This window comes from Strongylocentrotus purpuratus, unplaced genomic scaffold, assembly GCF_000002235.5.
Source record: "Strongylocentrotus purpuratus isolate Spur 01 unplaced genomic scaffold, Spur_5.0 spur5_contig_846, whole genome shotgun sequence".
Taxonomy (NCBI): domain Eukaryota; kingdom Metazoa; phylum Echinodermata; class Echinoidea; order Camarodonta; family Strongylocentrotidae; genus Strongylocentrotus; species Strongylocentrotus purpuratus.
The window spans coordinates 202798-274886 of NW_022145553.1; the positions used below are offsets into that span (position 1 = coordinate 202798).

At 37.8% G+C, this 72089-nt stretch overlaps 3 protein-coding genes across 4 annotated transcripts; 2 read left to right on the forward strand and 1 right to left on the reverse strand.

The window, feature by feature from the left end:
• The first annotated feature begins 3625 nt into the window (after positions 1-3625).
• Positions 3626-31297, forward strand: LOC100891162 (transient receptor potential-gamma protein). Its single transcript, XM_003726687.3, has 14 exons — positions 3626-4801; positions 19158-19291; positions 20366-20479; positions 21420-21839; positions 22402-22607; positions 23454-23662; positions 24181-24317; positions 25064-25089; positions 26656-26795; positions 27431-27677; positions 28114-28309; positions 28695-28877; positions 29296-29379; positions 30308-31297. Exons 1-14 carry the CDS (start codon positions 4597-4599, stop codon positions 30392-30394), a joined length of 2388 nt encoding a protein of 795 aa, XP_003726735.2. The 5' UTR covers positions 3626-4596; the 3' UTR covers positions 30395-31297.
• On the forward strand, positions 10726-15369 carry LOC115926786. Its single transcript, XM_030992130.1, has 6 exons — positions 10726-11645; positions 11856-11987; positions 13027-13314; positions 14006-14104; positions 14839-14958; positions 15253-15369. Exons 1-6 carry the CDS (start codon positions 11552-11554, stop codon positions 15291-15293), a joined length of 774 nt encoding a protein of 257 aa, XP_030847990.1. The 5' UTR covers positions 10726-11551; the 3' UTR covers positions 15294-15369.
• A 998-nt stretch (positions 31298-32295) lies between the features above and the next one.
• On the reverse strand, positions 32296-57333 carry LOC115926788 (polypeptide N-acetylgalactosaminyltransferase 13-like). Of its 2 annotated transcripts, none has more exons than XM_030992151.1 (10): positions 55896-57333; positions 47999-48329; positions 47020-47192; positions 45580-45793; positions 44716-44889; positions 37843-37960; positions 35240-35560; positions 34559-34669; positions 33905-34054; positions 32296-33273 (listed from the first exon to the last, which is right to left on the reverse strand). In XM_030992151.1, exons 1-10 carry the CDS (start codon positions 56425-56427, stop codon positions 33112-33114), a joined length of 2286 nt encoding a protein of 761 aa, XP_030848011.1. In that variant the 5' UTR covers positions 56428-57333; the 3' UTR covers positions 32296-33111. The 2 variants fall into 2 exon arrangements, with proteins under 2 accessions (XP_030848011.1, XP_030848003.1); XM_030992143.1 differs by having other exon boundaries at positions 45580-45796.
• Positions 57334-72089: the final 14756 nt, after the last annotated feature.

Sequence of the window (72089 nt, forward strand, 5' to 3'; positions counted from 1 at the left end):
GTTATAAATTATGTTTTTTTTCTTTGCTTTTCTGTGGTTTTGTAATTTGTAATTGATTCTCATACCAGTACTCTCTGTGTGTTGTACTATTTACTCGAAACGAAATGAGATATTTAATGATCGAAAAAAGGTAAATGGTAAAGGAAATATATATTCTATTGACCTTATATGTACATGTATGTGTAAAAGATTTGACATCATATATTGCTAGTTATTTTTTAGGTAGTGTATTCTTTTGTTTTGTTTTATAAAGGGCACAATATTAGAGGGAACAATATTGAACCATGACCTTATTGTAGGCTTGCATGGTGTTATATTCCCTTTACATTTAGGTTTACTTTAAAAAATATTATATGCCTAAAAAAACTTTCTACTTGAGTACCTGTGTAAGCAATCTGTATTAATGAAATCAATATTGGGCTCTTGATGGCGCCCTTCTAGTTAGCTCTTGTAGTATCCCCATTGAGATACAGTATGGCCATTAACAACAAAATATTTTCAAAATCTTTAATGCCACTTTGACAAGAATATCTATGAAACCATTTTTTTTCCTTTGTAATTCAAAATTGGATTAAAGAAGTATATCCAACTTTTAAAAAAAAAAGACTTTTGATTAATTTGTCCCTATTTTCACGAAGTGACTGTAGTGAATGAAAATAGCATACAATTTGCATGCGGATTTCGTTCAAACAGGAACGAATTATTACACGCAAGGATTTGGGGAAGCAAGCACCTAATGTATTGATGATACAATCAGAAAGACTTTCAAGAAATAAATAATGAGCAAGATTAATTATCTTTTGTATTGCCTGAAGAAATCATGTTCAGATTATTATAATAATTTTTGCCATTTTCATCTACACACATTTCAATAGGTGATAGATTTCTTGAAAGATTTTTGTGATCTTTTGAGAAACCTGAATAGTCCTACGCCATTTCTTGTTTTAAAAGATAGAATTTGTTGTCCTTTTGCAGCTCACTGCATCAAAAGTGAATGAGTGCTCTGCATGATCGCTAAGACTTTCTAGAAATCAGTTCATAGGAAATTTTCGGCACCCCTCTGTATATCCCATAGAAATCGTGTTCATATTGCAAAAGTCATCAGTGTAATGTTCATATACATTTCAATATTATGATGGATAAGGTCATTGAAGTTACCTTTGGCTGATTTTATGAATGAAAGTCTGTATAATTGTGTTATATTGAATGATTGCAATTTTTATAATGTACTGTAAAATGTTATTTACTTTTTGAGAAATTTCTTTATTTCATTCTGTAATTAGTTGCCAATGTTTGTGTTATTTGATCATTTTCATTTTGTTGCTTTGTATACATTTCTTTAACTTTACATTATATAGAGTACTATTGGATATTATAGTGGGCCCTTTAAATTTCCTATTTAGATATCGTGTAATATTGAAATTATGGATTTTCATTGCGTTTTTCGTTTTATATCTTAGTTTGACCGCATTTATAACACTTGTTTTCCTGCAAGTTCAGGTTTAAGAAAATGCAAGGAGAAATACTTTGACTTTGTAAAGATTGAGATTCATCTAATGAGAATAAAGACACTGTTGTGCAGATAAAATTTACAACAAAAAAAGAAAAGAGTTTCTATGATCATTTCTAAGTTTGATTTGGCTTGTTGTTTTGTTTTACCTGAATGAATGTTAAGAAAGGATGTACAGTCAAACCTGTTTATAGCGGATGCCCAAGGGAAACACAAAAGGTTAGTCTTTGTAGACAGGTTCCTTTAGTACATGTTTCAATTAGAAACCATTTTCAAGGGAAACAAAAATTGTGGTCTTTCTAGACAGGTGGTCACTATATAAATCAGGTTTGACTGTATAATGCTTGTAGATATTAGCAAACAGGGGACCGACGGTTTTAAGTCCTCTGCGAGGGGACTGAGTAATGAGGAGCAATACTTTACCAAAGGGCATTAGCGCATCAAATTGGTGGCAAACCCCGAGACCAGGGACCCGTTTCACAAAGCCTTTTTTCAATGAAAAATGACAAAAATCAGTGACAAATCTGATTGTAACCAATCAGATGCAAGGATTTCAGTAGCTTATAACAAAAAACTGTCATTTGTCACTGATGACAAGTTTTGTGAAATGCCCCCCCAGGGCCCCGTTGCACAAATCTTACCACTGATGGTAACTTTGCCATTAATGGTAACCACCATGGAAACCTTGATTTTGATTGGCTGTTGAGCCCTGTTATCATGGTACTGGCCATTGATGGCAAAATTACCATCGATGGGAAGTTGTGTGCAAAGGGACCCAATTGAGTCAAATCCTAACACTATAGACAAAGATGAAGACTGACTAATAGTAGGGACTTTTAGATTTACACAACGACAACGTGGATTGCTACGATCGACGTCCTTTCAATGTACTGCCTTGAATGGACGTCACACGTATCAGTCCACGCAAATCTAAAAGTCCCTGCTACTTCGCTGCTTAATACTAGATCACACATTGATAAAATAGGATGAGGCTTTGAGTTGGGGTAAGGGTCAGTTTTGGAAGAGGCTTACTTGTGTGGTGGGGTATTCTGCAGTTGATCACAAAGTAAAATAGTAATGAGAAGTGAAGGAGACAGGGAGAGAGAAACAGACAGACAGAGACAGACGGAGACAAAGAAAATATAAGAGAGAGAGAGAGAGGTGGGAAAGAAATTTAAGAGACAAAAAACAGACAACATAAAATGAATAATTATCAGGGGATGAAGGGAAGATACTATGCCTACACAGCAACAACAAGAAGAGAGTGTGAAAGTGGGAAACAGAAAACTGAAATGGAGAAATGTGAATTCAGAGAAGAATATTGTAAGAGAGACGATGATGACACTAATCGATCATACTCGTGCACGTGTAATATTGCAGGTACATGTTTACGTCAACATATAAAGAGAACACGATAGCATGAAAAAGCGTTGTTGAGTTACAGTGTGGATATGGTACTAAGGAAATACGATGTATTATGAACAGCATTGTTCATCAAGTAGTTTACAGTAACTGCTCCAAATCCAAATTATCAAGATGAGATGTACATGAACTAAAATGAAACCATGCAGAAGGGAGTTACGTCCCCGAATCTAATATAGTACCAGGCGACACGTCTGTCTTTTTCTCTTTGATTGCTTAATAATACCTTCCCCACACCTTTTTCACAGAGCACATTTCCTTCCAAACCTCCAACTCCTGTTTAGAAATATCCTAGCGTCCACTCTCAATTTGTTCAATATCTTTGGCAAAAATACTATATCTTCTCACACGTTCCAGGGACGGATTCAGCAGTTATTATTATAATTATTATTATCTTGGTGTCTAAATAATCATGACAATTTATCATTAAAACACAAAATATTAATTGTTTGATTAACATAAACAATTTCATGATAATCGTAAAGTATTATTGATGTTATGCAATACGCAGTGAAAATGAATAGACAATGCCATCTGTATCCCCACCTTCATATTTTCAGGCAGATTTCATTGTCCATTAATGTACCAGTACATACCCGCCTTTTTAGACATAACAATACGGCCTCGCGGAATGCAGTAAAATAGTCCACCGACCGTTCTTTGTCAAGGTTCCTCCCACGTTGCGTAAAATGTACTAGAAGTATATTATGTTGACCATTGCAAAGCAGTGTATTCGTGCAAGTAAGAGCGACAATATTGTTTATAAACAGGATTTTTGTTTATATATGACGTTATTTGTGTTACATCATGCACGTTTTCGCTCTAAGATGCTGATTATCTGATGTTATCCACGTCTTTCACCAACCACTGCCGTAATATACATTTACGGATTTTAATGATGGATATATAGTAACTACTGAGAATAATCTTGGAGACAACTTGGTCTGCTGTTTTACCCATCCAGGAATTTGTTTTGCAGAGGATGGAAACATGGAACAAATGTTTTCTTGAACATGACTAATTCATTAAAATTGGAAGACTTACGGCTCTACATCCTATCCGCAGCTTAATGTTCTTTTCGTCGATGTTAATTCTGTCTTCAATACGACGCACTTATTGTTCCGCCATTTTACTGTATTGCCGAAGTTGCCACTAGTTCCAGCAACTAAGAAGATTTGAGTTCTGCAGTTTCGATTGAAGATTGGTACAGTTTTCTGTTTTACAAATTAATCTGTCTAGCCTGTCTGACGGATGTAAATATAGCCACCGTTTTAATTGGATGTATTTATTTATCAGATATGTATAAGAACGTCTGCAAAAATGACTGACCGCAACGGAAGCACACTCAGCAATAAATCAACGACATTCAAAATATCCTTGTGCATGAAATGGTAAAATATATACAGTGATTATTGTATACCACTCGTATATCGTCTGCAAAAAATATCATTTACGGCAAAAAAACAGCAGCTCCAACGGAATAACGACAGTCAATTCATGTTTGTCTCCAGCATGACTTTTTGCCAAGTTTAACACCTCATTCGTCTGGTAAAATGTCATAGCTAACGGCAACAAAACCAAGAACGTAATAAAAACGGAGTATTTCTGGAGCGAAAATTTTGAATTTTTAGAGATAATTGTACACCGATCATCGCTTCTCTAAAATGGATGTAGAGATAAAACCCAGTGAAGAGAGGGTTACAGATGAACCAAGCGAGATGGAGAGACTGAAGAAGAAGTTTCTGAGATTGGTTCGTGCCGGGAATGTGGAAGGTGTGGAGACCATGGTTCGAGACCCCTTAAACGCCAAGATTTCCAAAGCATTGTGGAGTTTCGGTATGGAGGAGGCCGTCCATCATGAACACATAGGTACGTGATGCGGAAATACAATATATTTGTTTACGATTGGATTATGTTCTGGTATTCTTGTAATCTATTCTCATTTTTGCTTGGTTTGGTTTGGTTTGTTTTGTTTCGTTGTTGTTATCTTCCCTGCCTAAAAAAGAAAGAAAAGAAGACTCACAGGTTCGTAAATGTGTAGTTTATCCTCGGCTACAGGTGTGTATGCTTGATAAGAGAGAGAAAAGAGTGTGTGTGAGAGAGAGAGAGAGAGAGAGAGAGAGAGAGAGAGAGATTTGGTTATTAATAAATGGTCTTCATTTCGCACATAATATAAGCCCCCAAGGCATACCGTTTTAGTTTTGAATTCTTTCTTATTCAGAGTAGATTAATAGTAATTTTTGTTGGTGTTTTTATCAGTTGTTAATTTGTTAAGCATAATGTATTGTTATTGTCGTCACATGTATTGGTTTCAGTTGAAGAATAGGAGGATACGTCAAGTAACTTTAAAAACAAATATAAATCAAATGAGAGATGGGGTGATGATACAGATCACCGGGCCAAGATCTAAATTAAATTATTCTTTGTTTTCCCCTGCTTATTAAGTTTACCATGTTCGTTCCTGAGGTGTGGTCAAATGGCTGGTATTCTGGGACTTGTCTATAATCGTAGATATACAACGTCTACCGTGTTCCGTGTCTGACACCATTTCCCCCTCTATTCTATGAACTCTCATGATCTATAATCAACGAAGAGGCTTTATAATGTTCTCATATATACATGTATATAAATCTGAAATCACGAAGACTCTTCTCGTTTCTGCATATGTTGATACGGATACTGAGCTATCAAATCGTCGCTATTTTCACGAAGTGACGGTAGTGAAAAAAATTGCATTCACTTTGCGTTACGATTTTCCTTACTACCGTCACTTCGTGTTAATGCTTTTATTTTCTTGGAATTAAACAATGGTCCATATCATTTGTGTTAAAATACCAGCATGTCTTTACTCTGCAGAGAGAAAGGAGTAGCCCTATCCGTATTAACATACAAAGTGCGTGACAACATGACAAGTGGACATCTTGATTGATTGATTGATTGATTGATTACATTTTGTTCGCCAAGCCGTTAAAGATAATACAAAGTTTTGGGAAATTTGGAAAATTTGTTGGATAGTGATTCTTTACAATTTTGATATTTTTGGATGCCCCTGTGGATGTATTTTAAGCACTAAAAATTTAGCCCCTAAAACACTTCTGCTTTCGAGAACAATTGAATATAACAATTTACCGGTGCTCCCGGTAAATTTTGGTAAGTTTCAAATAGCGCCTACGGCTGTACAATGGTAGCTGCGACCATGAAAATCTCAGCATAATAGCTAATCGGTTGATTTTAGTCAAGAAACATTGTTTTATAGCATAATTTTATATTCACCCTGAGAGAGAGCTATACAACGTAAAGAGATTATTAACAATTTCATTACTTTAGACTCAATTTCAACCGCGACAACGATCACTGAACATTGTAGGATCGCATATGCTTCCAATATGTTAATTTCCACCAAATTCATGACCCAATACCAAAACTTTGTATTACCTTTAACATATACAACAATTTAAACGAATAACAGATCAACATTAAGTCAGCTTGAAAAGGATAAACTAAGAAAGCTCGAGAGCTTATTTCCAGTGGGGTCCCCGACATAACCATGTACACAAAATCTTATTATTTACAAACAGATAAGAAAACAATTATTAATGATAATAAAGATGATAATAATAATAACAACATTAAAATAATAATGGTAGAAATGATAATAAGTACAAGAAGATAAAGAAAAAGAAGAAGAAGAAGAAGAAGAAGAAGAAGAAGAAGAAGAAGAAGAAGAAGAAGAAAAGGAAGGAAGAAAAAGAAAAAGAAGAATGAGAAGAATAAAAAGAGGATGAGGAGGAGGAGGAAGAAAAGGAAAATAATGATGAATATGTTGAATTTCTAAAACGTACAAAAACACAAGTATATACAAAATTACAAAGTATGAACCTCGCAGAGAAAATACAGTGTTCTGTATTCAGGCAATCATATATTTGTAATTCACATCTCTCCTCTGACTCTCAGGCCATAGGTATATTCTTTTAACTTCCTCTAAAATGAGTGTTAGCATCATATTCAAACGTGCCTCTTTCCCATAGCAGTATAACAAAAAGTAAAATTGATTTATGATAAATGGTAAACATGCCGAATAACCCGTTTCATTCATACAGTGGCAATTATATAACATCTCTGTTCTTCCATGGGTCATATTGATAAAGAAATAACAAATGAATAAGTAAAAGAATTAATAATTTAATTATTTTATGTAATGAATTAATTATGGCATGAGAAAGAAGACATTGTTCGATACATTCTTTAAAATGTAAAATGCAGCCCTTGGGCTGTTTGACTACAACTACAAATACAACGTGTAAGAATTTGGATAAATAATTTGAATTAATTCCAATATAATTTTATCAAATTTGATAAATAAAAAGATAAGTTAAATGAATGAATTAATGGATAAATGGATAAATGATCGAATGAACAAATTAATAAAATTAATAAGTGAAATAAATGAAATTAATCTAAAAGACGTTATGCAAATTTTGATTTAAATATTGAATGTTTAAATTTTTATACGAATATGATACCAGTGAATACCAATAGGTCGCTACAAAGAGGATGTGACGCCCTTGGCTTATATTTATAAATAGTAAGAAATTAAAAATAAACAAAACGAACAACATCAACAACAAGAGCGACAACGTAAAACAATTCAAACAGCATACCCAACCCAAATACCTCGTTAATGGAAGTTTTGCAAACGCGCTGGGTAAACATATTATCTAAAGGCCCGGTCTCACCGCCAGAACTTTGCTGGAGCGTTCCTTGAACGGTATGGAGAGGGGGCCGAATTTCGACAACGCTCGTCACCGCGCACAAAATGGGAAACAAAAACACGGTGCACCGCTGAAGCCGGCGTTGCTTTAGCGTGGGTTTAACGGTAGTGAGCGGTAGCGAGCGTTGGTCCCGCTCCGACACCTCCATACCAACGCCAAACCAAAGTTCTGGCGGTGAGACCGGGCCTTAAGTTCACCACCGCTCCAACAACGCCCAGTCAAAGTTTGGCACCGCTAGACGCAAGTTCGTGGACGCTTTGGTCCGCTAGGCCAACGCAGAAATCTTGAACGCTGGACCACCGCTGCTTCGCCAGCTTTGCCCGGGCGGTGATTAAACGTAGCACAAACTTTGGTGGAGCGGTTGTAAGCGTTTTACGAGCGGACACGGGATTGCTGGAACGGTGTCGGGCGTTGAAGCAGCGATCCATTGCGGTGATGAACTTTGGTTTGGCGTTGGTATGGAGGTGTCGGAGCGGGACCAACGCTAAAGCAACGCCGGCTTCAGCGGTGCACCGCTAAGGCAACGCCCGTGTTTTCGATTTGTTTCCCATTTTGTGCGTGGTGACGAGCGTTGTCGAAATTCGGCCCCCTCTCCCTACCGTTCAAGGAATGCTCCAGCAAAGTTCTGGCGGTAAGACCGGGCCTTAACAAAAGCGATTTCACGAATATTGAGTTTTGCACCTGGTTCTGCAAGTATTTAGATTTATTTTTCTTGGTCGTATACATGAATAAATACAAGGTTTAGATTATTATATTAACTATTGTAGATAATGTTCAATAACTTTCATGTGTATTTAAAACACTGTAAAATTAATCTTGCAGCAATGCCGTTTGCTATAATGCAACCAATCTCTATACTAGTAGAGAATGCGTTGGACCTGCCGAAGTTTCCATACAGGAAAAGTTTGCAAACTTTTGTATGCGCGCATCTGTGCCATTGTTGACGTAAGAGGCATGCACGCGTTATAGCATGATATGCGCATGCGCACTTCTCTGGTAACTACCAACGTATTATTAATTGCGTTATACTTCACTTTCTAGTTATCTCTTTTGTGCTAACTAGCTATTTGCTTTTGTCTAGCAATTATCGGAAATTTCTTCAGAATTGTTTCGGATCGCTTTCAATTATGGGTTCGTCGAAATCCAAAGTTGTGCCTGTGCTATCCGAGGATGAAATCGAAGAGAAAAGCAGCTGTTCTACTGAAGCCAGTGGGACAAGCTGCTGGGCGGGAATCAAGAACCTCTTCTCGAGGAACACAAAGGTAAAGACAAATGTTTAAGAATCACTCACCTCCCCTCTGTTTAGATCAACTTGTCAGTGTTTTTTAATTGTGTCATACTTTATATATAACGCCCTAGCTCTAATTTTTGCTTTTTCTTCATTACATTTCTGTATTTATTCTCCTTCAAATACTTCAGAGTACTTTAATGGTTTGATAAATTTGCATATGATAATTAATATTGAACACTTAAAAAAAAAATAGCCAGTTCGGTTATCAACAAATATTTTGTTGGCAGGTGGTCACACCAGCACTCCCTGTAATAAGAGTGCTTAATAGACCAATCAAACTGGTTCGCTGCTGCTCATGTGATGTTTAGTATCACTTATCTATTATTTTTTAAAGTAAAGAAACAGTTCTCACACATTTACATAAGAAATATGTTGGGTTGTTTACACAGATTTCTTGAATGAAAATGATTATCAAATAGATTATAGTGTTTTGTCTGAGCAAGGAGGTGTATTTTTTTTTAATTACTGAGTCTTTAAACCCAGACGTTGTGTGTCCGGACAGTTTGTGTATCCGAACAATAATTGTTGATTCAAAACGGCAACTTAAAGAAGTTTACAAGCAATATACAGTATCCTACATTTTCTAAGACTTACTTTGGACGATATTAAAAAGGAAAAATATTCATGATGGTTAGAGCTAGTGGTATATGATTATTTTTCGTTAAAACGGAAGGCAAATGTGAAAGCTTTATGTTTGTTAATGTTCGGACACCCCCCCCCCCCCCCCAATCATACGACATCAATGATGTGCTTGCATCTGTCACAATTATGTCATTATATTGTGCAACGATGTTTGAGGAGAGTGGAAGAGAGATTAGAAATAGGGGCAGGGAGTGAGAGAGAGTGAGAAAGAGAGAGAGAGAGAGAGAGCGTGCGAGAGCCTTTATCGGGACGGAGAAGGGAAGAGAGAAGGTCGATATTGACAGTGGCGGATTGAGGTAGGAAGGATGGGGGCTTCACAAAAAATCATTCGTAAACGCATTTTCTAAACATAGCAACTGACATAACATTTGCACATCTTGTTTTAAATAAAATAGGGTTAGCGTTACGTTGGTGGCTATTTTTTTGGAGAAACATGCCTATACGAGTGATTGTATAATGCAATGTGCTTTGTCCGGGTTGGGGATATTATAAGCTTTGTCCCCCCCCCCCACCCCCTCCCCCTTTTCCATTATCACGATTATTCAAACAAGATACACATAAAACAATGATCCTGTCTAGATAATGTGCGGAGATTTGTGCTACTTGTTATCTTAGTCTCTAATAAGAATAAGACCTATAGTACACGTACCTACATGTACATCGCGGGCGGATCCAGGATTTTGCTAAAGAGGGGGCATAATATTCGTTTTATTTACTGTTGCATCACCTAATAATGTATATAATTATGTAACATTGACAATTGTGCGCCGCGTCTACAAGAGGCATTTCTAGGGGATTTTTATTTTCTGGGGCGGGGGGGGGGGGGGGGGGGCTTAGGGGTAGTTATATTCATTTTCTATACGTTAACTCAACAGCTGTTCATTTTAGGAATGCTGTCAGTTAAACGGTATCGGACCTGCATGCCATGCTTTATTGTACTATTATATCTAAGATGTACTATTGGGCAGCCTGGGTTTTGCGCCCCCCCCCCCCTTGATAAAAAAAAAATCATGAGCCGCATCCAACATCCGGATGCAGAACACATCCCCACTATCATTATAACTGAGACAAATTGCATTTCAGGTGGTTCCTTCGGGACCGGAGAATGAAGCCGGAGACCATGACGACAAGAAACACGACGATGACGATCTTGTGCAGAATTCCAAGACTGCTCAAGTCTCTCCAACAACAGCCATCGTCGCCATCGAGCCTAAAGTCCTTCGTCGTCACGTCCTACAGGCTATTCTCAGCGAGCTGATTTGTCAGAATATTGAGCCAATCAACTGCCAGGGAGTAAAATCAAGCCCTTTGATTGGCCAGAAGGGCAAGCGGTCAGTAAAGAGGGTCCGTCCATCAACCTCTTACCCAGCTGACCGTAGGGTATCTACATGGGACTTCCTTTACTACCGTAAGTTGGATTTTCGTCTTACTTTTCATGAGAAAAAAAAGTATACCGGAATGATCTAATTTTATTTGGTTGTAAAAAGTAATTAGAACCTTAACTGAATCAAGGCCGTTAGAGTATTGCGGGTTTTATTTGTATTTGATGGGTACTTTATCTTTCATTACATTAAAAAAATAAAAATAAAAATTTAGCATTGTTGTTTAAACAAACATTTCTTATGTCCAAGATGGAGAGGAAGCGAAAGTGAAAATAATCATGAAAAGAGCGTCAGGATGACATAATTATGATAGTGAAAGCCAAGATTGAGAAATTAGACACAGCGATGATTTCGAACAGTAGGATTTTCACATATTTCAGAATACATTATAATATTATTTTATACATATTCAGTAAATAATTTGTTTCATTTGATAACATGTTATACTGCTTGACTCGTGACAGATCGATTCGTCAACGATGACAGCGATAAAGAGTCATGTGACGACGAATCATCGGATGACGATGAGTACATGGGTGATGCTGACATCGAATCTGATGACGACGAGATCGATGACAGGATCAGAGTCCACAGATTCACTCACAGAGCCTCTTGCAAGGCTAAGGGTATGCCGTTCTAGAAGAACAAATTGTACCATTGATTATGTTTTTTTTTAAAATCTATTCATTCATTTATTGATTTACATGTAATAATTTATTTACTTATTTACTATTTATTAATTTATGCAATTACATATTTTTTTATTTATTTATTCATTCATTCATTCATCCAAAGATCATGCAGTCATTTATCTTTATTTACCATCCCAAATAAAGTCAACCGTGGCAAGGGCGGTAAGACAAAGAAGGCCAAAGGTCCTGCTGATGTGTGCAATGAGACACGCTCTGTGATTGGTCAGAAGATGGACACGATGGTCGAGATGAACGATGACGTCATCAAGCAGACAGGTCAGCTACATGTATACAAAACAAAATCTTTAAATTTGTTTCAAGATAATTGTACAAACTGCAAAAAGAAGGAATCAATAAATTGATTCTCTAGGATCGGGAAATATGGCAAACACATATGTTAGAAGTATTATTTTGTGTAGTTTATGTCCTTGACTTCTCTCCCTTTTCAGGTTCCCCTCTCAGTTCGATACCCCTGCTTAGTCAACCTGGACATAACTTTTTGCCTTTTCAGTAACGCCCAGTTCAAATGTTTAACTATGTGTCATAATATCAAGTCAGTTCCTATCTTGGGAAGCATTGTACCCGTAATAATACTACTGTGAGCACTTTGGTCAGTATATGTTCATCAAGCGTGTTCTAAGAAACGGGTATTATAATTACCGGCATTTTACATTTCATTCCTATTATGCAATTCTTGAGCCACAAAAGTTTATGGTTTATTGACTGTCATTAAAATCCATCATTATTATTTGCGAACTTTAATGAATTCTGTGAGTGCCTTGAGAACACGAAACGAAGCTAATAGTGATGAATATACAAGGGATCTTATTTCATCTGTTACGTAATAATATAGCACGCACGGAGACGTGTTTTTAACATGTCAAATCTATGATTATGGCTCTAAGATATTGTGTATGCTAAATTGATACTACATGGTTATAATTTTGCTTGTTAAATGTCTCAAATTTTCCAAATTACATTATGATTTGGCTTTAAAATGTGAAGTTTGGCAATAAGATTTTGGCTTTGAAATGTTGAGTCCCCAATGTGATTATGTGATCCCCAAATTAATTATAAAAGGTTATAACTTTATTTATTAAAAAAAATCCGAACCATTTCTATATCATAATAGCTTGAAATGTTAGCTTTGTCAAATTGATACTATTTATTATACCTATATTAATCTATTATGGCTTAATTTTTTGTTTAAGTTTGCCACAATTAATGCTTTTCGATCATGTCTTTTTTTTATGTTAAGTTCACAAAATACGATTATGGCTTTCAAACTTTTCATTCAATAACATTTTCTATACAGATGAGGATAGCAGCGTCTATCTCTCCAGCGGCTCTCTAGCTAGTGACGTCACCAGTGACGACGGAGCATCATCAGAGATCGACGATGTTTTCGTCGAAGAGAATGACTTCCTGTTCATTGTATCCCTGTCCTGGATCACCCACGTCAACATCAGCGTCGCCTTCGCTCTCCTCTGGGCCTTCGTCGACATCGACAGGAAGATGGAAAATGTGATGGACGTCTTTGGCCACGATGATGACGGGAAGGCCGTCGTCGACCGTAAGGAGACTGTAGATCATACTCCCTCAGGTTGGTTTGAAATCACGAAGTATTATATAGTCAATATGTAACAGGTACTAACAGCATAAATGTACATTATGTGGGAGGGGAAAAAACTTATACCGGACTGATCTATTTGTATTTGTTTGTAAATGTTTAAAGTCATAAATAATTGGGAAATATAATGAAAGAATATAGAGGAATGGATATAATTTTACCGACTAAATAGATATATGAATTGGTTACTAACGATATCAATTAGAATAAAAAGCAATCTTAAGTTTTGATAGGTAGGTCCAATGAAATAACAAAATTGGTTCACTTAATATGTTGTAAAAAGTAGATGAAAAGATCAACATTATTTGTTATTTTTTCCAAGTATATTTAATATTATAGAATCAATATGTGACAGCGTATGTAAAAAAAAAAAGTATACCGGAATGAACTAATGTTATCTGGTAGTAAAAAGTATATACTAGCGATGATTTATTTTCATATTTTTCTAGTGTTACACAATAATGGATATATGTACATTTATAACAAAGGGTGCGTGAATCGACTTGTCAATCATTGGATCACTTAGAGTTTTTGAAGTTTCGAATGAATAATAACGATGCGTTGCATTACAGTTAATGAAGAGATAATTAAACCTCTCATATCCCGACAATCACTGTGCTATTAAGAATTCCTCTTTGAACCTTTATTATGCTACCGTAATCAGGCCACCAAGAGGATGGAGATGTGATGGACACCTTTGGCCACGATGATGACGGGAAGGCCGTCATCGACCGTAAGGAGACTGGAGATCATACTCCCTCAGGTTGGTTTGAAATCACGTAGTATTATATAATCAATATGTAACAGGTACTAACAGCATACATGAAGTATTATAAAATCAATATGTAACAACATAATTTATGTGGAAGAAAAAAAAAAAAACCGGAGTGATCTAATTGTATTTGTTCGTAAATGTTAGAAATCATAAATCGGGAAATATAATGAAAGGATAGAGGAAGGAATACAATTGATATACCGACAAAATGGATATATGAATTGGTTACTAATGATATCAATTAGAATAAAAAGCAATTTCAAGTTTTCTAAGTTATGATAGGTAGGTCCAATGAAATAACAAAACATGGTTCACTAAATTAGATGAAGAGATCCCAATTATGTGTTGTTGTTTTTTTCCACGTACATTTAGTATCATTGAATCACTATGTTACAGTGTATGTAAAAAAAGTATACCGGAATGATCAAATTTTATTTGGTTGTAAAAAGTAATTAGTATCTTAGGTGTTATGTACTAGTGATTATTCATTTTCATATTTTTTTAGTGTTACACAATAATGGATAGATGTAATTCTATAACAAAGGGTGCATGAATCAACTTGTTTATCATTGGATCACCTAGAGTTTTTTTTTAAGTTTCGAATGAATAATAACAATTCGTTGAATGTCAGTTGATGAAAAGATAATTAAACCTCTCATCTTTTTTTAATCACTGTGCTATTAAAATCCCACTTTGAATCTTTATTGTATTACCATATTCAGGCCACCCAACGGATGACGAATACCCGCCTGACTTCGAGACGGACTCCGAGACTGACATCGACCAGCCCTCGACCTCATACAAGCGAGACAAGCACGCCACCTACGACTTCATTGTCAGGAGTGAGTTGATGAAATAATCAAGATTTATATTGAACTTGAATTTATTCTGCAAGTATTACAAAAGAGTAGCACAATTATCATCGATAAAATAATGAAAGGCTCAGTCACTGAACCATTAGTCCATCAACCAACTAAGCAACCAAGTAATCAACCAATTATTCCTTTGATCATACACTCTTAACTAATATGAGTAACCAACCAATCAAACAAAAGACACACACACTAAATTATGCTCAATTAGTCCATCAACCAATCAATCACCTTCTAATCTAACACTCTCATTTTTTTTTGCAGAGCGCTTCATGGATGTGTCTAGCGATGAGTACATCTGGTAGACACTGGGGCTAGGACTGGAGAACGTAGGGAGGAGTGAGGATGAGAGCTTATAAATAAAGATAATACAGCTCTTATCACGAAGTTGGAAGACGCTCTAATGACTGAGGAGACTTTAACTATGGTAAGTTTGTATTTTTTCCCTTCTTGTTTTTCTCTATCTCCAGTTACTTTAATATATAAGGTCATGTTATATTGTGCCTATGATTTAGAAAATAAATAATATAAAATGGCCGAAAAAAAATATGATACTTAAAAGTGCTATAGAGTTTTAAAGTCATAATTAGATCAATCTTTCGGTCAGTCAAGTCATAAGGTATTCCACCAATCAAACAATTCATCAACCATTCAGCCTGTCGTGCCGTCAATACACTAAATATACAAACGATCAGTCAATTAATAATTAACCAATCTATCATTCAATTGATCAGTCGATCAGTCAATCAATCAATCCATCAATATTGTGTTTCAATGAATTCATGTTCTGCTTTCTTTTCCTCCGGAGAGCATTGGTGTGCCTATATATCTGGTTAAGACTAGTAGACCCCAGGCATGCAGGGCCCGGGATAGGAAGGATGAAGATGAGAGCCGTGAAGATCATACAGCTCTCATCAAGGAGCTACTCTGTTGATAAGACACGAAGACCACTTATCATTCTGTGGTGAGCATTTTTAATTTTCCTCAAGCACTTTTGGTATATCGTGTGATGTTGTATAGTGAAGTGTAAGCGGGGGTATATAGTTAGAAAGAGTTAAGATAAAATTTTCTCATATTCGCACATTTTGTGTAAGAAAATCCTTTGATTTAGTGTTGTCCATAGACGAAAGCTAAGTACATAAAAGTAAACGTATATTATTATACAGTAGTATTTTAGTAACGAAAATGAAACGTGCATGCATTTTCAAACCATTTAAAAAGGCCTTTTCTTTTCTCTTTCTTTCTCCCTCATTTGCATGTAGCAGAATTGGAGAGCCTCAAAGCAGGATAAATGACCAAGTCATGATTATAACCTGCCTAAGCCCTGAAACCAGCTTCAGAAGACAGCATCAGGAGACAGAGAATGGAACGGCAGCAAGGCAGGAGAAATGACAAAGTCATGATCATAATCTGCCTAAGCCCTGAAACCAGCTTCAGAAGACAGCATCAGGAGACAGAGATTGGAAATGCAGCACGGGGAAAAATGACCAAGTCATGATTATAACCTGCCTAAGCCCTGAAACCAGCTTCAGAAGACATCATCAGGAGACAGAGATTGGATATGCAGCAAGGCAGGATAAATGACCAAGTCATGGTTATAACCTGCCTAAGCCCTGAAACCAGCTTCAGAAGACAGCATCAGGAGACAGAGATTGGAAATGCAGCATGGCAGGATAAATGACCAAGTCGTGATCATAATCGCCTAAGCCCTGAAACCAGCTTCAGAAGACAGAGATTGAAACTGCAGCAAGGCAGTATAAATGACCAAGTCATGGTTATAGCCTGCCTAAGCCCTGAAACCAGCTTCAGAAGACAGCATCAGGAGACAGAGATTAGAACTGCAGCAAAGCAGGATAAATGACCAAGTCATGATTATAACCTGCCTATGCCCTGAAACCAGCTTCAGAAGACAGCATCAGGAGACAGAGATTGGAACTGCAGCAAGGCAGTATAAATGACAAAGTCATAATTATAACCTGCCTTAGCCCTGCAATTAGCTTCAGAAGACAGAGATTGAAACTGCAGCAAGGCAGTATAAATGACAAAGTCATAATTATAACCTGCCTTAGCCCTGCAATTAGCTTCAGAAGACATCATCAGGAGACAGAGATTGGAACTGCAGCAAGGCAGGATGAATGACCAAGTCATGATTATAACCTGCCTAAGCCCTGAAACCAGCTTCAGAAGACAGCATCAGGAGACATAGATTGGAACTGCACCAAAGTAGGATTAATGACCAAGTCATGATTATAACCTGCCTAAGCCCTGAAACAAGCTTCAGAAGACAGCATCAGGAGACAGAGATTGGAACTGCACCAAAGTAGGATAAATGACCAAGTCATGATTATAACCTACCTAAGCCCTGAAACCAGCTTCAGAATATGAGCAGTGAAGATCATACAGATCTCATCAAGGGGATACTCTGTTGATATGAAACAAAGACCACTTATCATTCTGTGGTGAGCATTTTTAATTTTCCTCAAGCACGTTGGTATATCGTGTGATGTTGTATAGTGAAATGTAAGCGAGGGTTATATAATTAGAAAGAGTTAAGATAAAAGTTTCTCGTATTCGCAAATTTTGTAGAAGAAAATCCTTTGATTAAGTGTTATCCATATAGGAAAGCTGAATACATAAAAGTAAACGTATAGTATTAAACAGTAGGATTTTAGTAACGAAAATGAAACGTGCATGCATTTTCAAACCTTTAAAAAAGGCATTCTTTTCTCTTTCTTTCTCACTCAGATGCATGAAGCAGAATTAGAGAGCAACAATTCCTTGCACATCGCCAACTTTTGAATAGATAGAGATTTGTACTGTCTTCAACATTTCAAATTCTTCAGAGCAAATCGAACTCGAGCTCATGAAACGAATGAATCTCAAAAGAAAAGCAGAATCCGCCCAAACTTAATGCTGCAGAGAATTGTTTAGAATGACTACTACCAAACCAAACATTGCTGTTACAAGGAAAACAAGCAGATTTATGACTCAAAGTTCGATGAACTGCATTGGACTACAAATCAGCCCTTGAAATAAATGATGCAAATGGAAATAAATCAGAAATCAGTATCTTCTCTTTCTGTATAGCGTTGGTATTTTCTCAGAGAAAATGGGGAGAACGATAATAAAGTAGTATCACAAAGAAAGTTAGAGAGAAAGAGAGTGAGAGAGAGAGAGATGAAGAGGGTAAGATATATAAAGAGAAATGAGATTAAGTGAGAGAGAGGAATAAGTGGAGATATGTAGTGGGGAATTGGGGAAAAAGTAGGCTTGTCCTTATTTTACAAAAAGATAAGTAAGACTCAAATGAAATTCATACCAAAATGAAAGAAAATCGGCCTATGAGCTTTTTGTTTATCAAGGTATCTTCTTCCAGCTCAGAGGTTGTTGGCAATATTTTTCCACATATCTCTGTTATCTGCCATTTTGATACACTCTTGCAGTTTCATTCCTCTCCAGGTCTTTATGTTCTCTTTCGCGTTGGTCCTCGTCTTTTTTCCCTTCCAATAAATATTTCAAGAAATTCATGAGTTGTAAGGGATAAATAAAAAAAAAGTAAGTGAATGCGGATCGAATAGAATATTTGTAAAGCGCTTAAAGACATTTGTATTAAGCGCTATATAAAAATTAAATATTATTATTATTATTAATGCTATCCAAACAATTAAAAAGGCGAAGAACCACCGAATTGAATGATGACAAATTTTGAAATGGCATCAAATTAAAAATGCTGAGATTTTACTCAGATCCATTTATTCTCAAATACACGAATACAATGAATTAAAAGAAAATTTAGACTAGAGCCCCGTCTTGTATAGTTGTAATGTATTCCAAATCAATTGCAAACTTAAAACCACCTCACGGTGACTCCGTGCAAAGTGTCTCATACCACCGTCTTGAAATTCATCCAAAAATGTGAATCACTTAATATGATGATTGACTAATGGTTCATCCTGGTATCACTGACACTGAATGGTCATATTAAGATATTATTTCCTTTTTATGAAATGAAGAAAAAAGAAGACATGTCTTACGGGACAAATTGCACATAATCGTCACGATTACTTAATATGTATTGAATTTAGATATTCATAGTTTCATACAAATACATGTAGTTTATAAGTAAGCGCACAAAATAATATTTATTCATTGAACTTTACCCACGACAGATGTTTTGACAACCTTGGTTGCTTGCAAGGTGCCCATAGAGGACGCCCTACTCCACGCCATCGAATCACGCAATGTCGAGATCGTAATGGAGATCATCAACCTACCCGACGACGTGTCCATGCACAACTATATAGTAAGGCCGGTGGTGCGTCTAAATGGTTTGGGACTGGGCCAAAGACGGTATCCACATTTCTTTTAGATTATCTGCTAGCCTCGATCTAATGATACGTAATAGTGCCACTTATATTTTTACTTAAAAGTAGGTCGGATCAAATTTGATTACATAACTACATAATGTGGCCAGTAATGGGCTCTATATCGTTGACCAAATGCATTAACCCATGTTTTTGATTAGTTAGCCTATGTTCCTAGCCTCGATCATCTATATTGTGCAGTTTTAAGTTATACGTATTATCAAAATAAAAGTAATATCAGAGTTCAGATTCTTTAAACTGGGAAAGGTTTCGATACAAATACTATTTAGAGTAATTCGATAATAGAAATCATACCCAATTTCTTGGCAAAAAAAATAACCCGAACAGTTTATCTAATCAGAAATTCATCCCGTAGTCAACATGCAACATTGGACCAAAAGTGCCCGACTCGTGAGCCAAACCAAACCAATTAATATACAACTAAAAATTATATGTAAATTCAAATTACGTTTATATATCAATCAAAATATAATGCAAAGCTTCTAGGCTTTGTGTTACCGTACTATGTAATAATGATGATGATGTTTATCAAATAGTATTTCTACTACGTGGGACCCAATATACGTGTAGTTATTCCAAAAGTTTTTGTTTTGTTCACGGAAAATAATCAAATTATAAGCATCTCTATAGTTCATCATTTTACCAAACAACAATCCGATCTAATTAGAATAGCCATTTTATTTGAGTGTTTTGTATAATTATTTTCGAAATATGATAATGAAAAAGAAAGAGAAATTTGGTTTAAAATATATTGTATTTTGCCCAATAAAATTACCTTAATATAAACTAAAAAGATATTTCCAAGCTAATGGAAAATTATAAGGAATTTACATCTTTATCTGTTACAAGACCTAACAAGTAAATTATCGTTGTGTAAAATATATTATGTTTTTCTTTAATGTGTGTGTTTATTTTTTTAATCGGAATGGGACATACCCATGAACAACATCCCAAAACCATTCACTTTAGTGCTTCAATTAATTTTATTTCAGGCAGACAGCAAAGGAACCGACTTGAAAAACAGATTCGCCGTGACCAACAACTTTCCACCTAATACCACTCCTCTCCTGCTGGCTTCGAAATTGGATGACCTAATAATTGTTGAGGTAAGGCATTATAGAGAATCCTTTTAGTTCTATTTTCATAATCTGAAAATGAATACCTTAATATAAGACGATTGATCTATATACTCACTTATATACATGTACCTCAAGTTCAACGTTTATTTCAAGGTATAGAACTATATGTCATAAATTGAATGTTATACTACAGTTTAATCTGTATACCGTAGTTAAAGATAAACTTTAGTACTGGTTTTAAAAAAAGAAAGAAGATGAATTCTCACAGAACCAAACAAAACTTACACTGAATGTTCAAGATTACAAATGAATGTCATTTGCCAAACAATTTTGGTAGAAAATGTACACTGGTTGAGTAATCAGCATAGAAAGATAAGGAAATCAAGGTAAGTAGGCCCGACACCATTTGTGCAATCAATGACATATACATCTTTCTGTTGACAGTGCTTGCTACTTTACAAAGACTGGGGCAAATTTGTTATGATTTTGATGACTCCAGAACACTGCAGTACACACCAATACTTACATGCTACATGATCATCTTTTTCTGATCCATTCCATACCTTTTCTTTCACAATGCAATCGCATGAGCAGAACTTAACTTTATCTTTAAGGCTACACACCACAAATTAAACGAAAAATACTATGTCAGCATTTTTCTGATTTTTTTTTCTTCTGCTTGAAATGGTCTCGGATCTATCCGAGCTTAAAAAGGAAGCACACATGATTTTAAAAAGGCAGAGCCGAAGAAGAGGAAGATGAAAGAGAAGAGGAGGAGGAGAAAGAGGGGATGAAAGAAGCTTGGTTTTGAGAAAGAGAAGATGATGGGACATGGCTTCTCTAACAGTAAAAGGCACATTTTCGAGGCCAAGAAATGTTATTTTGATTGGATTCTTGTGGAACATTTCCATTAAAGAGCGAAAATAATATAACATTAAAATAAAAAGATTTGTTTCGAACTGTACAGTTACTCCTAGACAATGGGGCCACTATGCCGACTGAAGAGGAGACACTTGCGCGCGTCAATGACGACCCGCTGGAGCAAGCCCTCGCACGTCTGCAGTGGTTCCAATCAATGACCAGCGACGCGTACATCCTGTTGACTTCTGATGACCCCATCGAAACGGCGTTGCTGTGGGGCGAGCGACTCAAGGAACAGATGCGACACGAGAGGCCGGTGTTCACCTCGTGTTATGAGATCATACACAGCCGACTGGAATTCCTTCTTACGCGGCTTCTCGACTGCGCAACTCGAAAGGATGAAATATGGGAGGCCCTCAACGAGAGAGCGGCGTCAGACGGTACGCGAAGAAGCGTGTCGAAGAGAGGGGTACTCTCCGATCCCATGGGGCGCTTGAAGCGAGTAGTGCGATTGGAATACCAAATGGTAACTATTGTTAATAAAAGCTGGTCCCTTATAATTGTTTTGCATAGTAGAACAGGAATTTTTCACTGTACATTGTGTACTTTATGTAAACACTACATGTACATTAAATCCTTATGTAAGTGTACAGGTTATGCCATTGCTCCTCTATTGAATAACATTTTTATATTGTGAATGTTACATCAGAAGCGCAATTTGATTTATTTTACATTGTCAACAACTTAAATGGTAATCCCTATCGCACTTCAAAATGCTCAAGGGGTTACAACATTACAATGCTTGTTTAGGATTTTACTTTAATTTGTGAAATACCCGTGTAGGGTGTAAATTCGGGAGAAAAAAACAAGCGAAATCCTCATTTAGGGTATATTTTGGCTTCAGAAGAATCCTCGTTTAAGGGGTGTCTGGAAAACCTCTGGTCACGTATGCTCACAGTATTTCTACAGATTGACTGAGACCCCGTTACGCATAACGATGTCCGTTTATCTAGACATTATAAATATTTTTAAAAAACACAGGACATGGATACTAAAATTTACCCTTCTCTTCCACCTTTCCTATACAGTTTCTGTCTCATAGTTACTGTCAAGAATACATGCTGCAATGGTGGTACGCTGACGGCCCCATACCTTGGAGTTCGTGTAGTCAAATTGCCAGTATTTTCTTGGTGCTTCTTATTTCCATTTTATCGCCCATCATCTGTATTTTCGACATCGTTCTACCGGAGAATATACGCTGTGTCCGACGGTTCGACAAGCTAATGGCTACCCCGTGAGTAAAAAGAGAAATTCTTCTGTAGAATATCTTGCAAATTATTTATAAAAAACTGTTGCCACAAAAAGTTGGAATAACTTTGGTGTACCACTTTTGAAGAGGTAACTGTGAAAATATGATTTCCTATTGAAAGACAGAGTTTAAATCTTCTCAGAGCATTATTGAGTAATCTAAATGCTCATAGAGACTGATCAATAAAGCTCCAAGAAGATGGAAACTGTATTTATCAAGAATAAACCATATCGTCACAATCATTTCATGAAAAGAGGTAACAATGACATTCCAACTTATGGGCAAAAGTGTATATTCTACACCGCTATTCATTGAAATAGATTGAAATCGAGTATGAACATTCAAAAGACCTGTTTACTAATATCCTTCTTTTCAGATGGAGCTATTACTTAATAAATCTGTTTGTGCTTTCAGAGTGTATGTGTTGAATGATATACACTCTTGTCTTATGTAGATGTTAACATACCCCCATCTCTCCTATTTACACTTTTGTACAGAATATCCACAAATACGTATGAGAAGTATTCACATTTCTTATTTGTTATATAAGCCTACCAGTACAATTAGTAAGTATCCTTCTTTGTGCATGTGTTGCTAATATTGCTTCCAAACCGTTAACCCTCGGATCTGTTATCTTAAGAAGATGTAAACATATCCTATCTCTTCCACGTATTGGTTTGTACAGGGTACTCTCTAGATGTGTTCACATGTCCTCTGCATTCAGAAAGGCTTATCGCTAAAGATTAATTCGTTTACCGTCTAAACCTTGATACACACAAAGAATATTATCTTGTGTATTGTGTAAACACACCCCACCTCTTCCACATTCAGATTTGTACAGCACATCCTCCAGACGTGTTCACAAATCCTCTTTCTTCACGCACTACTCTACATGACTATGGGCATCTCCATTACGATAATGGAGTGTCCCGATTTCATCACTTTCCGGCACGACCCCAGAGGATTCAATTGCGTCCGTTACACTTACACAATTTTCCCGTTGGGGTCGCGCTTCATCGTGGTGTTTATATGGGTCATAGGTAAGTATTGCTATTGTTGGTGGTGGTGTTGTTTACTCGAGTACAACCCACGAGACCGAATTTTTAGAAAAATAACGAGACAGACGGTCCAAGACCTTCCGACAATCTTCCGACAACTTTCGCACTCATGAGCTGCCGATCATGTTCGGTTTGGTGTGCAGTTATTCTTGTCGGATCTCTGTCTAGTCATACTGGTGGGATGTCCCTGTTTACCCCTGTCTTCAAGCGAAACAATGTTTGAAATTAGCAAAAAGCCGTGGCTGGAAATTATCCAACCCTCCAGATGGTAATTATAATCCTGGCAACAACATTTTACAAATTTAGAATTATTTTTGTTTCTTAAATTTGCTGCTAAAAAAATGTTTCTTGTTCTGGAGATGGAGATGCCTTCTCTCTGTCTTTATCTATTCCTTTTCTCTCTCTCTCTCTCTATCTCTCTCAATATCTGAGTGCATCCTACTCCACCCCCTTTTTTCATTTCCCCCCTATCACTTTATATGCATGACTCTTTTTTACAGGAATGACTTTGCAACATGTGACGCTAGTCTACATCCAAGGCTTGAAAACATATCTCCGAGTGTACTGGCATATAGTTGATTTCGCATCAATAGCTCTTCACTGGTCATACATTGCCCTAAGCATCAGTATTACTGTGGTAAGATCATTGTCTTCTCAAAGAGAAGTTTGATTTTTGGTGAAGGTAATATTTTGTGGAGTTTCTTCATTCTTCTTAATAAGTTTTGAAGAATATTATATTAGCAATAACTGCTAAAAAAGGGTTGCTCCTCAAACATGTTATATACCTGAATTTTACCTTGACATTTTGTTGTACCTCTGCCAATTTAAGATGGGGTTGCATGACTGACGGTCAATAATATTCTTCGACTTTTTGGTCTTGCTCTTTGGTATTAACAGGAATTGATTAGTTGCTAGTTGCGGTCTTGATTTTAATTGATATGATTTTCTCATAATCTGTTTTGCATTTCAACGGATGATAATCCTATGATATCTGTTTGATTTAGTGACCAACTTTTACTCTATGTAATATGTGCTATCAATTATTGTTGTCAAGGGTAGTACGATCTTATGTACAGTATCATTTTTTAAACAATTGTGAAGTTTTTGTTTAAATTAAGGAAATCTCTGATTTCTTTCTTAGTTTAGTTACTTTATACTGATAAAATATCAGGATTTGATTTCAATGTAATTTTAGTTTGATTAAAAAAAAAACACCTGTATATAAGTCTCATGATTTGGAAAGCGCTATTGAATTATATTCGGGAATAAAGTTTTAGGACTGTTAATTGTAAAATTTCTTGTTTGATGGTTTGTTTATTTATTTGTTTGTTTCTGTTTCGTTTATTTGTTTCCTCTCTTCATAATTTCGCTGATGGATCGCAGACGGGAGATGCAGACATCTTGTACATGTAAGCTATGTTCTCTCGTAATTACGCTAGCATATTTGAAGATTAATAGATTTTCGATCAAGAAAAACATTAAAAAACCCACCATAGACACCTTTATATACTAGTGGTACACGAACGAAAGAACAGTATATATTTTGTTTTTCAAATTGCTTTTTCTTCACAAAATAATTCACTTTGGGCGGTAAAACCCCATCTAAGAAAACCAGGTTTTCAAATGAAGAAATGTTTTCCTTAATAAACTATATGAATTGTAATAGGCTGGGATGTTTTACCCCTCCTGGTCCGGCCTTTGTCTGTATACGCCACTATAATTCGGGTTGCGATATGCGATTGAACTTCGAAAGAAATAACAAATATTTATAGATTTTTTTTAACTTGCTGTATAAAGATGCCGCGTGATATTAAAAAATGGTTTAATGAATAATTTGTGAATCGTGCTCTTTTTTCATTCAATACTTAATGGATGAATATTTAACGGCCATTTATGTTTCTGATAGTATTCTTTTTAAACCATCCCTATCAAGTTCAATGTCCTATATGCGGTAATATCAAACTAAGAAGAAGGAGGAGGGGAGGGGAAGGAGGTGGTGGGAGAGGAGCAGAAGAAATCTAACGAAATTGGTTTTTACAAAATATTGAGATTTGTTTCCATATCAAGGTAATTATCCTTTTCATCTCGCACTATCTTATTCATTCTATTCCCTAACCGCCCCTTTCTCTCTCTATGTCTCTCTCTCTCTTTCTCTTCCCTCCCTACCTCTCCAACCCCCTCTCTTAATCTCTTTCTCTCTCTCTCTCTCTCTCTCTCTCTCTCTCTCTCTCTCTCTCTTTCTCTTCCCTCCCTACCCCTCCAACCCCCTCTCTTAATCTCTTTCTCTCTTTCTCTCTCTCTTTCTCTTCCCTCCCTACCCCTCCATCCCCCTCTCTTAATCTCTTTCTCTCTCTCTCTCTCTCTCTCTCTCTCTTTCTCTTCCCTCCCTACCCCTCCAACCCCCTCTCTTAATCTCTTTCTCTCTCTCTCTCTCTCTCTTTCTCTTCCCTCCCTACCCCTCCAACCCCCTCTCTTAATCTCTTTCTCTCTCTCTCTCTCTCTCTCTCTCTCTCTCTCTCTCCCTCCCTACCCCTCCAACCCCCTCTCTTAATCTCTTTCTCTCTCTCTCTCTCTCTCTCTCTCTCTCTCTCTCTTTCTCTTCCCTCCCTACCTCTCCAACCCCATCTCTTAATCTCTCTCTCTCTCTCTCTCTTTCTCTTCCCTCCCTACCCCTCCAACCCCTCTCTTAATCTCTTTCTCTCTCTCTCTCTCTCTCTCTTTCTCTTCCCTCCCTACCCCTCCAACCCCCTCTCTTAATCTCTTTCTCTCTCTCTCTCTCTCTCTCTCTCTTTCTCTTCCCTCCCTACCCCTCCAACCCCCTCTCTTAATCTCTTTCTCTCTCTCTCTCTCTCTCTCTCTCTCTCTCTCTCTCTCTCTCTCTTTCTCTTCCCTGCCTACCCCTCCAACCCCCTCTCTTAATCTCTTTCTCTCTCTCTCTCTCTCTCTCTCTCTCTCTCTTTCTCTTTACCTATCAGCAACAACACAGCCATTTCGTCATCGCATTCATTTTTCAACCTGAACAAGGTATTTCACTTCCATTTCGACAAGTATGAGGTGGAGAGACGGGCGTGGGACACGTTCGACCCACAACTCATCGCCGAAATCTGCTTTTCAGGTACGTGAAAGGGCGTACATATGGCTCTTTGAATGGGGGGGGGGGGGGGTTATGATACAAAAATCTCTGACAAGTAAGGAAGGGCATGTGCAACATTTATTCCAAACATCTGTAACAAGTAAGGTTTTAGAGGGGCACAAGAATACAAGAGGCCGGTCATCTATTTTTCTAATTGAGGTGTACCACAATGACTTTCAATAAGGGATGTGCGCCTTCTATATTAGAGTGTGAGCAGTACCCCTCTAATATGAACTGAACAACATATGATTATTTTATATTCCTGATCTCATGATTTGTCTTTTGCATCTGTTTGATATTATATTATATATATCTTATATTATATGTAAATATATGTTTGTGTATAGTTATGTAATATATCATCAACTAATGAGGAGAGCCTCTTACGCATGAGTGCAGACCCCCTCCATGTATTGAATTGTTTAAATATATATTTCAAGCATTTCTGATAAATTTGATAAATATATTGTAGTTGATATGAAAGGCCAAAAGAAGCTGAACACAAGCGAAATAATAACTGAAAAGCATGGGAATCGATTGAAAAAGAACGAAAAATTTGAAATATATAAACTATCACTGACAAACTTTTATGTTTTCTCCTTTTGTTGTGATTTCAGTGGCTAATATATTGTCGTTTCTTCGCCTACTACATGCGACCGTCGCGTTCCAGTTTGTCGGTCCCCTTCAAATCTCCTTCGGCGCCATTTTGAAGGACATGGGTCGATTCGCGTGTCTGCTGGTCTTCGTGCTGACCGCCTTCGGCATGGGTTTCACCCAGCTCTACGCCACCTATAACACGCAGGACGATGACGAATGCCGTATGGATCCCACTTCGGATGAGTGTATGACCCTTTCTTTTGAGACGTAAGCAAGAACTTCAAAGCGAGATTAATTCGTTTTCTTTTCGCGCGAGTATCTAAAATCCTATTCGTCGATTTTGTTTTCTCACTGCACCAGTGCTGGCTAACACTCTCAAAGCTTGTTGGGATATTTTTAAAACTTAAACTATTTATTTATTTGCTTATTTATTTATTTATTTAAAAATATTTATACAGGATGACACCATCTCCAAAGCTGGATAATAGAGATGACATAATCCCACCAGTCTGTGAGACTAACAATAATGTATAAAACGATTACACGACCCAGGAACTGTGGGCTCTCGCGGTTGTTAAACAATTCGACGCGCTTTCTTTTAGTAAACACGGATCTGCCTAGTTCGTTTTAATAAGTTAATTTATTTATTCAAATTGGTTGTTTGTTAATTACACATGTTTATCTTTTCGTTGAACCTTGCCAGGATTTCCAAGTCAGTGGTGGCTCTCTTCTGGGCGCTTTACGGCGAGACGAGCGTCGATACGCTCAGGGTGTCGGACAATCTCTGGTTAACCCAGGGCGTGGGCATTGTCCTGTTCGGTGTCTACATGGTACTCGTGGTCACCATCATGCTAAACGCCTTGATTGCCATGCTCAGTAATACCTACTCACGCGTTGAGGTAAGCGGGACTTAGCGGGTAAGGGCGATTGGTGATCACCGCAAAGACTTCCCCAACTCGCTCTCTCTCTCTCTCTCTCTCTCTCTCTCTCTCTCTCTCTCTCTCTATGTATGTCTGTCTGTCTTTGTCTCTCTATCTGTCTCTCTGTCACTCTCCACTCTCGACCTAGCTAGGTATAGTTATTACTTGGTGGGATTGAATCCTTTAAATACATTGGGCATGGTTAGTTGCTGGAACCAGGGCTGGAACCAAAGGTGGTGTAACATAGCTCCAAAGCACATTGGAATTGGCACATAGAGACGTAACATGCCCAATGTGTTACAATATTGTTACAGAGGTTTTTCATCATGATTAATGTTGATGTTTTATCTCTTTGCTTGTCTAGGAGAATGCGCGTAAGGAGTGGCACTTTGCCCGGACACGGATGATGCTAGAGTACGATCAGATGACGGGATTCCTGCCCCCACCCTTCAATATCATCCCTAGGGTGGGGTGGTGGGTTCAGAAAGCATACAATGGACTCAGAAGAATTACAGTGGCGATATGGAGATGCAAGAACAGTGATATTGTATGTTTAGTAATGTGCAAGTTGTAGAACGGGGGAACGGAGGGGGGGGGGGGGGGGGGGATTTTGGGGCTCTTCTCCCGCCCTCCGTTAGAATTAATGTTTACAATATTTTTGTGCAAATGCAAAGAAGCAAAATTCTATTGATTATAATTCAAACAAATCAAATCATTCTCATTTTGTTTTTTAAATTAGCGGAAATGAAGAAGAAAACAAAATCAAACTAATGTCTAAACTACATAGAGGGGAGGAGGGGGGGGGGTGCAATTCAGAGTTCTTATATTCCTATCCTCAACCTTCAACATAATGTTAGATAACGATTTCAGTGTTATGGAAGTTTGCATCTTTAGAAGATCCTCTCTCTCTTTCTCTTTCTCACCCTTTCTCTTTCTCTTTCTCTTTTGTTTCTCTTTCATGACAGATTTTATTGAAGATGGAGAAGAGAGGTGAAAGACATGTGAGGAGCAATGCGCCTAGAACTCTGAAGGGACACAAATGGAGAAAGGTGAGCAGATGATTACTATTATAGTTTGATTAACTCTCCTCTGATCTCTCTCTCTCTTCCCTCTCTTTTACTCTCCCCATATGTCAATCTCTCCTCCCCTCTCCCTTTCTCTCTCATTTTCTTAACCCCCCCCCCCCTTTTTGTCTCTCTCTCTCTCTCTCATACTCTCTCTCTGTCTATCTAACTATGCGTTTAAGTTTACACGAATAGCATTTTTTCCGCATTTTGCTCCGAATAGGCGTTTCTTAGTATATACACCAATAAACCATAAATATCAACGACACAATAAACTGTTTGCAGTTTATCTCAAATTTATAACGAGTTTTTTCAAAATCACCAATCAACACCTCAATATGCTGTTCTCTGTAAAACATAATGATCGAATAGATTCATGAATTCGAAAACAGTAAATAATATTGACAGCAATGCGCTTTTAATTTATCGAATTATTTTTAATTAACGATACCAAAAAAAAAACAATAGAGAGGAAATCTAAAAGAGTAGGACATCGACGAAAAAGAGGGAAGATGAAAGAAATTCGAAATTTTGAAAGACAATTACATGTACAAAGAAACAAACCCCAAAAGAGGTTGAAAAGGGAAAAAGGGCAAGAAGACAAAAATATGAAAAAGAGGAGGCCCAGGTAGGAGATAGAAAAGAAAAGGATGTAGAAGAAGAAGAAGAAGAAGAAGAAGAAGAAGAAGAAGAAGAAGAAGAAGAAGAAAAAGAAGAAGAAGAAGAAGAAGAAGAAGAAGAGGAAGAGGAAGAGGAAGAGGAAGAGGAAGAAGAAGAAGTAGGAAAGAAGTATGAGAAGAAGATGAGAGTATGAGATGAGGGTAACTTTCTTCTAATGTCAATCTTTATTGTTTCACATACCTCTGGGTCTATATTTTCAATAACCGACCGTTGTGTTTCATGTTTCTTTCAGAAAAGCGGAGGCAAGATTTTGGCAAATCGTCTGTTGCAGTGTATGCATTCAAATCCCGAACGCAGCCAGCAACTGAACTTCTACTGACAGAATTAAATTACCTCAGTTACCTTTATAGAAAAGTATCATACTCGAACCAGGTGAGGTAAATGGGTACCTGGCAGGAATTAATTCCTTGAAATGCTAGAGCGCTGTAATGGCGGCTAGGCTAAAGGTGGGGGTAATGATACATGCTACTATACTAAATACCCCCCTCTGTATAGTAAGCACACGGTATATTTGTATCAATCAAGTATGTTTTCATGGACTATAAACAACGAATTAAGTTTTTATGTAAATAGCATTATTTTTATTGAGAGTGAAAATAAATATCAACATGAAGACACAAAATTAAATAATGCCTCCGGCACCACTTTCAGTGGGCGGAGGCATACAAATGGCAAATTTACATAAAGCATTACATTTTGACGAAAATCACTTCTATAACTAACAGAACGTATATTAATTCATTGCAAAAGTTATCAAAACTGTCAGCCTTTGACATGAGTTGTTTGGAATTTATTTTGCACGGAACACCTGAAAACATTGCAGCCTATTAAATACATCGGTCACATTGCCCGATCGAACCTAAAACGACCGATAACAAACAAAACATTGGTTATACAAGATGATATATCTGTTGTTTGGTCCATTGTATAGTAGACAATATTATATCTACCGTTATGTTTATATTAGTAAGATATAGACTGATCTGGGCCCCGTCTTACAAAGAGTTGATATCAATCGTAACTTATTTGCGATTGATATCAATCGTAACTATGTACATAAGAGATAGGAGACTGCAAACTTGCGATTGATTGGAGGACTTACGATTGATTTGGATCGATCGTAACTCTTTGTAAGACGGGGCCCTGATGTGTGTTTCTTAATTGGGTTACTACAATTTAAGCAACACAGATATTTGGTCTTGACACATTGTAACGAACGTTTTAAAAAAATAAAACCAGAACAAGAAAGAAATTCACTTTGGATGCTGCTCTGTTATGCCTTTCTGGCTCTTGGCCGATCATACAATTTGGTCCAATAAAAAGAAGAGCAAAAGTTGTTAATTTCTAGGGATCTCACAATTTCCTCAAACTCAGTGAGAAGTTCTATCTGTTAGGGGATGACATCCTACACCTTTTAGTTGTTAAATAGGAGCTGCAATTGGATTATAATGTCTCCTTTTGTATAATTATACAAAGAGCAATTAAATGCCACAGTCACTATAACGAGGATTAAGTGACTATAGATATGTATAGGAATGTTTGCAAGGGGGACTTGAGTTTTCTGTTTAAAAACAAATTGAAGTCATTCCCCCCTCTTTTTTATCACCATTATAATAATAATATTCAGTTCTTGTATAGCGCATAATATATTAACAATGCGTTTCCAAAGAGTTTTGGAAATTATTACCCTAGCTTTAGCCAAATTAATGGATATTTTCATTAAGAAATTAATCACATGTGCTTTGTGCATAATATTCCATAAAATCATGTTTTCTTCGTTATTGATGACGGAATATATATTTGTTCCTTGCAGGGGGAGTATAGAAACATATTTGCAATTATTATATTTAGGGTGCATGTATGGTTGAAATTTTTCTTGAGGGAAAATGAAAATTTTAGATTTTTTTAGTACTGAGCAAATGGAAGTTGAGCTCGCATGATACGTCAAAGAGTTGCCAATGTGTGTTTGATTGATCACAACTTCAAAAATCCTAACTTCCTAAACTTTCACTGACTTGTTTCTCTCATTTTTCTACTCCTATTAAAACTAACTTAATTTCAGGGTGGACTTCCCCTTTAATGCCGAGGAGTGGAAACCAACTTTATTTTAGGACTCATTATGAGGGATTGCGTCCTTTGGGGTCGAATCCACTCCAAGTGATTGTGTTATCCACTCCAAACTGGTGATTTAATTAACTCTTTTGAGAGTGACTTTGACTATATAGTTTGATAGTAGACTGCCACCTCAAATGAAGCGATCCCTAATAGAAATGACTCCCCAAAAGTCGGTTTCATCTCCTGTAATTTAGAGAGTTCTACTTATATCGACACAAACGCCAATCATTTCTCGAAATTTGTGAACATTACAATGATGTAGTAAACATTATCATCATCATCATCATCATCATCGATCTTCATCACGATCTTCATCCTCCTCCTCATCTTGCATTGTTAATATCACCATCATTAAAATTTGTATTTTTAATTACCCATCTGTTCTGCTGAATAAATGTGTTAATCTATTTCATGAGGTTTGTCTGGGGCTGTCGTATAATCATTTCTTACAATGACAATCCTTCTTCCGCAAATAATTTTGTAATGTTTGATGAAATTTAGTATTTGTGACAGTTCATCATTTCGGTTTGAAAATGACAATTGTTATATATATTTGCTCATTTATGATTCATTGTCAAAAACATACTTATTGTACTTTATATTATTATTCTTATATAAAAACACTGTGTACTTATATGAATGCAGAACAAAATCAAATCAAATCAAATAGTCCAAACATGATTCTATGGGATACAATATACTATTGCAAGTGCCCTTGAGTGTTGTTAATACATTTTATTAAAGTAGTTGTGATCCTTTAAATATGGGCCTTGTTTCATAAAAATTGTCACCAATAACAAGTTATGACTACTGTTATAAGCATCTAATTGGATGAGAGAAAATTTGTCATCAAAATTTAGCATTTGTTATTGATAACAAGTTTTATGAAACAGGGTCCTGAATTGCAATATTTGCTGTGTGCTATCTCCACGTGATTTCAGTAAATGTTTCTAAGATGGCCCACTGTTGGGTCGATAATGAGTTGCATTCTTCAAGTATTACAAATGATTTCATCACTTCTTTGTCCAATTTCTTCTTCAGTCCCATACATAGGCCTGTGAGTTGGTGCTGCATTGTTCCAATCTGAAGCGAAAATTGAAAATGGATACAAGAATAACAAAATCATTTCGTCTTTTCCTTGTTGATAGTGCTAAAAATAATTATGTTAAACATCTTTTATTTAATCGTTACTCTGGAACAGTATTAAATCATTTTTATTAATATTTATAATGTATTATCAACTGTTTCTAATAAATTGTCACTGATTTATGTCTTTGTCAATGTCTGAATCAAGTTTCATTATTTATTTCTTACAATTGCAATTACCAATGGATTTATGATAATATTGAATATTCAATTTTTCCAATTCAATTTTCAACTGGAACTCCCAGAGAGTTCCTCAGGATTGCTGTCCTCTCATAAATACATACAAAATAAGTCACTGGACTCGGGATCAGAATTTATTTATTTATATAAGTAACGTTTTTATTATTATTATTATTATAAAAAAGACGTGATTTATTGTTGTATTATTTGTCTCTTTGTAAAACAAAATATTGATGTAAAAGGTAAAAGAAGTTTCATATCAAAATACTACTACATTAATTAAATGATCTATAGCCAATTTGAACAACCAATCCATTTAGCATATGCAACAGAATATCTCCGTCTTCGATAAATTATCACTCTCTTGAACTCGTATCATCTATCCCACCTGTTCGTTATACTGCCATTGTTGATTTGTGAGTAGTCTGTTGTAGTGCACGTCTTGGCACTCAAGGAGCATTACATGATTGTCGCCCTCTACTGCTGTGATACAGAAACGGTCATGCCGAAGTTGACTCAAATCGTTCCAAGAAAAAGTCTGATGAAATTAAAGTTGAAGAATAAAATAGCAGTTTTACAGAAAGAAAGTATGATCGGTCATGATTAAAATGGAAAATAGATAACTTGACCAGACAACAGGAATGTAATAACAAAGAGATCAGTTAGGACAGTTTTATAATAACGATCACAACAAATAATAGGAGGGAACAGAACTACTAAAAACCTAATGATAAACGATAATTGGCCTTTGATAGGGTTTTAGACAAATACATTTTATTAACCATTTTACAATACTTACTTTATCAGGCGAATCTGCTGTTGCTTGTCTAAACCATCCTAAATATTTCATAATTGATTTTGTAAAACATTTTGCTAAAAAGATACATTTACTTATTCCACTGACAGGCTGAACTACTCGGTTATACTAACGTTTTGTGTGTGTGTGGTGTTTAATTGTTTTCCGTTTTTTTGTTATGCTTTACACTTTTTTAACTTTCAAAAAAGAAAGAAAGTGATTTCTGAGACTTTAGGGATACCTTACCTGCGCAAGAGCACCTTCCCGGCATGCATTGACAGCAAGGTGCGCCCCCATCCGTCTCCCATCGGTAGCATGGAGCACGTCGATGCATAGATTTACTCCCTCATTCATAAACTGTCAACAAAATAACCCAAAAACAATTTGATAAAATACATTGGCAAAGAAAATAAGAATGAAAGAAAAAAAGAGTTGAAAAATACGGATGAGAAGATGAAGACGAGTAAGAGGAGGAAAAGAAAAGGGAAATGAAAATTGATTATATATGGAATACTTTTTTAATAAATAAAAGATATTTGTATTTTTACCGCATAGATTGAAACTTAATTATAGGCACTGGTCTCGAATTTTCTCCGTGGAGCGTTCATGATGCCAAGATTATTAATGATATCTAAACTTGTCATTACAAAAACACCCTGCTGATGCTTTCTCATTCATAATTTTAATTTAATTTGTTTGTGATGATGATGATGATGATGATGATGATGATGATGATGATGGTGATGGTGATGGTGATGATGGTGCCATGATGAGGATGTTGACATGTGGTAATCATCACCATCATCATTATCATCATCACCATCTTCCCATCATCATCACCATCATCATCACCGGTACCATCATCATCATCATCATCATCAATAGCCTTTTCCTTCTCATTTTTAGACTAAAAGAATCTGTCCTTACCCTTCCAAGTGCCTGGAAGTTGAGTGGCAGGATATTCTCTGGATACACGTTCTCCAAATACCACTCAAAATTTTTGCACTTCAGCTCATCCCTTATCCGTATCCTTGACGAAATGTCCCCGGCATCCACGGCCTGGTACTCTGGCGTCAGCCCGTAGAATAAGTGTTTAATCTGCCCACCCCACACTTCGAGAACTCTTTTGTTGTTGCGTAGGAGCACAGTCTCTGGGTTGCCAGGAAAGTCGTAAGGAGGCTTGGATCTGAATACGTGACCCACTCTGGAGCACGGAACTACTTCCAGGCTTCCGCCACATTGCCACACCTAGAGTAAAACAATATTGAATAAAAATGAAGGAAATTGTAATTACATCTTTCAAATGTATATAAGATCATTTTAACAATCTTGAAAATATAAAGAGCGCATAGTATATTTTGCAAGAGAGAAATGTGCCTCGTGTGCCTTACCCCATTGAATGGCAAATGAACCCCCTCAACCTCCTATATTCTCCCACTAATCTGTGGCCTTGTGACTTTTTATTTGATATATCTATCAGGACTGGTACAACCCCCCCCCCCCCCCCCTCCATGATACCACCGTCTCTTCGACCACTGGTCCAGACTCGATCTTGCTATGCCACTGTAACTTAAATATTGATACAAACAATGTTGGACAATTTAATTTGAAGGACTAAACAGAATTTGGCTTTATGTATAGCGATCAACGTGAAATGAACGATTACCTCTATACATGTTCACTTAATACATTTATTTTTAATCCTCAAAATCACCCTCAACCCTACACCAGGCACTGAGGATTAATAAGACGGTGTTCGACGATTTGAATTGTTGGACTGAACTGAACCTCGGCTTGAAATACATCATCTCGGACCTACCATCAGAACATTTTCACCAAATACCTTCACTGTAAATCATTCCACATCACTGCATTAATACTTGACCTCAACCCTACATCACAAGATATTACTCATGACGATTGAGTCATGATAAAAGTAGGATAGTCCTTGCTTCCCGAGTGGGACATTCTGAAAGAAATGTGTTTAATAGCGGCTACTGAGGAACGGGGCACATGCCCCCTTATCAAATTATGAAGAGAACAAAAACGATTAGGAATGAGAACAAGAAAGGGAGATGGGGAAATATGAGGCACCCTGCCGCACCCTCCCCATAAATGGTGGCCTGTTTATTAAACTCGCATCCCCTTTATCACGTTATAAATTGTCCCCCCCCCCCCCCCATGGTAGAACGCATGTTACGCCACTGATAATGTTACAAAGGGTCACCAACCGAGTTGATATTACTTTAATTTCCACCAATCACAGGAAATTTGCTCGATTAAATACTTCCGCAGGAAACTAGGAATGGCAATACTCCATTAATAAACCTGTCTCAGCGATGTCCCAAAAGGATTATTCGATAGAATGGAAATTGGTCATGAATACATTCTTCATGACCCTTATTAAATGACTTGTTTACGACACACTGAATAGGATATAGCGGTAAGTATGGTTTAAAACCTAAAGCTTTTAAAACCAATGTCAAAATAGATATAAAAGGTTATTGCATCAATGGTTGCATCATCTAACATTGGATATCAATAACATTCAGTAATTGTATCGATTTTTTTGTTAATTTTTAGACTTTACCTGTAAATGTTGTGAAAGCATTACAATAAAAAAAAGTTATTGCATCAGTGGTTGCATCATCTAACATTGGATATCAATAACATTCAGTAATTGTATCGAGTTTTTTGTTAATTTTTAGACTTTACCTGCAAATGTTGTGAAAGCATTACAATAAAAAAAAAATGTCAAAGTGTGTCTCCATGGACTACGCACGCCCCATTTCTCCTTTGCTATTTACAATTTGCAAAAGTAGCCCCTTTGATTAATCTATCTTCAACTTTTGGCCCCACCCCCCCCCCTTACCCCTCTTTTGTATTAATCGATTAATCATAGTACTATATTAACTCACATGAGCCTTACATACAATAAAGACAGATGATTCAGCTCCTCCCATCCCCCAGTTGGACTATTCTTTTGAATTTCAAACACATAGTGACACTAGTGGTCCCTCCTCTTCCCAATCAAATGAGGGACCAGGGGGGTGTTTCACAAAGATTCTAAGTAGAACTTAACTCTAAGTTGGACTTAAAAATTATGGACAGCCATTAGCATCTTTGAAAATATTTGGTAAAAATATTTTTGAAAGGCATAAAATGTTTATTCAAATCATTCATATTTTCTATCATCAAGTAGATTTCATATTCTTGTTGTGGAATTTATAAAATGTCTAAAATACTTGAATTTCTGCTTTTGAGTATATTTCATTTTAAGGCTCCAATGGCTGTCCATAATTTTTAAGTCAAACTTAGTGTTAAGTTCTACTTAGGATCTTTGTGAAACACCCCCCAGTACTTCGCAACTGACCTACAGATTCACTACAAATCATTTCCTCTGATTTCCGTCGCGTTTTTGCAGGTCCTTCTCCTTTTCTTAAAACACAGCGAGAGAAAAAAAATCATCAACAACAACAAAACATCCATCTATTACTTGACAGGATAAACAAGTATATTGAATCATTCACCTTAAAAGAGAGCTCCAGATTTTCGCTGCCCCAGACATGCAGTTCTGGATCGTAATATCCCAAGCTCTTGAAGAACTTTCGATCTATGGCGAAAAGACCCCCTGCGATAGTCGGTGTTCTGTTGACGTAAAAAAGAGGGTTGGTGTCATTAGATAAAAACATAGTTATACCGTTAACCATGAAGCAATATTACGTTATAAATGTGATTGATTCAACTGTTAAGCAGATACAAGATTAATTCACCGGTTGTGCGAAGGCCTCACCCCGCCCTTGCTAACTCCAAACTCCAAACTGCAATGATAGTGGATCGGTAGGTGGGGGGAGGGGGTATCCGCCTCGTCAACAAAGAACTTTAAAATTATTTTAGAGAGGAAGACAACGAATATGATAAAATTAATAAGAGAAATATGATATGATATGATATAAGAATATAAGAATAAATAAACCATTAACAGATATACACACGGGGTATAAAGAGAAATTATGCAAAATGACCATATCACATAAGAATAAATAAACAGCAAATTGTCATCGTTCATTTTTTATTTCCAAACGAAACCATGTTGTAGGAAAGTAATCGAACCATGAAGAATATCCGTTACTTGCAGACATGCGCACCTGCTCCCTTTCCGGTATGTTTATTATCAATTCATACCTGCGTGAAACATTCAGTCGCTTATCATATAAAAGTACCAGATGTTTGCTTGTTGAGTTGTATTTCATAAGCCAAACATAATTTTCCCCAGAAGAGAGGTACCACGTGATGAATGAATCAGAGGTATGGATTGACATGCACATGGGCAGGCAGGGCAGCGATCTGGGGAGGATTGGGGGGGGGGGGGGGGGGGACGTCGGGATACTTCGCCGCCAGGAACTTTTCAAACTTTTGTGGACCTACACCTGTACATGCATCTAATGTTTCATCACCTTATACCCTTTGAAAAGCTTAAAATTCAATTGTTAACATCCCAAAGTGAAATACTCTTTATTCGATGTCTTTTTGATACACATGTGTGTGTTTTATATATATATACATATACTCGCAGACTAATTACAGATGCATATATAATATTTTGAAGTGTTGAATCATAACATTTAAAGGAGAGGTAAAGAAACTCTGTCTAAACTAATATTATTGTACCCTGCAATGAAAGTGCAAAAAAACAGCTAATGAAATGAAAACACATTCCATCAAAAACATATCATTTAACGAATGAATCGAATAGAGACATTAGGCAGCAAAGGAAGTAAACACCTAGTTGTCATGGCAACAAATTGCGGTTTATTGGATATCCGGCAGGAGGATTCCGATAAACACTTCAATTAAAGAAAAAGTAAGTTTGGGAGCTGTTAAAGTGGAACCAGGCTTCAAAGTGATCGCAAGCAGACAGCCCTTCCTTTTCAGAAACAGAAATTAAAAGAAAGTTTAAAATGTAAATCGATGATTAGCCTGATTCCATCCATCTGCTTTACCCGATACATCACGTTTCAATTGTAATCTTTAACCTGCATGTCTTTATAAATTACTCCTATGTGTTTCATATAAACGTGGTCGTAAAGATAATATTCGGCTCCTACGTTGGATTCAATTGTAAAAGAAAATCCTAGAGAAGAAAGATAAATGATTTGTATTAAGGCAAAATTAGAGTTAATTTCCATGTAGATTACAATGATTGTATTCCTAGATAAATCATCCAAAGTTGAGGATTAACTACAAAGGAATTTTATAGGATCGTCGCCAACCATACCATTTTTGCTTCAAATCCTTTCAAATAAAGCTTTTCAACATTTATTTTCAAAATTTTCAATAGTTCTGGGCCCCGTCTTATAACGGGTTGCGATTGATCCAAATCAATCGCAAGTCCTCCAATCAATCCCAAGTTTGCAGTCCCCTATCTCTTATGTACATGGTTGCAATTGAAATCAATCGCAAATAAGTTGCGATCAATATCAACTCTTTGTAAGACGGGGCCCTGTAGTGACATGTACCTTTAAAAAAAAAACTTCATTTCTGTGAGATATCAATCAATACATCTCCTGGAGTAGAGATCCATAAATGACTCATGTTAGCTGCTTTTAAATCTTCTAACGTTGCTTAGTAATCCTACTTTTTTGCCTGAATCATACTTGTCTTAATCCTACGTTTTCAAGAAGACATTGCTATTTTCTTTCGCAAAGATGTACTGCAGCTATATTTCGCGTGGAATGACGATTTTACTTTGAATTCTGACTTGTGCACTGACAGATACAATGTCTGGAAACCGATAAACCAGATCAAGATCAATATCCACCCATTATTCCTCTTTTGAATATAATAGTAGTAATTAGGTTTTGTAAAAGGTTGTCACGCCTTCACCATGTTCATTCCCTCGTGCCCCGCTTATAACGACAATCCTTCTTTGTGATTACTTTTACTACTTAAAAGTAATTACTCTACTTTGATCACGTATATCAGTTATATAATTTGTTTATTTAGTTGTTATCATTCGAAACGTGATTCTCGAAAAAGACCATGAAGAGAAATAAATTGCTCAATCAAATCAATCAGATATGAAAAGAACTAACAGCGATGAAATCACGTTCTTCAATACTAATCATTCGGTAACATTAAGGTGTCGTTAACAGAGGCATACTATCTCTAATAATGATGTGTACATAGAGCTACAAATTGTGATTCTATGTTTGCTCGTCCCAATGTGGTTCCAATAATCAAGGATGTGAACTTACTATGGATCAGTCAAACTATGTATCAAGGATCAATTAAAATAACAACCAACCAACCAACCAACCAACCAACCAACCAACCAACCAACCAACTAACCACCTTACCAACCAACCAAACAAACAAACAAAAAAACGAGCACAGTAAATTGAACAATGCCTTTGCCTATCTTAATCAAATAATTCTTTTGAAATACTTAACTAAGAGTTGAATGACTTTAAATTGTCATTGGCAATTGGCATATTGTCAAAGAGATATTAAGAAAACTGTTGATTCCACGACATGATGGATATTATATTCAGTCCGCTTTAATGCTTACATACTGAAGCTTTTATTAGCGACCAACATTCAAATTGATAGGGCACGAATGCTAGAGAAATTTCACATGCATCCTCATCTGGCTGTCAGACATGTTAGACATGTTGTTTTTAAAACTTGATTGTCGTCTGTCTTCAAAACGTGTCCAGGGCGTCGCCAGGGGGAGGGGTAAGACTGCGCCACCGGACCCCGATTTAAAAGGAAAAATTAAAAATTTTGTCGGAAAAACTGGAGAAATACCCTAATTAACAATTTTTCGTACCTCTGTCGGTGAAATTGAAAAGAAATATTAAGATCGCTTTCCTTTTACCCTTGATGTAAAGTTAGAAAATCTGAGAACCTTTTTCTAAAAAGCTTGTTGTCTAATGTTTGGCTATCTTAGGTTCAAATTTGGTCCTAGAAATCTACAATCTTGATTTAAAGTGGCGTAGCGATGGCCCTACTTCAATCTCAAGAGCTTGCAGAGAAGCGAGAAAAATGTCTTATCTTGTCAGGCTTCACAAGACTAAGAGTTGTATTGAAAGAAATCTGAAGTCTTTTTTGTTTTACTTGCGGGATAATTTTTGGCGCTCTTGTCGGCAAATTCTTGTCCTGCACCCCCCCCCCCCCCACCCCATTAGAAAATGGCCTATTGACGCCCCTGACTCGAAGGAGGAGGAGGATATACAATGTCACATCGTGTCAGGCCTCACAAGAGGCTGGGAATCCAGTCGAATGTTTTTCTCAGATTAAGCCAAATGTTTAGCAGATGTTATGTCGGATTTATACATCTCGGGGCTGATCAAATGTGTGTTGCACGTGGCTATGTTAGCTCGCATTTCTCCGGCGCTGTCAAAATATGTTTTGATCCTGGCGATGTGGAGATAGGCTTGGCTCCCCTTTTTGGTGATGATGATCTGTCTTCATCTTTCCTGTTTCTGCAGGTGCCAACATGATACCCAGGGGCGTCAATAGAGGGTGTGGGTTGTGACCCCCCCCCCCACACACACACACACACACACACACTCACCAACACCCATTCTCCATCCTTGTGGATCGAAACAAATGATATCGTAATATTAGTTAGTTTATTTCATCTCTGTTATCATTCTTAATTTTATTATTACTTATTATTCATCCATTATTATTTATTGGGATGGGGTCGGGAGCGGTAGTTGGGCAAATTTGGCAAATCTGTTGAAAATTTCGTTCCGACATCCCTATCCCATCGCTGCCGATTAAACATGGTCAGGCGAAGCCTCCAATAATGCTATTTTTTCCTGTTAGGAATCTTGAAAACACAATTCGTTTTCCCTTTTTACCCCCTCCTCCCTAATCTTAACTCGCCGAGCCCTCCACCCTGTTTGGGTTTGTTTTATAAATAAAGTCTACCAGTTATCATGGACCTACAGTTTACGATAACAAGTTGGAGACGCATCCGACATTGCCCTCGGGAAAACAGTATGATATATTACATTCTTATAAACAAACACGTAATAAATCTGTCTTAACGATCTGATTGTTTGAAAGAACACCAAAGAATACGTTATAATTTGTTAACAAAAATGTAAATAATAAACACAGACGTTTTATGATTTCCTTTATCAGTAACATGCCGTGCCCAACCCTAGTACAAACTTCGGGGTAATTTTTACATTCGTGGGAGACACGGTACCTCATTTTTTGTCCTTGTATGCCTAATTAAAAAAAAAAATCGTCTATGTCATCCCAGAAATTAGCATTTAAGTTTGAACTAATGACCTCTTTTATCGCCATGTCTCTAAACCAAATTGGCAAACAAAACGCGCAGAACAGTCCATCAATTATTGCTTAACGAAAATTATTGCGTCATATACTGTGTAGTATTATCTATTTGACGTCCATCTCGGCAAGGATATCTTTGATTGAGTAGAGCAATCATAGTGTAATAGATTAAACCACCCGATGTCCCTCGAAGGGAGGATCTCATTATACATAACAACAATCATAATAGTGTAACAAAACAGAATACTCTATTCGATGTCCCTAGAAGCAAGGACATCATAATTACATAACAACGAATTTCGTGTCATAGAATATTCTATTCGACGTCCCTCTAAAGCTAAAGATTTTATATTTCACAATAACAATCAAATGGAATACTTGTAGTATATTCTAATTGACGTCCCTCGAAGCAAAGACGTCATATTGCATAATAGCAATCATAAGGTGTTAGTATTTTCGCCACCTTTGGTCAGGATGCCATGGGTGTCGGAAGACGGAAGCAAAAATAGTCTGTCCATCACTAGTGGGTTTATCCAGCGGAAATCTTTCAAGGATTATAGGGTGCTTCGACCTAGCCGGCCGGGGAGCCAGGGGGGCTATTTTCATCCGGGTAGGTTTGAGACATTGCTTTATTGAAGATCAATCTGCTATAGTTATCACAAGGGAGTAAATGCTGAATGGGGTCGGTGAGGAAGGGGGGGGGGGGGCGCAAACCCCTTCTGGCATATCCACCTTCAGTTAAGTACAAACATAAATTAGTCCCGCGGCAGTACATTTAGATCCCAAAAGGCACCCCTAAAAAGAACAAAAACACTAATAACCTTTGGGGAGGGGTGGTATGTGTTTGATACAATAAAATTCATCATGAATTAAACTAAATTATTTAAAATCTAGTCAACTTGTGTGCGTGTGTGTGTTTTACCAAAATTGCAGGAGTTTTGGAATCTCCTGATTTGAAAATTTTGAATGTACACCCTTCTCGCTTTCTTGAAAGAGGTTTTTACTCTGCCTTAAAGGCAAACCCTTGCAAGACCCCCCTTCCCTAATAATATTCACCGCCACTCATCATGAATAGAGCCGATTAACTCAAAAGCTGAGAGCAGTGACAGAATAAATATTAATGCTGCATACCGCTTACAAAATCGTGATTACGTGTTTTCATATGTGTTTGCATTTTTTTCTATTTCCAGCTAGGTTTCGTTCCGATGGATCACGTGGCATGGCGTGATGAGTAAGATCTGGAGAAGACAAGTCCAAGGGTCATGACCATGGAGATGCCTCGAGATCTTCAAGAGATCTTCAAGAGAACAGCGAAGCAGACATCTTAATCCAGGCTTGTTTCCGATGCTCTCTAAATTAACCTCAACAAGCAGACCGCCTGGAAAGTTCAAACGTCATCCTTGCCCAACTAGTTTTCCAGATCCATTATTGTTCCTGGCGTTCCTCAAAATAAGCATAATATCCAATGAAGCTAAAGAGAAGTATCACCAATGTGACTGGAATAGCATGGTATTGTTGTATTTGATTACATGAATTACGTAAACACAGTAAAACAAATAAAATGAAAGATGGTATGCAATACCAAAGTAGAGGCTACGTAATATTTAGACCCTGTAGCCAGACTTTCTGATATGAACTAAATATAAATCATGCTAGTTATTAAGTTGACGGTTGGTTAGTTGGTTTGTTTGACCTGACTACTAAGAAAGCATGTGTATGCTTGTAAGCAGCCAGGGGACCAACGGCTTTAAGTCCTCTCAGAGGGACTTGGTAAAATAGGTTAATGTCTTACCAAAGGGCACTAGCTCATCGAATTGGTGTCGAACCCTGGACCTTCCGGTTTCGAGACCACTGCTCTACCACTGAGCCATCGCGCCTCACACGCTTCAATGGATCGCACCATTGCCCCCAATATTTTTGTCTCCATGCACCTCTAACTCTCTCTCTCTCTCTCTGCGAAACATGTCATGCGTCCATCTGAGACAGTCTGCATTCTACAAATACTCTTTGATCGCATCCTTACGCCTTTCAACATCATTTTATTCCATCCATCCCAGACACGTCACACTGGGATAGAATCGCATCCTCACCTTAATGGTGTTGCAGCATCCTGCCACACCCTTTTCATCTCCCTCTGAGGGGCATGTGTCCACATGAATTCTGGGAACCAGCTAAAGCCTCCAGTCCGGGCTATCCCTCTGATGAAGGTATACGAGAAATCCGTGTCACTGATGGAGTCGATAGCAGGGCTTACGACTCGAGTACTGAAGAGGGAGAAAAGGGAAGATACAACAAAGAAAATGAAGAAAATTATCCCTGAACTGAGTATAACTATTAATTATTGCTTTGAATTTTCACTAATTTCACTAAAGATTTTCATGTGACAGAGAGGCCTATCATCTTGGATTTTCGTAATAAAGTTGTAAAGAACTCTGGGCAGCTCAGTTTAACACGTTTCAAATCGTTTTTAAACTGGGAGTGTGAACAAATAAAAACATGTTCAAAGTTATCTCGATTTATTTCGAAACCTATCAAAATCCCGCGAGATTTATATACCAACCAAATACCAATCAATTTCCCGAATGATCTCTGAGTTGTGCAGACCTTTCCCAAATTGTTTCCCGAATTATCTACTTATTCAGTACTATCCCGGTTTGTTTCCAAACTTTTATCGGGATCTCGTAATTTGTTTCGTAACCGTTCGATTCGTTTATTAAAAGTTGTACAGGTCTATCTCGATTTCTTCCCCAACTCATTTCCACATTGTGCAAAGGTTTATAGTGATTTATTTCTCAGATTATATCCCGATCTATTACCATAGTGCCCTACAGGTTCTGCTGAGCTAACCCGATCTGTTTTCAGTGTGCTCTAAGAGTTCGACAAAGCTATCCCGACCTGCTTCCCAACTCGGAAGATTTCCATACTTTTTCATTTCTCTGTTTTATCAAACAAACCTGTTTCTATTGATGCAGTCCAAGAGCGGTTCCAGCCATCCCTCTGTACATTCACAATGCGAGTCGAGGAAGACAAGCACGGTAGCATTACGACTTGCTGCCGACACTCCTGCGAGTCGGGACCCTACGACTCCACTACGATGCGGCATGCGGAGCAACCGCGCAGGTACGGGAAGATGGGAGACGTAATCTTCGAGCCAGCCCCTATACCAATCTTCTGAAGAATAACGAAAATTGATGATGATTTAAAATCAGAGATGTGATGATGAAGGATTTGCTATCCTGATGTAGAAAGAGGGATTATACAATAATAGCAACGTCTCCCAAATGGCAGGTTGACTAGTAAAACGGCGTACATTAGAGTAAAATAAACGTAGTCAGGTATAAATGGTTTTGTGCAAAACCCAATTTTAACCCTAACCCTAACCATTTACCTGACGATATAAAGTCCGGAACAATTCTCCCATGAAAAAATGTCGGGTCAACGAATCGGACAAATTATTCGTCGAAGCCAGGTACAAAAGTTCTTAACATATTTTTTTTTAAAGAAGGAAATATCTAAACGTCCGAGTATGACACGACCTCACAGAAATTGCCATGAGGTCTCTTTAAGAAACATGCAACGGGTCATTATAATTATCCTTGTCAAGGGTCATTTTATATATGAAAGGTTGTGTCCGGAGTGCCCTGGTCATTTGTAAAGTAGCCGGAAGGTCAGACATGTCAAGTGCTATTGAAATCAATCTGACCAGTACTTGCAGTAGTCTGGTACTACTCGGACACATGCTTGTAATTTCCTTTCAATATGGGAAAGTTACTGCAATTTCAGTACATCTTATTAACCATGTGCATGGCGATAACATAATTAAGGAAGTTAACGGAAAAGTCTGACCAAGAAAACATTTCCTTGATAAGACCCAGTTCCTTAAGCGGTTTCAGATCAAATGCAAAGAGACGGGTAAAATAATGAGTATGGTCAATATATTGAAGATTTTGATTTAACCGGCTGGGAAGCAAATTCCGAAGGGACCGATACAGTTTGATCATCGAAATATTCCTCAAACTTTCATCGCTCTTTCGAAATAAGTTATAACCTTTCATAGAGATTTTAATGGCAAAAAGCCTTTGTGAATATTTACCAAATTCAGTGATAAGATTTCATTATTTCGCGGCATGAAACTTAAGGAATTTGGTTCACTTGCGTAAAGATTTTTCGCATGCTAAAATAAAATTCTGTTTTTAGAATAGTAGGATGAGCTTATATTGTCCAAGTAAGGGCAATATATGACTGTATAATATTGAAAACCAATTATAGTGATAGTGGTAGTGACCAGGCTTTCATTTACATAATATCAATTTGATTTACCTCATGGAACTCATTAATGTAACCTACAACATTTGCTATTTAGTATAAAGTCCTAAAAATTATCGGTCCTATACCTCCTTCTAGACTACTGGCATCGTCGACCAGCACGATCTCCTCCAGAAGGTGCCTCGGTGATCGTACGATGACGCTCCAGATCGTTCTAAGAAGCACGCTCTTAGCTTCGTTGTGGAAAACGATGATGACCGAAGCGCTGGGGAGGTCGTGGCGATATCTAAACATTCGGCACCTGCATTGTCGGGAAGGATGATGAAATGGTCGAAGAAATGATTAGAAAGAAAAGGGAGGTAGAAATAGAGTAGAAGCTAGAGTGTGGTCAAGGGGTGTGAAGTAGTAGGGTCAGGGGCTGATGGATTTAGAACCAGGGGACGCGGTGGGCTCGAGTCTGGAGCACCTTCACTGAGGGTCAAATAGAGTGGTCAAGTGTGGTCAATAGAGGTGACAAGATGGGGTCTGGGCGGTTAGGGTTTGGGATCGATGATTTGTGTATTGAGTGTGGGGCACGATACGTTTGAGTCAAGAAGCGAGAAGGGTTCGGGCAAGGGCGTGGTGTAGTGTGGTAAAGTCAGGGGATGCGATTAACTGGGGGTTGGAACACGATGGGTCGGAGATGGGCATTGGGGTGTGGTCAAAGGGGGTGTGGTCAAAGGGTGTTATCAGAGGGTGCACTAACACCCGGTATGGTGACCGCGCCTTTTCAGTTATTGCCCCCGCTCTCTGGAACAAACTGCCCGCCTTTATTCACTGCGCCCCCTCTGTATCTCAATTCAAATCTCTACTCAAAACATATCTTTTCAAATTGTAAATTGCAGTTGTGCGTCGGTCAATGGAGGTGCGCACCATATTTGTCTTTATTTAGTTGATTGCCACTGTTGTTTTTTTTTACCTTATCTATGTTACTTTTGTATTTTTGCTTTTTCTTCTAATTTAATTCTACGGGTTATAGTCTTCTCTTAATCAGAACACTGTGCGCTTAGAAACATCAGTATTAAGCGCCTAATAAATGTTATGTATTATTATTATTATTAGTCTTACCTTGGAGGACGATGATCTGGAAGCGTCCGATTCAATGCTATCTGGTCACTGGCAAAAACATTGAACTGATGCTTCTTGAATAACACATCCGCCGTCATCTTATCCTCAGGTGCAATCACCACACCCTTTCCATTTTCTCCTAGCCCATCGTCCCTCCAGACATAACCCGGATCCTCAAATGGTAGAGTCCTTTTGTAAAATGTTTCCCGATTAACTCCTGAGAAATCATTTCTGTTTTTAGAGATGTCGTGCTCATCGTTGAAAAGCGCCGATATTGCTCTGGTTCTATTGACTTGTACAAACACCTGATGCGTTTCATCTTTAGGCTCGCCTAGAATTAAATTCAGAAATGTAATTTAAAAATACATGTAGGCCTATCTTTATAAGACAAGTATGATTAATCACTGATAAGTTGCATTGGGATAATACATTTTGAAAGAGTATCCGTTACATTTATGAACGGAAAATGAAAGGTTTCGGTGTACTGAAATAGATTGGAATCCTCTATTTATTTTAAGAAGGGTTAAACATCTTTTTCACGTTCTTTTTTCGTTTTACACTACAACCACTCTCCCGTTACAAGAAGAAAAAAATCAAGCATACAAATTCAATGATTCTCCTTTTACGTTAATAAAGTTTTGTTGGAAGACAGAATGGCGTTATTTAAAATACTTTAACTAAGACGTAACGCCTTCCTGGCCCAGAACTAAAGGTCTTATACCGAAGATTGAGAAATAAAAATATTCTATGGAGGAAGAAAAATCAAGACAAATCTATAGTACACGTAAAATCTGAATCAACAAATGTGTTACCTACTGTCTAACCTTTATTCCCACCGCTTACATTTGTAAAATGCAGATATGTCTTCCAAGTCCCTGGTTCAGGGTAGATATTATACAGACTGTGAACTATACATCCGATGCGAATAAATAGGCTACAATCGTAATTCCGTTTCGTTTGCGATTATGCCCTACTAACCAAAATCTAACCATGAACTGTCGCAAGTTCAGAACTAATTTTTGTAATTTGTATTGTATAAGCTTTATAATTGTATTTGATTGAAATGAGATATGAAAGTGTGGGCAGTATATGATATCAATTACAGGAAGTAAAGGGAAATTAAGTTTTAAAAAACAGTCTCCAAAAGTAGTAGCATAGATGGAGAGATAGAGAGGGAGAAAGAGAGAGAGAGAGAGAGAGAGAGAGAGAACAAAAGAGAAAGAGAGAGAAAGAAAGAGATTATGTCTCAGTCTTTTTAACATGAATGACATTTGGTAATGTAAATGTAGTTGCCTGAGTTAGTCTAAACCTTTATATTCTTGAACAAAGGGTAATTGATTACCTTGGCACTCTATGAAGTTCAAAAAGACATCAAGTTTAAAGGATGATAGGTTGAAAAATGCATCTCTTAAAAGTGTTTAAAGTGGCAAACTTCTTATATATACAGGTATCTAGAGAACATTTAATAGCTTTGAAAACGAGCACGATTGTATTTCTTGAAGGAGCACAGTTCGTTCTCATTAAATTTAGGGCACCTTGTCCCCCCCCCCCCCGGCTACACTGCCTTTCACAGAAAGGGGCATTTCTCATACCTTTAAAATGGCATTCATCACAGATGAAAGGGGCAATTCTTAGAAAGGAAAAATGCACTTATTAAATGGGAAAAAGGCACTTGTAAAGGTAAGAGGGGCACCTATCAGATATGGATTAGGGCACTTGTCAAGGGTATAAAAGGGGCATTATTAAGTAATGGGAAAGAGGGTACTTATTCGAAAGGAAAAGGGGCACGTGTCAAAGTAATATGCCAATATTGACATGATTAATACCGGACTTTATTCAAAGAATTATCGTTTTGTGCATTTTGGGGCAGGATAAATGACAAAACTTGCAACGGGCTAATATCCTTTAATGCAATACCGGTGACGGCGCAGTGACAGCTCTTTGTACTAGTTTCAAATCATTTTATGAAAAGAGATAAAGATTCTATTTAAACAAGGGCTATAATACCATGGTGTAGGCCTACTTTGACGGGGAGGTATCGGGTAGAGTTCCCACGAAGTCTGGATACAGAGTAAAGTGGAACCCCGTAGACAAGGTCAATGTCATGGATGTGTGTACGGTCAATACACGCTACGCTTCATCAGCATTAAACTCGTATGATGTCTGAAGGGAAAATTGCCATTCGGACTAATACTAATTCGGCTAATCCCATCATGTTTAGCGTCCCCGCCCGCTTCCTTTTTTGGGGCCGCCTGCTTTCTTTTTTTATCAATATATTTTTTTAAATAATTTTTTTCATAATGAAAAAACATGAAAAACATACTGCTAAAATGAGTTGAAAAAGTTGAGAAAAAGAAAATCTAGCGGCCTTCTTGAAAATTAGCCCGACAGTCAGGGAAAATGTACCCAGCGGCCATTTTGAAAAAAAGAAGAAAAAAGGCCTCCTCCTTCCTTATTCTTCAAAAAGGCAGGACGCTAAACGCGTTTTTTTTTTGCCTCAGTCTAATATCACTTCGTCTATCACCATTTTAACGAGGTATAAATATCATTTCGCCTTCTTTCACTTTGTCCATTTGTCAATTTGTACACTACAATCCTAGAAGTGTTGTCGAGTTCAGTTGGTCTATGCCACGCCTCATCAACATTACCTTGAAATGGATTTTTGCTCAAACTTTCACTGACCTGTTTCTCTTACTTTTCTGCTTCTATTGAAACCAACTTAATATCAATGTGAACTTCCCCTTTGAATGTCCAAAATTAATATCAAAATTTGATGATGGCTCAAAGAAAATAATTAAATGTTGCTTTGTCAACTGTAATATTACAGATTGCAGGAAATGTTAAAATGTGAGCTAATCATCTTGGAAAGTCTAGAAATTGAATCTATGAGTATGAGGAAAGAAAATAGTAAATAAATTGTACAATGGTTCATGCACGACGTATGGAGGTAGGTTCAAACGTCGTTACCTTTACATTGAACTAAATGAGGGTGTGGTGTAGTTTGATAAAATCGTTTTTGACCTCTGGTGTCATTGAAACAAAAGCCCCGCTGAAAAGGGGCATCCTGCCTCATATCGATACCCTCCCATGCGGGGGACAAGATATTCTACCCGATTATATTTCGAAGCAATTCTCATTTTCCTCACTTTTAACGCTAACAAGATCTGTCATTGTGTCGCATATGAGTACCACTCTAGAGGGTTGTACTTGTTTACTTCAATAACGTCTCAAGATATTGTGTGTACTGTGTAGTCAAATGAAAGTGACAGGGAGAAGCAAATATTATACATCGAAGGAGAGGAGGGGTGAAAGAGGGAGAGGGATCTAGGGGAGATGATAGGGCGGAGGTGATTGGAGATAGAGATGGGAGGGGTGAAAATGAGAGGCAGAGAGATATGGCGGAAAGGGCAGTAGGGAAGAGGAAGGGGAATGCCCGAAAGTGACAACGGGAGAGTGGGGGATGAAGAGGGGAAGAGAGGGAGGGATGGAGGGAGGGAGAACGAGAGAGGGAGAGAGAGACAGACAGAGACAGAGACGGAGACAGAGAGAGACAGAGAGAGACATAGAGAGAGAAAGAAAGAGAGAAAAGGGGGGGGGGGGAGAGGGGAGACCTAAAGTGGCGAGCCGACCGACCCCTCCAATGTTTGAAGGCCCATAAAAAGCAATACAACTTGCAGGGAATTATCGCAGGCGGGATTGCCCAGAAGCATTCAAGCCCCCGCCCTCAATCAGTGAGGATCCCCCTCCTCCCTGAGCTGTATGCACTGCCGGTCAATTCCTTGATAAGCCAATGTTCCATAAATCAAAAATAAAAGGAAATTAGGAATTATCCCCAATAAGCAATATTTGAAAGCCTTCTTCCGCAATATGAATCCATGAATGGAAACGGTATCAAACATCAACTTCAACGTTCAATTTTGCAAAAAAAATACAGCCCATTAACTTTAGAATTGAATGAAATACACAGCATAGACATATTAAAAATCGGGGGAGATTCGATCAGTTTTGAACTGTTCCATTGGGAGGTCACGACCGGATTGCGACGAGTGATGACTTTGGTAATTGTCTGTCAGTAGCCGTACGTGTTTTTATATAAAACAAACAAGTGACATTTCACCCCTTGTGGACCCGAAAGCTGATTGGCAGGGGACGAGGAAAGGTGAAGTTTAATAGTTTAGGGGGTGTTTCATAAAAATCCCAAGTCGAACATTAACTCTAAGTTGGACTTAAATATAATGGAGAGTCATTTGTAGCCTTAAAATAAAATATATTCAACCGCGAAAATTCAAGTAATTTAGACTTTTTATAAATTCCACATCAAGAACATGAAATCTCCTTGATAATAAAAAATATGAATGATTCGAATCAACATTTTATGCTTTTATAAAATAACGTTCCCAAAATATTTTCAAAGATGTTGATGGCTTTCCATAATTGTTAAGTCCAACTTTAAATAGAGATAAGTTCAACTTAGGATCTTTGTGAAACACAGATCGTGAACATACGTTTTGGGCTCCGTGATTGAACATGGTTTAATACTGGGTGGGTTTGATAATATTTTACGTTTGTAGTTTGGAACTTTGTATGTTGTAGCAAAGGCAAATAAAGTCTTCTCTTAATCGCTGCAGCCCCTAGCCCCCCCCTTCCAGATTCGCCAGTGATTAGCGTTATAGCATAATATGCAAGCTGTACGTATTCCTGGAATAAATCCAAGGTTCGGTCGAGTCAGATCAGTTAAAAATAATTTGATCAAGAAGACTGAGTACACTATTGCATCATGAAAACACTATATGAAGATTTTCTTCCCGAAATGTAAATAGACATGAGATAGACCGAGACAACCTATCCTCATCAGCTCGAGTTTGCAAATAGTGACAATGATTAGTGTCTCCATACTGCCATAATTATTCTCATCTATCTATCAGGATTATTGTCTGGAATGTTACAATGGCGATGTGTAAGCACTGATTATCATTGATCCGAGGGCGGCGGGGCGGGGGAGAGGTGTCTCCTCTTTTTTTTAGATTGTATGCGTAACTTTATCGTTTATCATAAACATTTCATGTTAACTCTTATACAAAAAGATTATTGTCAAAATACTCGCTCGCTCTCAAAATCAAAAACTTTGGAAGTTGATATTCGGGCAAGCGACAACACCTATACCCTCCAGTAAAATTGTATCCGTAAGCCTTAGGATAATCCCAAGCATTATTTCATATGTATTCATACAATGTAGTTTGCATCGAGTTACACATTTCTTTCTTGTTATACTGATCGACATGTAGTCGTTTTTCTTACAATATTCAACTATTTCCCCCATACATTATAAGCCACAACGATTCAACTACCAGCACCATTTGTCATATAAAATTGTGAGAAGTGAAAAGCTTTTTAACGAGCCTGTACGGCTGTACCCTTTTCTTCCAAAACTGCCTGCCAAAATAATGTTTATGAAGTAAATCCCACCGATCAAATGATTTATATCATTTCGTTATCTCGATCTAGGTCATGAAAAATACCTGCCAGAATCAATTGTATCCGACACTCAGGTCGGGGTGCAAAATATTTGTATGTTTGCATGTGATGTGTGTCTCCATGGGGGCGGGGATTGCCCTTTAGAGCGTTGGCACATGAACTATAAATGCCTGACCGAATAAAAATCATGATTTTGAAAAAAATTGGAGATTTTCTCTCTAGTCTTTATCCAGACGGAATGCATATAATGAATTTATAGTGGCCTTTTTTCCTGTAAAAGCGAGCTATCGTGTTCGAATACAGATGAGATGAAATAGAATTATTAAGGCTTAAAACGCCACAACCGCCAGATTCTAACTAGTGTAGCACTAGCAAACTACATTTTAAAACAATTGGGAATCTTTTCAAGCGTCTGTACTAGTGTTGAAATCAAAGAAAAACTATTTGAATACAAATTACAAAAGGGGCTAATTTATCTTTTACTACAATAAAATATGTGCTGTGCTTTAGAAAAAGTCAAGGAGCACTCATCCCTGTCCACTCTTGTTGCCAGACAAATTTAATAGTTTACATTAAGATTAGGACGGTGATAAATTGGTGGACGTAAAGGGAACAAGGTCGATCTATGAATAACATGACTGCCTTGAATATTTGGAATGATGATTCTGCATACATTGCATAGCTAGATTGATTTGATCAGGGAGGTGAGACATGTATCACCTCCCTGGTTTGATTAAAGCTTTGGTATACCCGTCGCGCATGAGCCGTCATTTCGATTGCGTTTTTGCTTGCGCTAATCAAACATATGAAGGGAATTGGTAACTTATGTAACGTCAGTAATTTAAAGTGAATTGAGTATCACCACGGAATACGTTTCACTTTACCTTTTGCATCTAGTTCGTGTACGATATCCGTAATCACCCTTACATGATACGTCAAAGACTGCGCCAGTTCCTGACGCAGTCCTACGTCAGAGAAATGACGCATCGTGTGTCAAGGACATTATAGCTCTAGCTCGATTCTTAGTGCAGTTTTTAAAATTCAAATTCTGGAACACCCCTCCGTGACCGAGACCAGTGTAATTACTCTAAAACGAAGGGAAGGTTTGCGGGGGTAAGGGCATCGACTAGCTTCACCCTTTGATGGATACGCCACTGGGGTGCCCCCCCCCCCCCCCCACCGACTGTCCGAATGCACTCCACCCCACACATCCGAACAACCTAGGCTACATTTGCGAATCCTCCTATGGAGTTTATAGGCAAGCGAAGGTGTGAAATGTCGGCTACGCCCACACGAATACTGGCATCATTGATTGAATCAAGAGAGTCAGTATGGTTCCAATTTTCATCTCGTTACGCTCCATTATAGCTTATCAGATTAACCTTTCCACTCCTAATTCGATTTTGCTGGACGTTCCAGTCTTCGATAAGAAACTTCGCACTCTTTAAATTAAACATAAAGCCTTCTCGTCGCTAAAAAGTTAAAATGAAAGTAACAATACAGGGCGTATTGTGTTTCAAGATGTTTCCCCCTTCTCTATAACTTGTTCAAGAATTAAAAGCAAATTGATTGTGAATTTCAGAAATACCACCAAAATCTTTTTTCTTTCTTTCTTTTACCGAGGAAAATTCAACTTCTGACCTGGGTGAACAAAACCTTAAGGAAACTCTTTGTCTAAATATGTGCAGCCAGTCATACGCCTGCACAGGGAGAATACATGAATATTTTCCATTTTTAAAGTGTACCTAAATTGTGAAATAAAATCTTAGCAATATAATATTTGTTTTCTCCCGAATTTGAAGAAATTCCCATGGATAATTACGAAACGCTTTTTTGATAGTGCTAGTTAAGATCTTTACAAAAGAATAAACTAAATCGACACGCATTTTGCACTCTGTCATGCAATGAATATAACAAATTCACATAAGTTTATCAAGGCTCCAGCAATAAATCTTTCTAATGATTCTCGATACAAATTGTTCTATTTTCGTTTCAAGGGTTTTTGTTCCCGAGCGTATAACCATACGATGATTTACTGCTATCTGAAATACGAAATGTTGCGAATGGTGTTCTAATGTATACCAAGTTCATTTGTAACTGTGTTTCTAAGTGATTACATCATTCTAAATGAAACTCCTCCCATTTCTGTCCCGTTGCTCCCCCTTTCCTTCTTATTGTAATGCCGACAAAATGAATTTCCAAATGGACCAATAAAATGAAATAAATCTGAATCTGAATGAATCTGAATCTGAATGAAGCTTAGGTTATTGAAGGTTTCCGAAAAAATCATCGAAGGCTAAACAAATCAAATAGATAAACACAAAAGACAGGGATTTCAAAGTTACGTGACGCACACAAGGTAAAATACAAGGGAATATAAGCAAACAAAAGAAAAAAACAAGTTTAATGAAATATCACGTACCTTTTTGTTGCTGCAGTCTTGTCTTTCTTTTATGATTTCGAAACCTTTCGAATTCTTTTTTCAGTTTATTCCCTGGCGATCGCCTATTATAATTCCCTTCCACTTCTGTTTCTTGACCATTGGTGATTACAGCTGGAATATCAAAACTAGCACGCGAGTTCTCCAACTTCCAATCAAATCGCGCAGACCCAACATCCTGATTTATTCCATTATTAAATTTCCCAGGCCTCTGCTGTCCAAAATTTGGCGGGAACTGATCGGCCTCACTTTCCGACGACAGTTTTCTATGGGCGCCATTTTGTCCTGTCGACTTCGCGACGGGGCTCGAATCCAGAGCCTGAATAGACGAGTAGTCAATGACGTCGGCTTTCCTTTTCAATGCCCCCTGGATGGCGACATCATCTCGACGTTGGTACGGTGGTCGTGGTAACCAGACGAGCTGGACGAGGCAGAAAGAAAGCGTTACGATGAACCCGGTCTTGAATGCAAAACGCACCTTGTGCATACGCCAATGTCCACCGCTCCAAGTCATCGTAATTAAATATTTTGCTCAGAATCAGAGCAATTTCTTCAGAACTTTAGAACACGAAAGTTGAAGATTTTGTTTAATGTTTCGCTTCAGAGCCAGAGTCACATGTATACTTCTGCTGACTTACATAAATTGAATCAAAACGTCTACCCCAGACGAACCGTTTGTAACATGTAGTGTTGCACTTAGCTAATAGGGCAAATCATCTCCTCTTTAAAGTTTTAAACGAAGACAATGAAAGCCGAACATCTGAACAGTTGTACTTTCTTGGCTTCGGTGCTCAGACGAAATTAATGAGCGTATTAAATCCCAAGGACCGACTTAAATCGAACAGTTAACTTATTTTCAGAGGAAGTATACATTTAATGATAATCAACGGAAGACTGAAGTAAGATGGACGAAGATACGAGAATCATGAAAGTATTGTTATCGTGTTCCAATTGATGATTCGAATAGCTCACTTTTTAATCTCGCTCAACTCGCTGCTCCATCTTCCTCGGTAGTGTGTGTGCGATTTGGTATCTAGAGGTAGAACAAGAGCTAGAATGCTATGGAAATTCACGGGTTCCTTATAGAACCATGCAGCACATCTCAGCTAATATAACACTCGTTGTCAATTTCCATTCTACGCACACAAAAGGATTTTTCACAGCCACAAAATAATGTAGGCCTCCGCTCTGTGCTCAAAAACCTAACTGAGAGAAATAAAGTGTAGATGTTAATTTTACTAGAAGTAGAACCAAGAAGTTTTCCTCTGTACTGGTGTGCGATGGCAGGCTAATGTGAAAGTGCACGTGTGGTGATGCTGTTCAAAAACGAAGTCATTGACAACCGCTAGGGGTAATTTGTTCAACTTTCCATGGACCTTAAACTCGTATGTTTAGGTCTCATTAGTCGCTCCATTGAAATGAATGTTGAAACTTGTAACCACTACAGTAGACAACAGTGAGCTTCTCGAACTTCCGTGACTTTGCCTGGCTTCATACCACACCACTAATAATTAATCGGCTTTCAGCGGCTGCAGCGGTGTGCTTGTTGGTTTTGCCGCCTGCCCTATAAGGCCGTTGTCTGTCAACGCAGCGCGTCTTTCTCCGTGGACCACGCTCGTGGATTTCCCTGTGCCAAACCAAACATTACCTTCTCTAACAATAAACAATCGCGATTGCCTATCCTCTTCCTCCTTCAACCTCTAATGCAAACACTGGAATAGTAAACTGTTCGCAGAGCTGATATTTGTATTTCCATTTTCTCCTCAGCTCAGTCGACCTTCCTCTCCCTCTCACCTGTATTGCTCTCGATCCGTCACTGTGTTTACCTGCAAGGTAGACAAAACATAGACAAATACAGTCACATGACCTGCCTGACAATGTCCCCAGCGCTAATGGCTTCACAAGAAAGTGCCACTAAATGAGAAGGAAATGTCTATTACCTGTCTGTGCGACGTCGGATGCAGGCCGTTGGTATAACGTTAAGTAAAGGAACATAACTAATTTCTCCCCTACCGGTGTAAGGTGCTATTAACATAATAAAGTGGCAAGTCTCTAGACAGATCAAGGTTGGTGTTCATTCGGTTAAAGGTAAAGACCAGTATTGGCAACGCCCCAATTTCAAAAAATGAAATGGAAGCTCTCATTACCAATCATGTGAAAGAATATGTTTTGACTAATACATGATGATAAAAAATTTGCCGGGAAACTGCCTACTAATTCATATATTTGGTAAATTTATCTCTCTCATGGTCTGGTGAGAGAGATAGGGTAGTCCCATATACATCTTTCTGTGTATAGTGCTTGTAACTTTACGAAGAATGGGCCAAATTTCTTATCATTTTGATGATTCCAGAACCTTGCAGATGCTAGATGCTAGATGATCAACCTTTTCTGATCGATTCCACAACGTTTCTTTCACAATGCAATCGCATGACCATTACTGGTCTTTACCTTTAACACCAAAGTCCACACCAGAGCTACATGTATAATCATAACAAAAGATACAGTTCTCTGGTCACAACACCTGAAACCGAGGGAGGTTCCGTGGTGGAACTATCAGACAGAAAAGCAAAATGAGTGGGAGCGACCAATAATGTTCCCACAAACAAACGAACTCGAGAAGTAATCTGTTTACACTTTTAAACTTTCACCGGTTTAAAAGTTTCTTGTTATACATAATAAAAATACTCCGCTGTTATATAGCGCTTAATACATCTACGATATCTCTAAGCGCTTTACAGATTTACTATAACCCCGGTCATTGGATTCAATACTTGCCCGCACACACTGTGTGCACATTCTCCACTCCCTGGGGAGCATTCAGCCAGGCGTTACTTGACGCAACATATCAAGTAATATATCAAGTAAAATCACTAAAATCTTACATTAATTTCTTTCGGAGAGGAGTAAGGGGGGAGGAAGGGGGTGTTAATATCGAAATATGAGGGGCCTGTCAATTATTGGTGTTCCTGTATAATTATGTGATGCATAACGTCTTCATGGTCATGCTGAGACTAGTTTACAATCAAGGGAGAGCAAAAAGGACTTTGGTGTATATTAGTTGAATGCCCTTCTGGCTCTCAACCAGACTTTTACTAATTTACAATTAAAAAAATGATTATCATAAGGTGCAGTAACTCTGATAGGATGATGAATCAGTTATTAGTTATAAGCTAGGGGGTGCGTTTTGTTCTGACCGAGGAGGTGTAATAACTCCTTGTTCCGACTCTTTTGAGGAAATACTACACCAAACGTGTCGTATCTGTCACGTTCATAGTAGTTCGTCTTTATTACGTAATAAATACAAGGTCCTTTTACTGTCTTCCGTTGATGATTGGTCAAAACAAAACTATTTGTATTACCAATACTTGTAATGTGAGCAAGGTTGTAGAGTCTTGAAACAGATAATTACTGAAACCTGGAGGCAAGTTAAATGATTCATGCAATCACAAAGTAGGAAGCAGACAGGGTTATCTCCTATCGCAGAAACATAGCAATTTGGGGCACTTTTCGCTGACAAATTAACAAACAGATCACATAAAATAATTTCATGAAATAGTGATGAAATAATAGAACATCCATTACTCTACCATTGAGCCGATGAGAAATCATACCTTCCCTAAACAATATTGTCTTCTTTGTTGAATGTGTATACTCAACAAACCTTGTTTCTGTTCGTGTTCTATTTCGGGGGGGGGGGGGGGTAGCATTACAACCGGCATGTTGGGTCCTCCTATTCTCCCGGCTCCATCTATTGGCTTAATTACCATGGTAACAGCACACTCGGTGCATGGTATATCTCAATAATCGCTATGGAATATCAAAGAGGATTACAGAGGGTCACGGGTCGAAAGTTTAGGGCAGCTTCTGAAATGTGAAAAATAGTTCAGGACAAATTATGTAGGCTCTTCTGAAGAAAGAGAAATGGTCGGAATAATACTATATAGAATGGATGACGATATAGGAATTAGGATAGTTTTATAATTCTTTTCAAACCATTAGGAGTTCAAGATAAATTTATTATACCCGTTAAATTATGAATCAACGAATAACCAATACTTTCTCTCTCCATCTCTCTCTCTCTCTCTCTCTCTCTCTCTCTCTCTCTCTCTCTCTCTCTCTCTCTCTCAGTAATTATCAGTCTTACCTTTAGTAGGTCCATGCTTTATGCGTGCATCGATACCCAAATACCCCCCCCCCCCCCCCATTTCATTCTCTTTTTGTCTATACCACGACCATGACCTGAACGTACATGTATTGTATTGTAAAGGCTTTTTTATCCAATGACCTACCAACCTCCTCGTCATATTCATCCCTCCCCTCCCCCAATCTCCCCCTATTCCCCGTCGAATCAAGAGTAGCGGGGGCGGATCCCCATTTCGTAAAGGGGGAGGGGTCACAATCATGACAAATATCGGACAAGTGACAGGCAAGAGAGAGAGAGAGGGGTGAAGCAGAGGACCTACAAAGAAGAAGAAGAAGAAGAAGAAGAAGGGAAAAAGGGTTTTAAAAGTTTACTTGCGTTCATACTTTTAGGGGATGCCAGATTGGGTTAAAAAGGGCAATGTGCCGATTGTGCGCCCCCACCCCTCCGATAAATCCCATACTGTCGAATAGCCATGACAACGACAGGCCATAAACCTTTCACTCACCCATAATTTGACTGCTCGTTATAAACCCTGTGATGTATCATATATCGTTTTAGAGGTCGTAGATTCATATTACAAGGTCGTTAACAAAACCCTCGAGGGGCGGATGAGAATGCTACCGAAAAATTCAAGTATACGGCGGGGAGGGGAGGTCCGGATTTTTATAGAGTAGAGCGATTGTCCAATTGTGTTCCTACAGGCAGAGGTTCATCGGCATCTCCTCCTACCTCCTTGGTCTTTCAACAACGAAAGATCGCACCTCTTGTACCACACTCCCCATTCTCACCTTCCTTCTCACTCCTTCTCCCCACTCTCCTCCTCCTCCCCCTCCCTTCTAATGTTCCTTCTCATCCACATTATCCTTTGATTTGCCAAACACGCCCCCCCCCCCCTCAAAGAGAAAAAGATACCCTGTTTCCTGCTTATCAGAGATTTTTAGAACTGTGCCGGCCCCCTTTAATTTTAATATATCCGGTACCTCTACAAAAAATGTACCGCTTTTCATTACTCCTACATGTATGTCTCCTTATGAAGAAGGCAGTCGTTCGGGAAAATCGCTTCAAATTGTCTTCATTTGCACTGCTGATAAAACATGTCTGCATCTCCTCGCTATCAATACCTAAGCGAATGTCTCCTGTCGTTTAGCATATCTCATCATTATTCAACCATTCCAAATCGTCTCCTTTTGCAATGAAGATAATACATGCCGACGACTCATTCAGTCATTCAGCAAATCCACCTCTTTGTAATGTTGTCTCTCAGGAATTTGGTAACTTTGTCTTAGATCCTTTAGAAATAATCCTTGATTTTGCTCATGCTGCAATGATAATTATAAACCTTTAGGTCAGTCAGGAAACTCCATGACTTTTACAAGCCGATCACCTGTCTGATTATCAAGATTGGAATTATAAATTTTGAAAACCGTTCACCGAACGGTTTTCATAACTCTAAAGTCTATTAGGGAAAACGAGTATGGTAAAACCGGTCACTCAAAGATTTTTACTTTTTTGAGGCACTACTTGATCATTTTGAAGCGCGATTTTTTTTTAAGGGCTTCAATATTACACCATATCACAGATACTGGTGACATGTAGGACCGTGTATCTCAGATTTAACATTGTTAAACGATCCCTTTAATGTATCTTTGCGCTTCAGTAAGTTGAGTATGTGTATGTTCGCTTCACTTCCATCCACATGAGTACACTGATCTACATCCCTGATCTTCAACGACTTATCTCAAAATTGCTGGGTTTGAATTGAGAAAACACGATACAAATTAACTTTGTCGGGGGAGATCAATCCATAATGGCAACATAATTATCTGGGGGTTACATTTTCAAAAATAGAATGGAAATAAATTGGTTTGCAGAGATCAAGCCATTAAGGTGACAAACTTATCTGGGTGTTGCGTTTGGTGAAACACAATTTAATGTATTTTTAAACGAAGGATAAGTGGAGGTATTTAGAAATCTTTATGAAAAGATTTAGAAGGACGAAATACTTAAAACGGTTCCTTTGTCATTCATGTGTGGAAACGTTTCAATTTGGGAGTGACAGGTCATTGTAGGTCTCAACTAAACAGGCACTTCTAGATTCGTATATAATAGCCCTACTTAAATGTAATCCCGAAGCTTCGATTAAGCTAGGGAATAGGTCAGTGTTAACAAAGAAATTTCATTAGACCGAAGTGTGGTGTCACGCAGCCAAACATCGGCTACTTGTGACTTCGATTTGATATATATATATATTATGTAAAACATGAAAAATAAAGAAAAGCATGTTTTGATACAAAATATAGGCCCTATTGTAGCCCAACACGATATTGTGGTATGCTTGGTAAACGTTAAAGTCTATGCATTTCATGATAATTGAAGAGTTAATAGGGTCGTGAATAGATTTACATTATTCTGTATAATATCTATATTTCTCGGGGCATCACAAATGAAACCAACTAATGGCGGAAAAGCATCAAAATGAGTTTGATTAAAGATAATGAGTTGGTAGTACCATAGGCGGAGCCGGGGGAACAAGAAGGGCATTTCTTGATTGTGTATGTCACCCCTCCTGCCTGTGCCCCCCCCCCCCCCGTTCAACAAGGCGGGCTATGCCAGTGGGGAGTACAGGCTATGGATGCCCTTCAAGCTTTGTCACATGACAAGGATGTAGCGTAAGGATCTAGCAACCGAGGAGAATTACCTGATCATTAAAATAGACAGCTTTCAGCTCTAAGGCATACCCTGTAACCTTTTCAATACCATAAATAAACCGTTGTTAATTTAGCCTCTTTCTGTCCCTTTTAGCATTTCCCTTGAATATGACTACTTCCCCCTTCTGCTGTATCTCATGTCTGCTGATGTCGCATCCAACAACAACATCAACACAAACAATACTGTAGGGTGCCCCTACTGCCTCCGAATAGTAATATTATGGCAAAACGTTACGAACGCGATTGGGTGTAAAACTGCTAATGAAGAAGGAACTAAATCATAAATGTACATTTTTCCACTCTCCACCCATGTTTTTATTCCTTGAAATACAGTGTGCGCTGCTAGCCAGAGCTGAAGTCAGGGTAATAATATCCAAACTTCTTTTTAATTAAGCGCATAGGGACGTTATATTATAATGTGATATGCGCTATAAAAGAACGGTTGATTGTAATACATTTCAACGAATCAATCAACTTGTCATGTTATTCGTTTTAGGTGGAAAGATATGCACATCTCTTTGATGGTCAAAACTATACAACATTGCTCCTCTATCAATCAAAGTCTAGACAGCCAATAATATTGTCACGCTTGTGATGTAGAAATGACTTGAACCCGTGAAAGAACAACAAAGAACGATGAGTTTACACCAAAGAGCCTCTGAAAATACTACTTACCTCTCCCACCATGCCCAAACCTCCCTGGCTAGTAGTAGTTTCACAAACAGCCCCGGGTTGAAGTTATACGTTTCAAAAATGTCTACTCCGAATGCCTCGGATATTTAGTTCTTGCAAATCATGCCAGTATACATCAATCGAGTGAATATACCAACGTTGTCCTAGAAATTCTCTAAACTTATAAGTAAGGTCCGCATGCCTGCATGTCTATGCTATAAGGGGTCTGTGAGCCATATTGACTTGGCATAGTTCTTTCGCAACCTACTTCAAGCTCAAGTTCTCATAAGTCATAAGAGTAAACACTCGAAGACGCCTTTATATTTGCCAAAGGTCTATTGTTGCTCCACTTTACATTTTGACACGGATTTGCAGATTTATATTTGATCACGTTTCTGGTTTTTTGCTTTGACTTTTCTGTGCTTGAGCTCTAGGCGATACGTTTCTGGGAGAATTTTGTTCTTTTTCGGTTTCTCTTATATTTCTGTTAACTTCTCCTTTCTCCGTCTTCCTCATTATTTTCTCCAATCGTCATCTTATTGAATACTATCAAACAGAATGATGTGTTTGTTTTTTGTACAAGTGAGTTTTGAGCGTTTTGTTCTTTCATGATAGAGAGTAAGAGCTCCTACTCCTTGAATAATAATCAGAAAACTTTACTTTCAAATGCTTGAGTTACGTGTACCTGAAGAAAAAAAAAACCTCGAAATTTAATAGGCTAATACAACACGTACACCTGTATAACGCTATCGCTGTCACCCAAATTCGAAATCGCCCATGCACTACACCTTTGCAGTAGGCCTATATTAAATAAGTATTACATAATATTTAAAGTTGGGATGAGTATGTGAAAGAGAACACAAAGGGTCAATGTTCGGTCTACTATTAAATTGAAAACTAGATGTCTTTCGTCGATTAGTTAAGTAGGCCTATTCAAGCTTATTTGCTCTGTTAAACCGCTGTAAATTGATGGGGGTTCATAAACGGTGCTTTTCTTCGTCTGCGAATGGATTTAGGACTTGTCGTCAATAGAGGATTACGTTCAGACCTGCGGGTATCGGACTATATTTGTGACCCCCCCCCCCCCTCCCCCTTTCTCTCATCTCCCTTCTACTTCTCCCATCTCTATTGAGGTAAACGATTAACAAATGTTTGTGTTTGTGTTTCTTCTCCCTGCTTTGTTGTTGTTACTTTTCGTTTCTTATATTCGTGTATATTGTACATTTTGATTTGTGACAGTGATGAGTGCTAACGGTGAGTAACCTTAACAGGTCAATGTCCTTTGCTACTCCCTCACATTCACTTCACCACAGTGTACGCAACTTTTGTCATTATCATTTGCCTATTTTAGTACAAATTTGTTCTTAAATGGTTTATTTCTGCGTAATTAGTATTTTTTAAGAGATGTGAAAAACATGTATTTGAATTTGAAAGTATTTTCTGAAATGACTTAATTATTTCATAACGAATGATTTAAACAAGTATTCAATAAAGTCACTTGCTTGGAGTAAAACCTGATCGAGTATTGCAAGTGTCGATGCTAAATATGTATATCATGTAGGTCCCCAGCTGAGAGTTAAAATGAAGAAGCCTTTTGCTAAAGCACTTCAAAACATACATTATACTAATGGAGACAGTTGCCCAGCTGAGCTGTTGTTAAAGTGGTAGGTACGTAGCGAGTGAACTTTAAAAAGTGAGGAATTCTCAAACACTTCAACAAATTATATTTCGTTTAAAAAGAAGGGGCCCGAAGAGGCCTGGGGCTTTCTTAAGGCACTACAAATCTTGATCGACCATTGATAAAGAAGAATGTCCCTATAACGGAGATTTAACCTGAAGAGGCTCTTTACTGTTTATAAAGAACAATACTAATGAGATAGATCCCTCGGTGAGAGTGAAGAATAGAGAGGATTCTTCTACTTCTTCTTCAAGATAATCTGCCTCCTTCAATACAGGATTGGGGCTTCCCTTCAAGTGCTTCAAAACTAATCAACTGATTCTAAAGAGGCAGGTTCGTACAGTAAGTTGTGGATTTAAAGACGCATAGTACGGGGTTTTCATGGGGATTTGGCACGATTCGGATGTTTACCCCAAAACAAGTGTCGTCAGTTACCAAAAGTGGAATTAACTTTTGTGACAGACATGTCTTGTGTAATGCACTGTGCCCTAGCCTACCACCTTATGGAATTATCATCATAATATATACCAAATTTCCCTCACCACGTGTTTGCTGCTTCAGAGACTTTTGCAAACGCATCCACATTAATTGGTCATTCAACGAAATCTAGTGTCGGCGAATTATGATGCAATACACATGGACGTAGTTTGGGAAGGTTTGAGACTATCAGTTCAAACATACTAGACGGTAGCTCAAGAAGAAGGCAATGTAGTATGTTCCCAGATGAGAGTAAACAGAGGTTTGTAGGATCCGTTGTTATTATTATTATTGTTACCATTATTTATTTATTTCATAACACTTTAAAGATAAAGTTGATTTCTGGTCATGCGATTGCATTGTGAAATGTGAAGCGATTGGAAATTGTTGATGATGTAGGGTATAAGAAGTATTGGTGTAAACTGTGATGTTTTGAAATCATCAAAATGATAAGAAATTGGCCCAGTTGTGCTTCAAAAAATCACATGCATCATTGCACTGTACAAAGAAATGTGTAAATGGGACTACACAAACAATGTGGCATGAACATGTAGTCCAAACATTCAGCTGTTACTGGTCATATTTCGAATATGAGGGCATTTGGAGCGCCATCGTCATCAGGAGACATTAGTTGTTTCCATGATACTTTTCCACACACAAACACAAAATGAAAACGCTCACAAATTACTTGTAACCTTTCCCAGAATGAAACCTTATCTTTAACCCTATTCACTTATTGCTTAAGAATTATGTACGCTAATCTAGATTAGAGTACATTTTTGTAAAGCACTTCAAAACCTTCGAACCTCCTGCTTTAATAGAGTAAAGTTAGGAGTGGCACTTCTGAAGTTACTCGACTGTAATTATAAACAAGGTCCCTGCATGGAAGCGAAACCCAAGAAACGAAGTTGGCCTACATGTATATGTAAATAAGTTTGAGAAATCAGGTACATTAAACAGCAAGATTGCTTCATTTATTGTATATAGTTATTTCTGTTATTTATATGGTTGGTATTCATTATGTGTATCTTATTCTGAAGTATCATATGATATTCATTTGTACATGTGTTCAAATGTGTTATTCAGAGATTGATTTTCAATCAAATGGCCTTTCGGAGGGTCCAAACAAATTGGAAAAAAAGTGATGTTATTCATATAGGGTGGCCCAGTTTTCTTCAATACTAGTGATCTTTCATTCGGCCCTGTTTGGTAACAACAAATTGCATTAACATCATGAATATAAAAACCCATATAACGATAACAGCACAAAATACATGCAGGAGAAAATGAATATGTACATGTACTCGATATACATGTAATGTGGCCTATACAAATTCTTCGGTATTAAAAAGTATGAAAATAAATAAAAGTTCTTTTGATTTAGGAAAGAGAGAGAGGGATAAATTAATGAGGCTCAAGAAATGAGACAGATCCTTGGCAGTAAAGTTCAAAAAGTCAGTTAAATCGAAAAAGTATGCGAAGGAAAAGCTTCTCGTCATCTGCTTAACTTTTACGACGGATTATGACGGATCGGGAAAGCCAAGTGAAATTGAATTCTTGATTCAATTATGATTTCATCGACCCTGCCTAGTGCCTCGGGAGCCTGGAGCCACAAACCTGATCCCCAAAGCCCAAAGTCATGAGCTCAATTCATAGTTTGTTTGAAGATTATACCACATGAGAAATAGAACCATCAAACCATCGCTAATAGAAAAATGCATTTACATTACAAGTAGTTACAATGTTTATTTTAGTCTACGGAGGCACTTTGCACGTCTAAAGGTTGAACAGTTTCAAGCGACATTGTTTTTTAAAGCTGTCATCGTGCGTGGTCATGTTATATTGCGATGAAAAAAAGGCGCGACGTTATAATTCAGAATGTGTATATACGCTTTTAACATAAATGTATAGGCATTCCCGTATGTCTTGTTTGCGAATGTCAAATACAGCATACTTTGACCTTGATTTTCGACCACTATTCCCCATGTAAACAAGTATGATGGATTAATATGGCAAATAAAGCGCAATTGTTAGACACCATTTTAGGAAAAGGGAAACTTTATTCAAGAAACTTCGTAAAGTTGCGAAATTCAGTTTTTAAATATAATCATTAATTCACGGCTTGAAACTTTGCAAACCTCTATACCAATGTCTATCAATCGCGAAACTAATGAAAGGGTATGCGTGCGAAACTTTCTGCTCTAGTATTCTGAAACACTCACCTAAAATGGTGATAGGCCTATCTCTAATATACAAAATATGACGGTCCAAGATTAACTTTCGTGTTCACCTCAGTCGGTAAAAATCAGAAATCATGTATTCCACTTTAAATTATGTTCCGTGGTGTAGCGTCCACCAGCCCGCGAGAGTTGCACCTATAATGATCTTTATCCAACGATAATGACCGTGCACTGCAACTTCTAAAAGAAAAGCGCTTCGAGATCTATAATGGCTATAGGTCTAACCATGGTCTAACGAACATACGAGGAGGTGTAAGCATGGACCAGAGCACTCAGAGAGTGTGAGTTGTTGATGTTTCTATATTTTTTGTTCTCATTCTATGAGCTTCCAAGAGCATCTTAATTCAATTTGAAGACGCCCACTGAAATGCCACTACCATGAGGATCCTCAAGTTTACGAGTGTTTCCCTTCATAATGATGATAAGATCGAATGGTCGATGAACGGGCATCGCTAGACCATTCTAATTGAATGGGGAGGAGACCTGACTTGCCGACAAGGTAGCCGGAAATTTCTGAACAAGCTATAAGAAAATGAGTTCTGACTGATTAGAAAGGTTCGTGAATTCTTCAACAACAAAAATCCCACATTGATTAGGATGGCGAATGATTTTGAAAGAGAGCCCCTAGCCCCCTTCAAAACGACGTCCCTGGATAGAGCTACGTGCACCAGAGGTTTAGAGAAGTGGTCAAAGATATGTTGCCATGGTAGCAGACTTAGTAAACACTAATTGGCAGATCCATGGGAAAGGGGGGGGGGACGGGAGAACGGAGGTGGCACGTGCCCCCCCCCCCCCTTCGGCAAAACTCAAATCTGGCTTTACTAAGTTCACACTAATTATAAATAATGTGCCTCCTAATAGGCCTAGTATTGTTCCCCCAGCACCTTAAACATTTTTTTTCTTTTTTTGTTAACGCCTAAAAAATGGAATGAGAATTAAACCTGAAACAAGTAATAAATTCCTCTGTGTTTGCTTAATCCCTTTTTCTTGTTCTTTGTTTCTTTCTATATAACTTTTGTCTTCTTCCTTTCTTCCCATTTCCTTTCTTTTCTTTCTCACCTTTCTTTCTTTTTCTTTCTTTCTTTCTTTCTTTCTATCCATCTGTTTCTGACATATTCTTCGGGCTGCCTCCCCCTATCTACACGGTCAGAGAGTCCCAGATCCACCAATAGATTATAGATGCTATTGCGCTTCCTTTTCCTGTCCAATTAAATGTATTCTTCAGGAAATAAATAGTTTTTTTCATCCCATATAGCGTCTCATGATTGCTCCTCCATACAAATAATATAGTGAAGAAGAGAGCAGCAACACAGAGCGAGAACGAGAGAGGAAGAGAGAGAGACGGAGAGAGAGAGAGAGAGAGAGAGAGAGAGAGAGAGGGGGAGAGAGGGGAGGGAGGGAGGGAGAAAGGGGGATGGGGTGGTGGAATATTTGTCTATTGATGTCTTGCCTAGCAACATCCAACTTCAAGTTTTTAAAGAGGTCACTTAAAATTCTCCAGGATGAAATATCATCATTACTTGGATTCGATTTTTAATCTCAGAACAAGCATACTACAATATTTTGATTTTGTGATGCTACCCCTCCCCTTCCCTTCCTCCCTCTCCAAAACCCCCCTTGGTTCCCCTCCCTCCTTTATTTAACTCCCATCTCCCTGTTTTAACCCCTCATACCTTCAAATTATCTTGGGATTGTTGGAGTTTTGGCCATGGCCTGTTTATGCTCTACGTTACATGCACCTCGATGTATTTTCACAAATGAACATTGTGATTTATCACATTTTAGTAGATTTTGAGATGTTTTATGGCACGTACATGTCGGGAGTTAACGATTATCAGACTCTTGAGAATAAACACACACAAAATTTGCTTGGTTTTCATCGCAGGTTACTGATCTTCATATTTAATAATTCCCCAAGCCAACGCCCCCCCCCGTTATAGCGCCCCTAATACCCCCCCCCCCCCCCCATCGCCATCAGCTTCATAATTATAGGCATATAAGATAACTGTATGAGAATGTAATGCGGTAGATATTTGACAGATTTCTTTTAACCCCAAGATAAACAGGATCTAGAAATGTATAGCATTTTACGGTTGCGTCATTTTGTAGTCCTCAAAATGACTGTTGCGATCCTCTTATCAAGAATTCTGAAATAATAATAATAATAATAATATGTCTTGTTTACCCAGGGTAGCCTCATCAGTATTCATATTCTTCTCCCTGAGGGCCCTGCAATCATATTATTACCCCGGTCATCGGATTCAGGCTTACCCGCACACAATGTATGCACATTCTCCACTCCTGGGGAGCATTCCAGCCAGGCGTCATTTTTTTCAAGCGCACACTTGCTAATCTAAGCATTGTAATAAGAAAATCTCAATCAATGGTTCGAACAGCTTGCTCTGATTTTCTTTCTTGCCGAAGTTACCAGAACAGTCTAAAGACTATTTATAATAGGCCTTCGTGGTGTTTCCGTAAACCTCTGTGAATTTCTAGCTGTTCCACCATGCAAACCTACAAAACTCATCTTTGAAAAAGCATCGACCCTTACCCATATTGGTCTGTATTAAACCCGACCCTGGATCACGTTAACAAAAGGAATACAATAGACTCCAGACTAACTTTCTTTCTAAAACCAGGCCATAAATACGGGCCATTGTTTGTTTAGATTTAAATTCCACAGACTTGTTTTTGAACATATTTTTTCAAGTCATGTTTGGGTGAATGTTATTTATTGCAACTATGATTGGAAGGGCTAAAAGCATTTCCGAAATGATAAATGACGTTTGATTGCCAAAGAATGGTTATTTATCTTTCTTTCCATACTCTTTACACCTCGCTAGCGGCACTGGGGTGGTAAGGGGCATGTTACCCCAATGATCTGTACCCCCTGAGTGATTGATATCACAATCCTCCCACCGAACAGCTCTTTCATTGTCCTCATTTGTCCCCAACCCTCAGGAAAATTATGGTAAGTCCACGCCTATATTTGTACCCCAGTCATCTGTAGCCCCTGTACCTCAAATATACAGAGACATGATTTGTCATTGTCACTTCTTCCGGCCCTCCTGTCAATTCTCCTCTGAATTTACTCCGAATCAGTGGGGATTTTAGAGGGTTTCTGTGTTTGGGGGTACCCCCGACCCCCACATTTCTTCCAGCCTTGCCCAAAAGAATTTCTAGAGGCATGTACAGATGAATTCAAGAACCCAATGCCCCCATCCCCCCCCCCCCCTCCCCAGATAAAAATATATATATTCTGCCAGCACCGCTCCTGGTTCAAGCTTCCAAAGAACCAAGAGACTCGGTGGGTATGCCCATTATGAAACATACTCTATTCATGGCCTTCCTTTCACCCGGGCATGTTTTCACAAAATGATTTGATTTATTGAATTATGTTTGGATGAATTCATGCCATCTATAATTGGGAAGCCCAACTGTGAAGCTAGTCTCTTTTCCAAACAAGTACCTCGGGCTTCTCAAAATACACCCTCTTTATTATTTTTAACTTTGAAGAAAACAAAATCGAGTAGTTGCCGATTTTAGATAGAGGACCATAACAAAGCATTTCATTTCATGTTTCTCGTTTCCTGATATTGCTCACCATTTTGTCCAATTTGAAACATGCCTATTTCTTATTCTATTATATCCTTTGATTGCATGGGAATCATCATGAGACTGGACAATGAAATAGTTTTAAAACTTTTTTTGTTGTCGAAGGAAAACATTCGTTGATGAATTTATTTACAGAAGGGTTCAATGTCATTTTTAAATCATCACAGACACATGCAGGCCGATACATGAACTCAAATATAGAAGTCTATATCATATTTATAATGATAATTCACGAAAGTGTATATTGTTGAAAGATCGTAAGATCATTGTAACTTTCATCCTCAGACCTCAGTTCCCATACTCCATAACATTCATATCAAAACAGTTGTATGTTCTAACTTCTTTTCCTGGCATTTCCTAATTTAGAAGATCTTTCAATTCACAATCCTTCTATCAACATAACATATGTTAGTCATGTTGACTTGATCCTTGTAACAACTGTATAATTCAATAATTGCAAGCCCCCAACTGAGTTGGCAACCGCACTCGTCAAATACACTGTATACACAATGTAATGTTGCGCTTTCAAAACAAGTTCACGGGCTGCTCCTACTTGCTATATAGAGTGGTGAAGTGTGACGTCATCAAAAATCTATTTTTAGAATTTCTCAATTTTTTCTTCATATTCCGAAAGAACAC

Excerpts from the sequence above, each read along its gene's own strand:
- LOC100891162 (XM_003726687.3), top strand. The coding sequence starts at position 4,597 with ATGGATGTAGAGATAAAACCCAGTGAAGAGAGGGTTACAGATGAACCA. Across the intron at positions 25,090-26,655 it reads GATGCAGACATCTTGTACAT|CAACAACACAGCCATTTCGT; the intron begins GTAAGCTATGTT and ends TTTACCTATCAG. Across the intron at positions 26,796-27,430 it reads CGCCGAAATCTGCTTTTCAG|TGGCTAATATATTGTCGTTT; the intron begins GTACGTGAAAGG and ends TTGTGATTTCAG.
- LOC115926788 (XM_030992143.1), bottom strand. The coding sequence starts at position 56,427 with ATGACTTGGAGCGGTGGACATTGGCGTATGCACAAGGTGCGTTTTGCA. Across the intron at positions 35,561-37,842 it reads ATCTGGAGCTCTCTTTTAAG|GTGTGGCAATGTGGCGGAAG; the intron begins GTGAATGATTCA and ends GTTTTACTCTAG. Across the intron at positions 33,274-33,904 it reads AATGGCAGTATAACGAACAG|ATTGGAACAATGCAGCACCA; the intron begins GTGGGATAGATG and ends TTTTCGCTTCAG.
- LOC115926786 (XM_030992130.1), top strand. The coding sequence starts at position 11,552 with ATGGGTGATGCTGACATCGAATCTGATGACGACGAGATCGATGACAGG. Across the intron at positions 14,105-14,838 it reads TGGAGATCATACTCCCTCAG|GCCACCCAACGGATGACGAA; the intron begins GTTGGTTTGAAA and ends TACCATATTCAG. Across the intron at positions 14,959-15,252 it reads CTACGACTTCATTGTCAGGA|AGCGCTTCATGGATGTGTCT; the intron begins GTGAGTTGATGA and ends TTTTTTTTGCAG.